The 72,089-nt window shown below is 39.9% G+C and overlaps 1 protein-coding gene and 1 long non-coding RNA gene across 3 annotated transcripts; both read left to right on the top strand.

Moving 5' to 3' along the window:
* The first annotated feature begins 29,773 nt into the window (after positions 1-29,773).
* LOC133792209 (uncharacterized) lies at positions 29,774-49,160 on the top strand. The gene is made up of 8 exons (XM_062230125.1): positions 29,774-30,002; positions 30,243-30,440; positions 30,539-30,800; positions 30,896-31,814; positions 32,086-32,310; positions 32,701-32,841; positions 48,675-48,833; positions 48,894-49,160. The coding sequence occupies exons 1-8, from the start codon at positions 29,774-29,776 to the stop codon at positions 49,158-49,160; spliced, it is 2,400 nt and encodes a 799-aa protein (XP_062086109.1).
* A 6,118-nt stretch (positions 49,161-55,278) lies between these two features.
* LOC133788648 (uncharacterized) lies at positions 55,279-57,065 on the top strand. Of its 2 annotated transcripts, none has more exons than XR_009873304.1 (3): positions 55,279-55,664; positions 55,766-55,821; positions 55,919-57,065. It is a non-coding gene; the product is annotated as an uncharacterized LOC133788648 (long non-coding RNA). The 2 variants fall into 2 exon arrangements; XR_009873305.1 differs by having other exon boundaries at positions 55,279-55,693.
* Positions 57,066-72,089: the final 15,024 nt, after the last annotated feature.

The following is a 72,089-nucleotide window of genomic DNA, read 5'->3' as shown; positions in this document are numbered from 1 at the left end:
GAAGTGTGAGTTTTGGTTGCCAAAGGTGACTTTTCTTGGACATATAGTTGGTGCAAAGGGGATTAAGGTGGATCCATCCAAGGTGGAGGCAGTGAGAGATTGGCCGAGGCCAAGGAACGCCTCGGAGGTCTGGAGGTTCCTCGGGTTAGCAGGTTATTATAGGCAGTTTGTAGAAGGATTCTCAAAGATTGCTACACTGATGACACAGTTGACGCGGAAGAATCAGAAGTTCGTTTAGTCAGAGAAGTGTGAGAACAATTTCCAAGAATTGAAGCGATGACTTATTACTGCACCTGTGCTAAGTCTTCCTTCGGAGGAACGAAAGTTTATGGTATACTATGATGCATCAAGGATTGGTTTAGGTTGTGTGTTGATGCAAAATGAGAAATTTATAGCTTATGCATCACGACAGCTGAAAGAGTATGAGCAGCGGTATCCTACCCATGATCTGGAACTGGCGGTAGTGGTATTCGCACTGATGGTATGGTGACATTATCTGTATGGGGAGAAGTGCGAGATATACACTAACCACAAGAGTTTGAAGTATTTCTTCACCCAGAAGGATCTGAACATGAGGTAGAGGCGTTGGTTGGAGCTGGTAAAGGACTATGACTGTGACATTCTTGACCACCCAGGGAAAGACAATGTAGTGGCGGATGCATTGAGCCAGAGAGGCTCGGGGTAGTTATTTAGTTCTGTTCAGATTTCCAGAGAGTTGGCTAATGAGATGACCAGGGCAAGGATATAACTGGTGGTGGGTCGATTGGCCAATGTTACTCTGCAGTCAACCGTACTAGAGCAGATCAAGGAGGGTCAATTAGTGGATGCACAGTTATAGGAGGTTAGGGAGAATGTCTTAGCGGAGGTGGATAAGGACTATTCTATTTATGAGGTTGGTATGCTTCGGTATCAGGGGCAGATTTGTGTTCCAGCGGATGTAGGGATCAGACGAGAGATATTAGATGAGTCTCATACTACGCCGTATTCATTTCACCCGAGTACAACGAAGATGTATCAGGATCTACTGACATTGTATTGGTTGCCTGGGATGAAGAAGGATGTAGTGGAATATGTGGCCAGGTGTTTGACCTGTCAGCAGGTGAAAGCTGAGCATCAACGACTAGCGGGGTTGCTTCAGCCTTTTTGTATTCCTGAGTGGAAATGGGAGTATGTTACTATGGACTTTGTGGGAGGTCCACCCAGGACAGTGGGACTTTATGACTCGGTGTTGGTGATAGTGGATAAATACACCAAGTCAGCTCATTTTCTACCAGTGAAGTCAACTTGTACAGTAGAGCAGTACGCAGAGCTGTATGTAAAGGAGATCGTTCATCTCCATGGGTTCCTAAGTTTATTGTGTCTGATCGGGATCCTATCCTTACCTCCAAATTTTGGGGTAGCTTGCAGAAAGCCATGGAGACTCAATTAAAGTTTAGCACGACCTTTCATCCTCAGACTGATGGACAGTTTGAGAGGATGATTCAGGTGTTGGAGGACATGCTTAGGGCATGTGTGATCGACTTTGAGGGATCTTGGAGTAAGTATCTCCCATTGATTGAGTTTTCATATAACAACAGTTATCAGTCCACGATTGGAGTGGCTCCTTATGAGATGTTATATGGAAGGAAGTGTAGGTCACCCATTCATTGGGATGAGATGAGTAAGAGGAAGTACTTGGGACCACTTGTTTCTGTGAGTTTCACCACTACGTCGGGTGAGGAGATTTGGGATGAAGGGAATGCTGAGCTCACGATTTATTGGACCTTTTGCGATTCTAGAAAGGGTTGGGCAAGTGGCTTACAGTTTGGCTATGCCATCATCGTTGTCAAGAATTCATGATGTATTCCATGTTTCTATGTTGCGGAAGTACGTCTCAGACATGACACATGTGCTGAAGTATGAGGACTTGGAATTGCAGATAGATTTATCCTATGAGGAACGGCCAATTCAGATTTTAGATCAAAAGGACAAGGTTCTACGGAATAAGACAATTTCACTGGTTAAAGTATTGTGGAGGAATAGCAAGGACGAGGAAGCGACCTAGGAGCTTGAGTCAGTGATGCGGGATCAGTATCCCGAGTTATTCAAGTAAATTTCGAGCACGAAATTCTCAGTAGGAGGGGATAGTTGTAACGACCCAAAAATCACTAATAAGGCTTAAGGGCCTTGATTAGTATGCTGGGAGGGCATAATTGGTTTATGTGTGAATTAAATAATTTAATGCATGATTCCGTGATAAGCATGCTTATATGATTATATAGATACATGAGATGCATGTTTACGAGTATTAGTATGCATGTAGGCCCTATTTAGCTTAGAGGGGCATATCTGTAATTTTAGCCCATTGAGGGCATAAACCCGATTATATGTTATAATTGTGAAGACCACATTATTATGTGGATATATCTGCAGCATGCTACTTGAGGCGATCCTAGGGAGCTAGTTAGCGGGAATGTCACAACGGGACCCAATATTTGACTAGGGGTGAGTTAAGGGGTATTTTGGGTATTAGACAGTTATTTAGGTTATCGGGTTATGGAAATAAATAGTTGGAGATATATTTGAGGTTAGAAAGCTTAGGAGGAAATATTTGGGAAGTTTACCATTTTTCCCTTACGGACGTTTTTGATACCCCGAGCTTTGGGATTAACTTAAGTAAGACAAAAGAAAATAAGGGAATAGCTAGAAACACCTAAACCGACCCTTATTTTCTCTCTCTCTCTCTCTCTCTCTCTCAAGGAACCACTGAAACAGAAGGAACACTTGGCTAGAAACTCAGAAGTTTGAGTTGAAACTTTGGAGATTAACTCAGTATTAGCTAAGAAATTCAATCAGGAGTTGAGGTAAGTCTTGAATCACATTCTTGGTCATTTAATTAAGTAGCTTTGGGCTGGGTTGAAAGTGTTTTTGGGTTCTTGATTTTGAAGATTAAATTGAGGCTAAGGCTTTGGGAATTAGCTCTGCAACTAATTGCTGGATTCGTTCTTCAGTGAAGGTAAGCTTTAATTTAAAGCATAGCATCTGAATTCTCTGTATTCTTGGCTGGGTTTTGGTGCTTATGAGCTTATGGGTTTCATGGATTACAGTGAGATTTTGATGAGTTTCTAAGCTAGGTTTTGTTGGGTTTTGCTGCTGGACACATGTTAGGATGTTTATGGTAGTTGAATTATGTCATTAGGATGGTTTTGGGTTGGTTTGAGTGAGGTTTAAATGTTGGAAATTGTGAATTTTCTAGGTTCGAAGGGGTCGGGCCACGGCTCAGTTCTTGGTGTGTCGTGACCCTTTGAAGTAAATGGGTGCTGGGGAAGAAGGGCAGACCGCGACATGGGGAGAGTTGGACTGCGACCTGTGTCTGTTATTTGGTGAGGCTGGGCCTCTGGATAGGGGCGGGCCGTGGCATACAGAGCTTGGGCTGCGACTCTTAAGGGAATTTTTTGTCTGAGGGAGGTTTTAGGCGTGGGAACCTAACCTAGGGTGCTCGGGATCGATTCCACTACTGTTTTTGGATGAATTCGATGTTCCGAAGGCTAGAACTTGGTCTGGAAACCTTTATACAATTATTGATGGAATCCCTTATCTTGGTTGTGACTAGGTGTAAGCTAGGGCTCGGGAAACAGATTGTGCTCAAGGGTCATCTCTCGTAATCAGAACACTTGGAACTAAAGGTAAGAAAACTGCACCCGGTTGTGAGTTTATGACGGGACTAAGGGTTCCCTATTCTTGTATGCATTATGTAAGGTGGTATTATGCCACATGAATAGTAAACAAACAGACTAAGAGTGTCGGAGTTTACATTGGCGCATAGGGCGCGGCTTAACCCCTTGGTCCGGAAATCTTTATACAATTATTGATGGAATCCCTTATCTTGGTTGTGACTAGGTGTAAGCTAGGGCTCGGCAAACGGATCGTGCTCAAGGGTCATCTCTCGCAATCAAAACACTTGGGACTAAAGGTAAGAAAACTGCACCCAGTTGTGAGTTTATGATAGGATTAAGGGTTCCCTATTCTTGTATGCATTATGTAAGGTGGTATTATGCCACGTGAATAGTAAACAAACGACCTAAGAATGCCGAAGTTTACATTGGCGCACAGGGCATGGCTCAACCAGTAGTAGCTGAGGAGAACATAATATTCATTGAGCTCGGTTTAAGCGGACCGGAGTCAGTGGGGTAAACAGAGGGTGCGACCTAAGGCCGTTGACCCTGATTGTTATGTGATTTGGTTATTGTTGTTAACTGATGAATATGACATGCTGAAATTTGAGTATTAGTTTGTGGATTTCCTAGTTATGTCTATGGATTATGTGATTAATATGGACTGCTAAGTATATGAACATGCTTAAAGAGTTATTTGATTATTATCATTGTTTGTGCTATGATGTTATGTCTTCTTTGTAGAGTCCCAGAATGTTTACTTAGTTAGCTAGTTAGTAGTAGTTGTAGTATTTTAGATTTTGTGGATTTTGGTTCAAATCGGGACTTAGTTGGAAACTCCTAGCAATAGTTATGGATTTTATAAGTTTAACCTATAGTTTAAGAATCTTAATTATAACATAAGGTTTTATTAATATTGCTGGTCATAAATATGATATTTATTATAACTTAAGGTTTAGATAGAACCAATAGGAATATGACATGTGTCATATGCATGATTATTAAGGAATTAGTATTTTCATGATAAAATAGGGAAATATATGCTTTAGTCTTCACCAGAAACTGTTAGGGTCATAGTTTGACTCAGTCAAAGCAGTTATTCAACCTTAATTATGCTGAAAAAGTGCAATTACGTGTTTAAAATATTCATGTATGCCGATATATCGCAGCATTGGAGCCGATATATCGCCTGACGAAGAATATGAAAAACACGTTGACGTTGCACGATCGTATGGACTGAGGCTCGGGATTAGGGCAGAGCCGATATTTTGCCACATAGGGGCAATATATCACCCTAAGTAGTTATTTTTTATTTTTATTTTTTTGTTTTTTATTTTAAAATAGGCTTTGACTCCTTTGACCTGCCCTGGATAGTTTTGACCGAGTCTTAAGCCTCTGATTGACGAATATTCATTATTTTATTCAAGCCAAATAAAAGATATTTATTCCTAGGACTCTATAAATAGGACCTAGTACCCAGGCCTTCCACTCACTCTTCAGCTGTGATTAGACTCCAAGGTGCTAGTACTACCATAGAGTGATAAACACTTGGGTTGGGAAAAAGCTTTTCCATTCTTAAGCTTTATAAAATATTTGGGAAGTGAGGTTTAGTGTATTTCGGTATTGGAATTAGACCAATCCATAAGGTCAACTAAGGTACTCTTATTCTTTGAATTCAATCCTTTAAAACTCTTTAGTTTTCTTTAGTCCTTTTATTGAGATCCTAACTTTTGACATTGGTTTTTGATTAGGTTCTTGAAACATAAAGATCTTCCTTGGTAAGCTTTGTTTTGAAGATTTAGTTTCCACAATTATTCTTTACCCTTTAGAAATACTCACCACTTTTATTACTGGTTTTAGGAGTGTTCCAAGTCCCGCATTTGTTCTCAATTATTCAGGTGTTGGTAAGGAATATAAGATAGTTATTATATGCTTATATGTTATGATTATGCTATAATAGGTTATGTTATGATATGTTATTTGGGGCTTATAGTTGCTTAAATAGCAAACCCCAATACTTTTATGTTCTTGGGGCTTATAGTTGCTTAGTTATCAAACCTCATTGTATTTTGAGGCTTATAGTTGCTTAGCTAGCAAACCCCAATATTCACCATGTACATGGGTTATAGTTGAGATATATGTTTTATAGTGTATGTTTTGTTATGATCTTATGTTTACGTTTGATGTTATATATATGTTGGTAGATTTTCCTTGCTGGACATTAGGCTTATTCCTTTTTCTTTTTAGTGTGATGCAGGAAAATAGATACAAACGTGGAAGGATTCTTGGAAGTTTGGTGTGTGTGTTGAGGTGAATGGAGTGGATGGGCTGCGTGTTGATTTGAGGACGACGTTATTTTCTTTAGTCTCTTTAAATTACGATTTTTATGTATTTTTCCGCATTTAGCTTTGTAAACAATTTCATTTAAAGTTATGTTTTATTTTTAATATAATGAGCTCATTTATGTATTACAAATATTATTTTAAAGTTTTCAATAAAGTTATGAATTTTTCTCATGCATGTTCTCTTCAAGGTAGTAGTTATGTCTATTAGGGTTAATGATCTAAGTTTTAGAATTAGTTGGGTAATTACAATTGGTATTAGAGCAACGGTCCATTTACATGAAATTCTCCTTGATACACACGCTCAAGCTCTGAATCTAACCGCCAATGTAAGTATTTAGGTTTAAGTTATTATGTTTCTGTGTTTAGCTAACATTTTAGTCTTATATTTTCAGTTAAAGATATGGATAGAGCTTTATCATATAATGATATCTGAGCCATTAAGGTGTTAAAAAGGATTATAGAACCAAGAAATACAATAGGAATATTGGAGAGAATCACTTGGAGATTTCTTTTATTCCATAATCAAATAGTTCATCTCCAAACAACTAAGCAAATAATGATGAGAGCTACGGAGAAATATATTTTAGTAATTAGGCTTTTTAGAAATTTTCCTTTTGTAATTGCTGCTTTGGAAGAAATATGGGAGACAATAGATGTTGAAGATGAAATACCACCGGCGATGAGATATTATTTTCTCATAATTAGGTTTACCTCTAAGATGGAATTCCAATTCACACAAGAACAAAAGAATAGAATTTTTACGAATCTTCCAAGAGGAATTTTCGAGGCTCGCGAAAATGATGATTACGAAGAGATAGATGATGACATGTTAGATGAAGGATCTGATGTAGAAGATCCCAATTTTTAGAATAGATTAGTTTCTTTATTTATTTTATTTATTATTTTTCCTTTATGATTGTACTTAGTGAATACTGCTTTTCCAAATTAATATCATTGTTCTTTTGATGACATGTATGAGTTTGATTTTTTATTTTGCAATCATAATAAAAATAAATTTAATAAATAACGACTAAGTTCAGTGAGGGTGGATACAAATCAATGAACCAGAGTTCTATATTGAGAGTTAGGGGGCCATAGTAGTGGGAACAATTTTACTGATCCCAGCTCTCCCTCAGTATGGTTAACTTTGGAACAACGATGAGTTTCGAGCCTGAGAATAAAGTCATATAGGGTAATTAGAAACACACTTAGAAAATAATAAAGTTGACTTATTTTTCTAAGTTTAGAAACATACCCTAATTATAAAGAAGGCTTATATAATTCTTTTCATAAGAAATCATAATTAATAGGTCCGATTTATGTTTGCTTAGATTAAGTTTTTGTTTTAGAGCCTATCAAGGTAAATACTAACATGTTTCTCTCAACTGTTAGAACTCTGCTGAAGATGTCAGTTAGAAGATCTGCTCGCAACAATGTCAATGCCTCCAACGTCGCTCCTGAGACGAATGAAGCCCTTCTAGTTCGAAGAAGGGGAAGGCATGCAACCAATGCTGCTATTAATGAAGGTGCGCTGCCGCCAGTCGACAACACTGCAGAAATTGTCAGGCTTCAGCAACAAGTTGAGGAATTACTGCAGTAGCAGCGACAACAAGCTCAGCCTCAGCCTCAGCTGCAACCACAACCTCAACATATGGCTCAAGCACCCCATCAAGTAGGTCTTTATGGGGGATGGCCAATGGCGACCTATGCGCCATACCCAGCTCAGCACATGCAGCCAGTTAATGAGCGGTTTCGAAAGCAACATGCTCCAAACATTGAAGGGACAATCGACCCCTTCGAGGTAGAAGAATGGCTTAGGAGTGTAGAAACGATCCTATCACACATGAACCTCGGCAACACACACCGCATATCCTGCATTTCGTCTCTGCTCAAGAAGGATGCAAGAAAATGGTGGGACCTAGTACAGCAGACTCACGATGTCGCCACAATGACTTGGACTAGATTTGTGGAGCTGTTCCACAAAAAGTACTACAACTCAGCTGTCATCGCTTTAAGGGTCGAGGAGTTCGCTAGTCTAAGGCAAGGCAACTTGACCGTAGCAGAGTATGCTCGGCAGTTTGATAGATTAGCCAAGTTTGTACCAGAGTTGGTTCCAACTGACTTTCTGAGGGTGACCAAGTTTGTTAGAGGGCTTTGACCAAAGATTGAATTAGGGGTTAAGCTAGCCAACCCAGGAAATACTACTTATGCCGATGTTATAGAAACGACAATAGAAGTGGAAAGGCTTCAAGCAAATGTTAGTAAAGAGGAGGCCAGTAAGCCTGAGCCTAAATAGTCAAATCAACCCTAGAATGGCCGGAACAACCACAAAAACAACAACCAGTAGTCCAATGATAGTAATGGTCATAAAAGAAGGCATCCTAACAACAAGCAGTCCGACAACGATAAGAGGGCACGGACAAACAATGGAGGCAATAGGTCGGGTTATGTAGAATACCCACAATGTGCTAAATTCCAAAAGAAACATCCGGTTGAGTGCCGTGCAAACACTAAGGGATGCTACAACTGTGGTCAGGAAGGTCACCGAAAGAAAGAGTGTCCCCAGCTCAAGTCAGAAGGAAAAAGAGACGACAAGATGGTTCCTGCCACGGTTTTCACCTTAACCCAAGGAGAAGCTGATGCTAGTAATAAAGTGGTTACAGGTCAAGTTTCTTTCCTCAATAATGTATGTTTTTTATTATTTGATTCGGGAGCCACTCATTCGTATATCTCGTTAGGAATGATAGGAAAATTAGACAAACCTTGTGAAAGATTTAGAACTAGGTTTGAAACAGAATTACCTTCGGGTGAAATAGTCCTATCATCATGGGTAGTACGAGGCGTACCAATCAAGATTGAGGACGTAGAATTAGAAGGAGACCTGATAGAACTGGAGATTAAATACTTTGACGTGATACTGGGAATGGACTGGCTAGCAAAGCATGGCACAACCATCGACTGCAAACACAAGAAAGTAACATTTGAGACTCTTGATGGCCAGAGACTATGTTTTATGGGAAAGGTTTTAGGTCTACGCACACCAATTATTTCATCACTCAAAGCTTAGAAGATGATAGAAAAAGGATGTCAAGCATTCTTAGCTAGAGTCACGGATGTGGTCAAGGAAACACCACTAAAGGTTGGAGACGTACACATTGTAAAGGAAATTCCAGAGGTATTTCTTGACGACTTGCCAAGATTGCCGCCGAATCGGGAAATTGACTTCACGATCGAGCTAGTACCGGGCACTGAGCCTATCTCCAAGGCACCATTCCGGATGGCACCTATCAAACTCAAGGAGTTAAAGATGCAGCTACAAGAACTCCTAGACTTGGGTTTCTTTAGACCGAGCCATTCGCCATGGGGAGCACCGATTCTGTTTGTGAAGAAGAAGGATGGGAGTATGCAGATGTGCATAGATTACCGTGAGCTGAATAAGGTGATGATTAAGAATAAGTACCCACTACCATGGATTGATGACTTATTTGATCAATTCCAAGTAGCGACTGTGTTCTCAAAGATTGACTTACGGTCCGGGTATCATTAGCTCAAGGTACGGGAAGAAGACATTCCTAAGACAGCTTTTAGAACTCGTTATGGGCATTACGAGTTTCTAGTCATGTCTTTCAGTCTTACCAACGCTCCAGCCGTGTTTATGGATTTAATGAATAGGGTTTGTAAGGACTACTTGGATAAATTCGTCATAGTATTCATTGATGATATCTTGGTGTACTCAAAGGATAAAGTCAAGCATGAGAAACATTTAAGGTTAATCTTGTTGCGACTAAAGGAGCATCAACTATACGCCAAAGTCAAGAAGTGCGAATTTTGGCTTTCACAGGTAGCATTTCTCGGCCACATAGTATCCAAGGACGGAATTGCTGTAGACCCATCTAAAGTAGAGGTTGTGAACTATTGGCCAAGACCAAAGAATGCGTCTGAAGTAAGAAATTTTCTAGGACTGGCAGGTTATTATCGGAGGTTTGTAGAGGGTTTTTCTAAGATAGCCACTCTACTTACCAACCTGACCCAGAAGTAGCAAAGGTTCAACTGGACAGATAAGTGTGAAGAGAGTTTCCAGTTGCTTTAGGATAGGTTATGCTTAGCACCAATACTTTGTGTACTGATACCCAATGATAAGTTTGTAGTCTATTATGATGCGTTGAAGCAAGGATTAGGTTGTGTGCTGATGCAGAGTGACAAGGTGATAGCCTATGCCTCAAGGCAGTTAAAGGAATATGAGCAACACTATCCAACACACGATATGGAGTTGGCAGCAGTGGTCTTTGCATTAAAAATCTAGCGCCATTATCTTTATGGAGAATGGTATGATATTTATACGGACCATAAAAGCCTAAAGTACTTCTTCACGCAAAAGGAGCTTAACATGAGGCAGCGCAGGTGGTTAGAACTAGTAAAAGATTTTGACTGCAAAACTTTATACCACCCAAGAAAGGCAAACGTAGTTGCTGATGCGCTAAGTAGGAAGAATTATGGAAGTCTAGCAACATTAGCCGGAATAGAAAAGCCGCTACAGCAGTAGCTGGTAAATGCTGGAATAAAAGTAGTCATTGGTAAACTGGCTAACTTGTCCATTCGGTCAAGTCTGTTAGAAGATATACGGATTAGGCAAGTGCATGATGACATGTTAGTAACACATATGGATGCAGTTAGAGAAGAGAAGGCCACCGATTTCTCAATATCAAGTCAGGGGTTATTAAGATATAAGGATCGGGTATGCGTGCCAAACGATCAAGGGATTAAGGTGAAGATTTTAGAAGAAGCGCACAATACCCATACTCAGTTCACCTAGGGTCGACCAAGATGACTCACGACATCAATGCACTGTATTTGTGGCTAGGAATGAAGAAAGATATGGCAGAGTACGTATCTAAATGTCTAGTATGCAAGCAAGTGAAAGCAGAACATCATCAACCTACAGGTTTATTGCAACCACTTAGCATTCCAGAATGGAAATGGGACGACATAGCCATGGATTTCGTGACGGGTTTGCCTCAAACGAATAAGCAATATGACTCGGCTTGGGTAGTAATAGATAGATTAACCAAGTCAGCTGATTTTCTGTCTGTCAAGACTTCATATACAGCAGAACAATACGCAAATATTTATGTTCAAGAGATAGTAAGAATGCATGGAATCCCTAAGACAATAGTGTCTGATAGAGGATAAGTGTTTACATCGAGATTTTGGAGAAGCTTGCAGCAAGCTATGGGCACCAAGTTAAGTCTTAGTACAAAATTTCATCCACAGACAGACGGTCAGTCTGAGCGTACCATACAGATTTTAGAAGATATGTTGCGCGCTTGTGTACTTGATTTCAGAGGATCCTAGAGTAAGTATTTGCCACTGATAAAATTCTCCTAACAATAGCTACCAGTCAATGATCGGGATGGCACCTTACGAGCTACTTTATGGAAGGAGGTGTCGATCGCTGTTACATTGGGACAAGGTAGGGGAAAGGCAACTACTTGGACCCGAAGCTATTAGAGAAGCTCAGGAAGCAGTAGCACTGATTAGAAAGCATATGCTTTCTGCTTAGAATCGTCAGAAAAGTTATGTGGATGCCATGCGGCGTGATGTGGTATTCAAAGTCGGAGATCAAGTCTTCTTAAGAATATCTCCTATGAAGGGTGTGAAACGGTTTGGGAAGAAAGGAAAGATTAGTCCCAGGTTTATAGGTCCTTTTGAGATATTTGACAAAGTGGGAGCAGTTGCATATAGATTAGCCCTACCGCCAGCACTAGCAGATAGTCACAATGTGTTCCACATCTCGATGCTGTGTAGATATGTGTCAGACCATTCTCACGTCCTCAAGTATGATACGATAGCACTCCAGAAAGACTTGAGTTATGAGGAACAACTGGTTAGCATCCTAGATAGAAGGATGAAGGAGTTACGGTCTAAGAGTATTCCGATAGTCAAAGTCCTATGGAGAAATAGTTCTGAACGGGAGGAAACGTGGGAGTGGGAGGAGGACATGCAAGCTCGGTATCCAGAATTATTTGGTAAGTAAATTTCGTGGATGAAATTCTTTGTAGTAGGGGAGAATTGTAGAGTCCCAGAATTTTTACTTAGTTAGCTAGTTAGTAGTAGTTGTAGTATTTTAGATTTCGTGGATTTTGGTTCAAACCAAGACTTAGTTGGAAACTCCTAGCAATAGTTATGGATTTTATAAGTTTAACCTATAGTTTAAGAATATTAATTATAACATAAGGTTTGATTAATATTGTTATTCACAAATATGACATTTATTATAACCTAAGGTTTAGATAGAACCAATAGGAATATGACCCTTCTCATAAGCATGGTTATTAAGGAATTAGTATTTTAATGATAAAATAGGGAAATATAAGCTTTATTCTTCACCAGAAACTGTTAGGGTCGTAGTTTGACTTAGTCAAAGTAGTTATTCAACCTTAATTATGCTGAAAAAGTGCAATTACGTGTTTAAAATATTCATGTATGCCGATATATCGCAGCATTGGAGCCCATATATCGCCTGACGAAGAATACGGAAAACACGTTGACGTTGCACGATCGTACGAACGGAGGCTCGGGATTAGGGCAGAGCTGATATATCACCACATAGGGGCGATATATCGCCCTAAGTAGTTATTTTTTTATTTTTATTTTTATTTTTTTGTTTTTAATTTTAAAATAAGCTTTGACTCCTTAGACTTGCCCTGGATAGTTTTGACCGAGTCTTCAGCCCCTGATTGACGAATATTCACTATTTTATTCAAGCCAAAAAGAAGATATTTATTCCTAGGACTCTATAAATAGGAACTAGTACCCAGGCCTTCCACTCACTCTTCAGCTGTGATCAGACTCCAAGGTGCTAGTACTACCATAGAGTGATAAACACTTGGGTTGGGAAAAAGCTTGGTGTGTGTGTTGAGGTGAATGGAGTGGATGGGCTGCGTGTCGATTCAAGGACGACAATTTTTATGTATTTTTCCGCATTTAGCTTTGTAAACAAGTTCATATAAAGTTATATTTTATTTTTAAAACAATGAGCTATTTATGTATTACAAATATTATTTTAAAGTTTTCAATGAATTTATGAATTTTTCTCATGTATGTTCTCTTCAAGTTAGTAGTTATGTCTAGTAGGGTTAATGATCAAAGTTTTAGAAATAGTTGTGTCATTACATTCTTGCTGGGCCTTGGCTCACGGGTGCTACGTGGTGCAGGTAAAGGCAAGGGTAAGCTTGATCAGCCCTGACTTGGAGAGCTCTAGAGGCACAATGTACATAGTCAGCTGTCTGGCCACCACGGTCGTGGGTTGGACAGGAACGGGAGAACCCTACATGTCTGTTTTGCCCTTAAAGTGGCTAGTTGTTGTATATACCTTGGAATTTTGTAAACTGTCCATTTAAACTCTATTTTCTTTTGGGATCCCATGTTTGAAATGTTAATTTAAATGAATGGCATCTTTTGTGACCAAAACCTTTTAACCCTAGTTCATTATGTGTTTTAGTAACACGTTTTCAACTAAGTGACTTGTTTAGCAAGTCTTGCACCTTTATAAATACACAGTGTAATGGTTTGGCCACCCAGGGCGTTACAGTTCCCTTTCCTTCAGCCTTGGACCTTTTCTCATTGTAAGCTTGAAAATGTTCGATTTCTTTCCTTTCCATAACTCATATGGATATATATTATTTTTATTTATGGGAGTACAATTCAAAATATGACAACCGGATTGCAAAGCTTCACCCCACAAAATAAAACTCAATTTATAATGTAATAACATAGCATTAATCATTTCAATAAACGTTCTACTCTTTTTTTTCGTTGTACCATTTTGTTGTGGAGTATAAGGGGTTGTACATTCAATAATTATTCCATGTTCTTCACAAAACAAGTTAAATTTATTTGAAAAATAATAACCACCCTTATCACTAATAATTATTTTAATTGTCCTTTCAAGTTGATTTTCAACTTCCACTTTACACACTTTAAACACATCAAATGCTTCATTTTTATTTTTAAGCAAATATACATATGTAAACCTAGAGCACTCATCAATGAAAATAATAAAATATCTACTTCCTCCTCTAGTTAACATTCCATTAAGTTCACATAAATTACTATGTATGAAATCTAACAACTTAGAATTTCTTTCAACCCTAGGAAAAGGTTTCTTTAAGATTTTAGATTTAATACATTATTCACATTTTTCATGCTCAACATTATCACAATCAATTAGTCCACATTTCACAGCTCTTTAAATTGTGCAAAATCCTGTATGTGCAAGTCTAACTTGCCACAAAGTAGTTGAATTTGAGTCAAGCATATAACAAGAAGAAGATACTTTATTGTTCACATTGTCAATGGAAGTACAATGTTTAAACATGCCATCACAATCCTATCCCTTTCCAACAAAAACATTGTCTTTTGATAAAATGAGCTTGGCAGAATCAATCGCAACCTTGATTCCTGGTTTGCCAAGCAAATTGCCACTCACAAGGTTTCTACTCATTTCTGGTACTTACAAAACATTAGTGAGTAGAACCTTCTTACCTGATGTGAAGAACAAGTCAATAGTTCCCTTTCCTTCAACCTTGGACCATTTCTCATTATAAGCTTGAAAAATGTTTGGTTTCTTTCCTTTCCATAACTCATATGGATTTTTTTTTTCTTCATGGGAATACGATTCAAAATATGACAATCTGATAGCAAGGCTTCACCCCACAAACTAAAATTCAATTTAGAATGTAATAGAATGGCATTAATCATTTCAATAAATGTTCTATTCTTTCTTTCCGCTAACCCATTTTGTTGTGGAGTATAAGGGCTTTATATTCATGATTTATTCTATGTTCTTCACAAAACAAGTTAAATTCATTTGAAAATTATTCACCACCCCTATCACTTCTAAGTATTTTACTTTTCCTTTCAAGTTGATTTTCAACTTCTTCTTTACACACTTCAAATACATCAAATGCTTCATATTTATTTTTAAGCCAATATATATATATGTGAACCTAGAGCAATCATCAATGAAAGTAATAAAATATCTACCTCCTCCTCTAGTTAACATTCCATTATGTTCACATAAATCACTATGTATCAAATCTAACAACTTAGAGTTTCTTTCAACACTGGGAAAAGGTTTATTTACAATTTTAGATTTAACACATAGTTCACATTTTTCATGCTCAACATTATCACAATCAATTAGTCCAAATTTCACAGCTCTTTCACTTGTACAAAATCCTGTGTGTGCAAGTCTAAAATGCCACAAAGTAATTGAATTTGAGTCAAGCATATAACAGGAAGAAGAAAATTTATTGTTCACATTTTCAATGGAAGTACAATGTTTAAACATGCCATCACAATCATATCCCTTTCCAACAAAAATATTGTCTTTAGATAAAATGAGCTTGTTGGAATCAATCACAACCTTGATTCCTGGTTTTCCAAGCAATTTTCCACTCACAAGCTTTGTACTCATTTTAGGTACATACAAAACATTAGTGAGTAGAACCTTCTTACCGGATGTGAAGGACAAGTCAATAGTTCCCTATCCTTCAACATTGGACCTTTTCTCATTGTAAGCTTGAAATTTTTTTGGTTTTTTTTTTACATAACTCATATGGATATATATTATTTCTCTTTATGGGAATACGATTCAAAATATGACAATCGGATAGCGAGGCTTCACCCCACAAACTAAAACTCAATTTAGAATGTAATAACATAGCATTAATAATTTCAATAAATGTTTTATTCTTTCTTTCCGCAATCCCATTTTGTTGTGGAGTATAAGCGGCTTTACATTCATGAAATATTCCAAGTTCTTCACAAAACAAGTGAAATTCATTTGAAAATTATTCACCACCCTTATCAATTCTAAGTATTTTAATTTTCTTTTCAAGTTGATTTTCAACTTCTACTTTACACACTTTAAACACATCAAATGCTTCATCTTTATTTTTATGCAAATATACATATGTGAACCTAGAGCAATCATCAATGAAAGTAATAAAATATCTACTTCCTCCTCTAGTTAACATTCCTTTAAGTTCACATAAATCATTATGTATCAAATCTAAATACTTAGAGTTTGTTTCAAGACTAGGAAATGGTTTCTTTACCATTTTTGATTTAACACACAATTCGCATTTTTCATACTCAACATTATCACAATCAATTAATCCATATTTGATAGCAATTTTAATTTTGCAAAATCCTGTATGTGCAAGTCTAACATGCCTCAAAGTAATAGAATTTGTGTCAAGCATATAACAAGAGGAAGAGACTTTATTGTTCACATTGTCAATGGAAGTACAATGTTTAAACTTGCCATCACAATCATATCCCTTTCCAACAATTACATTGCCCCAAGGGTTTTTGGCCCTCCCCCTTGTTCTTGCCTTTTCCCTTGCCTTTGTTAGGAGGATTTGCCACATCATTGGCCTTAGAAGTCTTTCCATTGGACTTCTCATAATTCAAATCTCTAGAACGAGAATCCTCCAAAATTCTCAAATGTTTGAGAATATCCTCCAAAGAAATCTCTTCATTTCTATGGAGCATCTTTTTTCTTTAGCCTCTCCATGAACGAGGTAAGTTGGCTATAATGGCACCAACAAAGAATTGTTCCGAAAAAATAATTTTAAGAGTAGACAATTTATTCACAACAATTTGTAACTCATGAATTTGAGGGAGAATGGGTTTATCATCATAAAATTTAAATTCAATATATTGAGTAATAAGGAATTTCTTTGTACCTTCCTCTTTTGCTTTGTACTTTTTTTCCAAGGCCTCCCAAATTTCCTTGGTGGTCTTGGTGTGGGTGTAGAAATCGTAGAGCCTCTCCGAGAGGGCATTGTTGATGTGACCCCTACATATCAACTCATCTTCTTCGTGATACTTCCTTTCTTGACAAGTTCTTGAATATCATCTTCCTTGGGCTCTTCCAAAGCCTTTAGGTCTTTATCCAAGACATAGTAAACCTTCCAAGTAGTGAGCAATAACCTAATCTTGTCTTGCCAACGCACAAAATAAGTCCCATCAAATCTATCCAATCTAACAAAGTCTTGTGCCATGAATCTCAAAGCTAAAAGAGAGTTAGATTATTCCATGTTATTCTATCTCAGATTATAGAATATTAGAAGGTTGGGGGAGAGTGAGATAACACCACCACAAAAAATAGAATCTACACAAAATTTGGTTTCACAGAGACTTAAAAAAAGATTAAGAAAGAACAAGCAAACCCAAGTAGAACAATGGTGTTCTTCAAGTTTTAAGGAAGCTTCAAACCCTAGGAAAATCACCATTTTAAACAATCCTTAGAGCAAACCCTTGAGCAAAACCAAACTCAAACCAAGGCTTATACACGTTGAGAAACATTATCCTAATACTCTATTTCCCAGCCACTATTGATGCTTGAGGCCTTCTCTTGAGGAAATGAGGATTGAGATTGAACAAGCCTTCAACTCCCTAAGTCAAGCACTTTCTTGGAGAGTTCTTGAAGAAAACTAGAGATTCTTGGAGCTAGGGAGAGAATGAGGGTAGAGAGAGATTAGAGAGAGTGATCAAGTCTTTCAAATCAATTTTTTTGACCCATATATACAGTAGGCACCGTCATTATGTATAATCAATAGGATTAGACTTGCAAAACACGTCATAAAGAGCATTTACGATTTTTCACGTAATACCGCAGGCGTCTCGTCGCCTGCTATGGTTTTTGGAAACCCTAGCCAATAAGCGATGTGTAGCCTCCTTTTGATCGAGTAGCTATTCATGTACATTCCACCTCCAAAGTTCTCCAAGTCAGGGTTGATCAAGCTTACCCTTGCCTTTACCTGCACCACGTAGCACCCATGAGCCAAGGCCCAGCAAGAAAACATAACATCATAGCACAAACAATTATAATATTCAAATAACTCTTTAAGCATGTTCATACACTTAGTAGTCCACATTAATCACATAGTCCATAGACATAACCAGAAAATCCACAAACTAATACTCAACTATTCAACATGTTATGTTAACAAGTTAACAACGATAACCAAATCACATAGTAATTAGGGTCAACGTTCTTAGTTCGCACCCTCTATTTAACCCACTGACTCCGGTTTTCTTAAACTGAGCTCAGTGAATATTAAGCTGTCCTCAGCTACCAGTGGCTGAGCCGCACCCTGTGCGCCCATGTAAACCCCAGCACTCTCAGGCCGTTTGTTTACTATTCACATGGCATAATACCAACCTTCATAATGCATACAAGAATAGGGAGCCCTTAGTCCTGTTATAAACTCACAACCGGGTCCTCAATTTAATCTTCAAAATTAAGAACCCAGAAAACTTAGAACCCAGCTTAAAACTATAGGATTTAATCAACTAAACCACAATTCAACACTTACCTAAATTACTGGTCTGAACCTTCAGATTGTTACTAAGATATCCCCAAGATTCCAGCACAAACCTCTGAATTTTCAGCCAAATCTTCCTTTGATCCAATGGTTCCTTGAGAGAGAGAGAGAGAGAGTTGAGCTGAGAAGAAGAAAGGGTCGGTTTGGGTGCTTCTAGCTAATTCCTTCTTTGTTTTATCTTACTTAAGTTAATCCCAAAGCTCGGGGTACCGAAAACGTCCCCGAGGGAAAAATGGTAAACTTCCCCAGTATTCCCACCTAGGCTTCCTAACCTCAAATATATCTCCAATTATTTATTTCCATAACCCGATAATCAAAATAACCATCTAATACCCAAAATATCCCTTGACTCTCCCTGAGCCAAGTATTGGGTCCCGTTGTGACTTTCCCGCTAATTGGCTCCCTAGGATCGCCTCAAGTCGCATGCTGCTGATATAAATATATATATCCACATAATAATGTGGTCTTCATAATTATAACATATAATCACATTTATGCCTTCAACGAGCTAAAATTACAAGTATACCCCTTTAAGCTAAACAGGGCCTACATGTATGCTAATACTCTCAGACATGCATTTCATATATCCTTATACTCATATAAGCATGCATATCACATAATCATGCATTTTCATCATTAATTCACACAACTTCCAATTATGCCCTCCTAGCACACTAATCAGGGCCCTTAAGCCTTATTAGTAATTTTGGGTCGTTACAATTACAATCTTTGAGAATCCCTCAACGAAGTGTCGGTAGTAGGCTGCCAATCCAAGGAAATTTCTAACTTCTGAAGCGTTCCTTAGTCTTGGCAATATTTTACCATTTCTATCTTAACTGGATCAACCATAATCCCATCCTTTCTTACAATGTAACCTAGAAATGTTACTCGAAGAAGTCAGAACTCACACTTCTTGAACTTTACATGAAATTTATGTTCCCTTAGCATTTATAGTACCCAATAGAGAAGTTCTTCTTCTTCTTCTACTTTTGAATGAAAATAGACCAATATGTCCTCAATAAACACAATCATGAATTTGTCCAAATAATCCTCGAACTCTCTATTCGTCAGATCCATGAAAGTTGCTGGAGCATTGGTCAGTTCAAAACATATCACTGAAAATCCATAATACCCCTACCTCATGCAGAAGGTAGTCTTTCGAATATCTTCTTCGTTGATCCTCAACTGGTGATAACAGATCGAAGATCAATATTTAATAACCTTGTCTTGCAGTGGCTACTTTTTCTCGACAATCACCTTATTTAACTCTCGGTAGCCGATACGCTTTTGCAATGATCCACCTTTCTTATTCACAAATAATACCGCTGCGTCCCACGGTGAGAAACTCAGTCTGGTAAACCCTAAATCCAGTAGCTCTTGTGACTATACCTATAATTCTTTAACATTGTTGGTGTCATTCAATAAGGTTCCTTGGATATCAATTCTGTTCCATGCACCAATTTTATAACAAACTCGATCTCTTGGTGTAGTAGTAACTCAGATAAATTTTTCATAACCACATCCAGAACTCGCAAACCAATTTGGTTCAAAAATTTATATAATAGATCTCTAGCCTGCAACATTGAGATCATCAGAATGTGTGGTCCATCTATAGCACCCACAATCACAAAGGGATCTTCTCCCGCAGGCTTAAAATTACCATCTATTTCCCTTTCACAATTTATTGTTGCCCCATACTTGCTTAACCAATCCTTAGCCCATATTATGTCAAAGTCATCCTAGCAATTACTAACTCTTCAGTAGGTAATAAGGTTCCAAACCTCACATCATGCACAACACAGGGTCTTTAAAGTTTGTCTATAACTTCGGTGGACACAAACAGATGAGTAGCACCATATTTTCGCCTACATCGTGCGAACTCAATGTAGGTTATCCAATTCTCATTTCCACCCTGATGTTGCCTTGAGTACCCCGAAATCGTTTATCTGACCTGGCGATACAAGAAATATTGACATTCTTTCTTTTGGGTAAATGGAGCCACCACATCTACTAGACATAGTAAACGGAGGAGCAACCCTCCTAGTATCACATCTTGTGACACCCTCTCTCCATATCTTGGTCTCTATCCTCTTAGCAATAAAACACCTCTCTACCACCTAAGCATAAGCAGTGATTCCTGACACAGATGTGATTCTCTCATCGTGAGCTATCATAACATTCTGCCCCTGAACAAATCTTTCTTTCCTTACGACGTATGTTGGCTCTAAGTCAGCAGTAAACTTAGCTAACATATCTATCTTTAAGGCATGCTCACTTACGATCATAATGCCCTAAATAAAACTAGTGAACTCATCCACCTTTGCATTTTAAACTGCATCATTATAATACTTTTCATTAAATAACTCCTAGAACTCTACCTTGTCCACTGTAGCAACAATGTGCATTTGGGATACAACATCCCACCATATCAGAGAATCATCTCGAAACATATACTTTGCATAAGCCATCCTACCATCACCCACCACCCTCATAAAATCGAAGATGGTACTATGCATGCTTATCCATTGTTCAGTTTAGCTCTAAGTGAATTTAGGCCTCCCTCAAGAGCCAAATGGCGTTGTGAGCACCGCAAATTTGGCATGATCCTGAAAGACCCAAACCTTGCGAGATACCTTCGAGAGTCTGACCTGCCTCACACCACATGAGGCCGCACGCCAACCACGCTGAAGGTCCTATGAACCCATTCTGATGTGAAGCACTCAGGTGCCCAGGGACTCGCCTCGGTCGTGCCCACACACCCGTCTTGCGAGGCCATCTTGTGAGACCATCTCGCCTGGCACGCCTCAGCCGTGCCCCAGCACACATGCGTGCATCTCTGCGAGGCCCCTCTCGCGAGGCCGTCTCGCCTCCCCTGCCTCGGCCGCGCCCATTTGCGCACCAGGTGTCTCGCGAGGCCCCTCAGCCTCGCGTGCCAGCATCAGGCGAGCCACGTCCGAACGCCCCGCGCAGCAGGCGTCTCGCGAGGCCCTCTCCGCCTTGCGTGCCCAGCATCAGGCGAGCCACGTCTGAACGCCCCGCGCACCAGGAATCTCGCGAGGCCCCTCCGCCTCACGTGCCAGCATCAGGCGAGACCGCCCCTGAGCGCCTCGCGCACCAGGCGTCCCACGAGGCCCGTTCGTCTCGCCCGCCCATAGAGCCTCGCACCTACGCCTCGCAAAAGGGGGCTACATGGCATTGATCTAATGGAGTGAGATCAACGACCCACACATGGGTTCCAAGTCTCACCAAATACATAGCAGGCTTCATTGAAGAGGCCTCATCTCTCTCCCTAAGATTAGTGCAACCAACAGGGCACCCTTTTTCCTATAGGTATGGAGTCCACTGACGAACTAAAAGGAGTTAGAATACAGACATAGTACCCACATCAGATAAGTAGTGGTGGTATGAGCGAAGTACCTTCCGTTGTCCTCACCAGCCACTCCTTTGACACTCGTACCAGGCAGGTAGTGGAAGCATGATCAAGTACTAAAGTGGAGGTGCACCCTGATCATGTACTGGAGCAGACACCACTACCCCTGAGACCACTCACCTGACAGTGTACTAGAGTACTACCTGGTCCCCTGGACCACATTGTATCAGGGGCCATTAGAGCCCACTATAAAATAAACTCCACTTCCATTTGGAAGGGGGTTGGAAAAATTACTGTAGCAGTGCACCCTAATCAATACAAACAGATTTCACCATTTTTCTTCTGCAATTGTTGTTGGAGTTTCTACTTAGATTTCTAAAGCTTTTCTTTTGATTATATCTGCGTTGTAATTTTTCTAACTTAACTTAGTTGACAAGTTCTCACCGTCAATAGGCATTACTTCCAGAACCTTTCACCCAATGGTTACAACCGATTCCCTACTTCAGGTCACACTACCAAAGGTACCAGCGCAGGAATCCCATGCTGCGCAACATCCTCTGGCAGAATATGTTGCCTCAACTTTCTTATGTCTTCCTCTTGTCTATTTAATCTAACTTGCATGTCTATAGTGTCCCATAATTTTTTACTTAGCTAGATAGTAGTAGTAGTTAGCATTAGTTTGTAGTATGTTATTTTCTGTGGATTTTAGCTCAAGTCGAGACTTAGTTAGAAATTCATAGCAACAGTTATGGATTTTATAAGTTCAACCTATAGTTTAGAATTATTAATTATAACATAAGGTTTGATTAATATTGCTAATTATAACCTAAGGTTTAGATAGAATTATTAAGAATGTGGCACTTGTCATAATAATATTTATTAAGGATTTAAGTATTTTGATGAATATTTTAATTAAAAGAAAGATCTAGAAGCTCTAGAACCTTTCAGCAGCTGTTAAGGTCATGTTTTGACTCAGTCAAAGCTTTATAATCAATTCAAAATATGCTGAAAAAGTGCAAAAACGTGTTTGATATATCAACGTATGCCGATATATCGCAACTATAGGGGTCGATATGTCACCTACGGGAGATACGAAAAACACGTCGACTTCGTACGAATAAACAAACGAGGTATATATGTCTAGGCGATATATCACCCAGGGTAGGCGATATATCACCCGTGGGAGTGATTTTTGGAATCTTGGGGATTTAAATTTAAAAAAACAGCCTTAACCACTTGGACCTGCCTTTGAACGATTTTGACCAAGTTCTGGGCATCTGTTGAAGGGAAATTCAAATTTTTTTCATTTTATATTCATTTATTTATTCAAATTAAAAGAAATTAGTTTCACTCCATGAACTCTATAAATAGGACCTAGTACTCAGCCATTTCCTTCATTCTTCAAGCATTCTTTAGAGCCTCCAAGCTGCTAAGTTTACTATAGAGAGAAACACTTGGGTTTTGGGATAAAAGTTTTTCCAATCTAAGCTTTTCTAAACACTTGGGAAGTAAGATATAGAGTTATTTCGGTATCGAGGTATAGATCAAGTCATAAGATCATTCAAGGTATTCCTATCCTTAAGTTCAGTTCTTCATAGTTCTTTTATTCCATTTTCTTTCAGATCCTAACTCTTGTTTATGCTTCTTGGTTAGGTATATAAGTTCCTTGAACATTAAGGTTTTCGGTAAGTTTCTACTTTGATTGTTTAGTTCTCTTTTTCATCTCTTTTTCTTTAGAAGCTCACTATTCTTACTGTGGTTTTAGGAGTGTTCCAAAATCTCATTCTTGTCTCCATATCCCAGTTTTTGGTAAGGAAAATAGGTTAGATTATATGTATTTATATGTTTATGTTATGATATGTTTTATGCTATGATATGTATATAAATATGTTTTGTAGTTGCTTGGGCATATGACTTGCTTAGATAGCAAGCCCCAAGAATTTATGTTGTAGTCGCTTGGGCATATGACTTGCTTAGATAGCAAGCCCCACGAATTTTTATCATTTTCATGGTTTAGAGTTATGATTTACCCTACTTCGATTAGTAGACAGAGGACCTAGATGGGTTATCATATACTATGGCTGTGATCTAACCTACCTCGATTAGTAGACAGAGGACCTAGATTGTTTTATCACATACCATGTTAATCAGTTAATGGCCACTAATATTGTAGTCCTATATGATATACGTTTTTATAGTCATATGTTTATGATATAGTCTTATATTTATGATTTATGATATATGTTGTTAGTAGATTTTCCTTGTTGGGCATTAGGCTCATTCCTTTCTTTTTAGCTTGATGCAGAACAATGAACATGGAAGGCGGGAAAGATTCGTGGCAGCTTGGCATGTGCGTTGAGGATGAATGGATTGAATGGACTACTGGAAGATCGAGGACGACGTCGTTTAAAGTCTTTAAATTTATGTTTTAATGTATTTCTGCACTCAGTATTTTAAACAATTGATTTAAAGTTTATGTTTATGTTTTATAACAATGGGATTCCATACCATATTTTTTATTTCATACAATATTTTGGGTTTTAAATAAAGTTATGTTATTTCATATGATTGTATTTATTCAAAAATAGTAGCTATGTTAATAGTTTTTAATGGTCTGAGGTCTTAGAAATAGTCGGGTTATTACAATTGGTATCAGAGAAGCAGTTCATATGCATGACGTTCTCCTTGATACACACGCACAAGCTCCGAATCTAACTGCCAATGTAAGTGTTTACTTTTATTATGTTTATGTTTATGTTATCAGCTAAAGTTTTAGCCATTATGTTTTCAGATAAGAATGGATGGAGCCTTGACCTATCAAGATATCCGAGCCATTAAGGCATTGAAAAGGATTAGAGAGCCAAGGAATACTGTAGGAGTGTTAGAAAGAATCACTCAGAGATTGTTCTTATTCCACAAGGAGATAGTCCATCTTCATAATACTAAGCAAATTATGATGAGAGCTACGGAGCAATATGTCCTAGTAATTAGGATTTTTAAAGATTTTCCTTATGTAATTTCAACATTAGAAGAAATATGGGAGACTATAGATGATGATGATGATTTACTGGTAGCCATGATATATTATTTTCTCATTCTTAGGTTCACCTCTAAGTTGGAATTTCAATTCACTAATGAACAAAAGTAGAGAATCTTTATGAATCTTCCCCCAGGTAATTTTGAGGCTCAAGATAATGATGATTATGAAGTAATAGATGATCATATGTTAGATGAAGGGTCAGACGCAGAAGGTCCTGATTTTTAGATTTACACTAGTTATGTTAGTTTAGTTTAGTTTATTTAGTTATTATTTTTACATTTATGATTGTACTTAGTGAAAATCTTTTTGCAAATAAATATTATTGTTATTTTTGAATGACATGTATGAGATTGATTTTTTTACAATCATAATAAATTTAAATAAATAAATAATGACTGGGTTCGGTGAGGGTGGATACAAATCAATGGACCAGGATCTATATTGAGAGTTTAGGGGGCCATAGTTGTGGGAACGATTTTACTGATCCCAACCCTCCCTCAATATGGTTAACTTTGGAACAGCGACGAGTGTCGAGCCTGAGAATTAAGTCATATAGGATGATTAGAAACAAACTTAGAAAATAATAAAGATGGCTGATTTTCTAAGTATAGAAACACACCTTAATTATAAAGAAGGCTTACATAATTTTTTCATAAGAAATCATAACTAGTAAGTCCGAGTTATGTTTGCTTAGACTAAGTTTTTCCTTAGAGCCTATTAGGGTAAGTTCTAACATATTTTTCTCGACTGTTAGAACTTTGCTGAAGATGTCACTCAGAAGGTCTGCATGCACATACGCAGTGCCAACAAGACTAACAAAGCCCATCCAGCACAAAAAAGGGGAACGCGTGCTACTAATGTTGCTACTAACAGAAGTGCACGAAATTGTTCGGTTACGACAACAAGTGGAAGAACTGCTGCAGCAACTACGACAACAGTCTCAGCCGCACCCTCAGCCTTAGTAGGAATCACAGCCTCAGCAAATGGCTCAAGCACCCCAACAAGTAGGTCATTATGGGGGATGGCCAATGGTGAACTATGGGCCTTACCCAGCTCAGTACATAGAGCCAATCTATGAGCGATTTCATAAGCAACACGCTCCAAACTTTGAAGGGACAACTGACCCCTTCAAGGCAGGAGAATGGCTCAAGAATGTAGAGTTGATCCTAGCAAACATGAATCTCGGCAATGCAAACTGCATATCCTGCGTTTCGTCTCTTCTAAAGAAGGATGCTAGAATATGGTGGAATTTAGTACAGATGACTCACGACGTCGCCACCGTGACATGGACTAGATTTGTGGATCTCTTTCACAAGAAGTATTACAACTCGGCAGTCATCGCTACAAGGGTAGAAGAGTTCACTAGTCTGAAGCAGGGCAACTTAACGGCAGCAGAGTATGCTTGATAGTTCGATCGACTAGCCAAGTTCATGCCAGAGTTGGTCCCAACCGACTTTTTGAGGGTCACCAAGTTTGTTAGAGAACTCAGACCAAAGAATTAGCTAGGAGTCAAGCTAGCAAATCCTGGAACCACTTCTTTTGCCGATGCTCTAGAAATGACTATAGAGGTGGAAAGGCTTCAGGCGAATGTTAGTAAGGAGGAAGCTAGTAAGCCTGAACCTAAGCACCAGAATCAACCTCAGAATGGTTGGAGCCACAACAAAAATCATCAGCATAGCAACAATAATGGCCAGAAGAAAAGCCATCCTGACAATAAGCAATCCGACAATGACAAAATAGCACGAACTAGAAATGGAAATAATAGGTTGGGTTATGTAGAATACCCGCAGAGCTCCAAATGGCAAAAGAAACATCCTGGTGAGTGTCGTGCAAACATCAAGGGATGTTACAATTGTGTCCAGGAAGGTCATCGGAAGAGGGAATGTCCACAACTCAAGCAAGAGAAAATGGACAACAAGATGGTTCCAGTCAGAGTCTTTGCCTTGACCCAGGTAGATGCTGAAGCTAGTAACAAAGTGGTCATAGGTCAGATTCCTATCATCGATAATATATGTTCAATATTATTTGATTCAGGAGCAACACACTCGTATATCTTGTTAGGAATGATAGAGAAATTAGACAAACCTTGTGAATGATTTAGAACTAGGTTTGTGACAGAATTGCCTTCGGGCGAAGTAGTCCTATCATCACGGATAGTACGAGGCGTATCGATCAAAATTGAGGACGTAGAACGAGAAGGAGACCTGATAGAGCTAGAGATCAAAGACTTCGATATAATAATGGGCATGGACTGGCTAGCAAGGCATGGCACAACCATCGACTATAGAAGCAAGAAAGTGACGTTCGAAACCCCTGACGGCCAGAAACTATGTTTTATGGGAAAGATTTCAGGACTACGAACACTACTTATTTAACCTCTCAAAGCTCAGAGGATGATAGAGAAAGTATGTCACTCATTCTTAGCCAGTGTCACGGATGTGGTAAAGGAAACACCACTAAAGGTTGGAGACGTTCGCATTATAAAAGAATTCCCAAAAGTATTTCCTGGCGACTTACCAGGGTTGCCGCCTATTCGGGAAATTGACTTCACAATCGAACTAGTACCGGGAACCAAGCCTTTCTCAAAGGCACCATACTTGATAGCACCTACCGAACTCAAGAAGTTGATGACGCAGCTACAAGAACTTCTGGACTTGGGTTTCATTAGACCAAGCCACTCGCCGTGGGGAGCACCGGTTCTATTTGTGAAGTAGAAGGACGGAAGCATGCGGATGTGTATAGATTACCGTGATCTGAATAAGGAGACAATTAAGAATAAGTACCTGCTACCCCGAATTGACAACTTGTTTGATCAACTACGAGGAGCGACCGTGTTTTCAAAGATTGATCTACGGTTCAGGTATCACCAGCTCAAGGTACGTGAAGAGGATATTCCTAAGACAACTTTTAGAACTCGATATGGACATTATGAGTTTCTAGTTATGTCTTTTGGTCTTACCAACGTTCCAGCCGTATTTATGGATTTAATGAATCAAGTCTTCAAGGATTATTTGGACAAATTCGTCATAGTATTCATCGAAGATATTTTGGTATACTCCAAGGACAAAGTTGAGCACGAGGAACATTTAAGAATGACCATGTTTTGACTGAAGGAGCATCAACTTTATGCCAAGTTCAAGAAGTGCAAATTTTGGCTTTCATAAGTAGCGTTCCTCGGCCACATAGTATCCAAGGATGGAATTGTTATAGACCCAGCTAAGGTATAGGCAGTGAAGGATTTGCCAAGACCTAAGAATGCGTCAGAACATGTATGCATCGCTCTCAAGCCCTCCAACTCACGGTTGGTTGACATTCCCTTTGCCCTTACTTTCACCATAGAGCACCTGTGAGCCAAGGCCCAGCAAGAAAAGTTTCAGAAGACATACATAATTATCACAACAAGTATATATAACAATTCATATGATTAATAAATCATATGACATATATATAAGTCATATAAATAATAATTCACATAATTCACAATTCATAGCCACATATATTCAATAACCATAGTGACATTTAACATCAACTATACCAAATAATTGTTGGTTGGTTTGGATGAAGATTTGTCGGTTGTGGTGGAAAAGGTTTTCAAGGATTCTCTGGTGGATTTCCCAGAAGTTGGAAGTCTAGGGCCAATGGAAACTGATGAGGGATCGTCTGGAGTTAAGAGGAACGGAGTGAACTGGAATGATCTGGTTGATGGCGAGAATGAGTTTCAAAGCCAAGCGAAGGACAAATGGGCTCATTTTCGGGCATTGTTACCGAATCAAGGAGGGGCTAAACTAAAATTTAAGGAACCCCTAATTCGAGAGGGCCAAAGAATTGCTCAGGTGGATTTGGAGGAAATCCAAGTTGAAACATCATTTTGGAACTCAGCTGTGACATGTATGGTTCTGGGAGCTAATCCTCCTTTTGCTGTTTTTGAAGGTTTCATTAAGAGGATTTGGGGTAAGCTAGGTATTGACATAATTGCTCGATTAAATGCTGGGTATACTCTTGTGAAATTTAGGGATGAAGCAACCAGAGAATAGGTTTTGGAAGCTGGGATCCTCCACTTTGATAGGAAGCCAGTGATTGTGAAGCCTTGGTCTGCTGATCTAGACACTATAAGGTCAGTGAAATCTGCACCAGTTTGGATTAGGTTACCGGGGCTTGGGCTACAATATTGGGGTACTAAATGTTTGAGTGCCCTAATGAGTACAATTGGGAATCCGATTCTAGTAGATAAAGTTACAAAGGATCAAACAATGATGCAATTTGCTAGGGTTTTAGTGGAGATAGGAATAACATAGGAGGTTCCTAAATCAATTCAATTTCTCAATGAGAAAGGACAGCTAATGGAGCAACTATTGGAGTTCGAATGGCTACCAACTCAATGTAAAGGATGCAGGGTTTATGGTCATACTGAGATGATGTGTAATAGGAAACAAAATGAGGTCTGGAGGCAGAAAGTCAGAAATGTTGATGAAGAGACTAAGCAAAAACCCAAGGAGCAGCAGTCATTAGTAGAGGATACAGGTTTAGTTAATGAGGGTATTGTTGATGGTCAAAGGAAACTAGATGCTAAGGAGGTGTCTGAGTCCCAGGCTGTGTCAAAGCCTCTTGGCAACTTGAAAGATTCAATGCAAAATGATGACAAGGCTATCAGGGATTCCAGAGACAAAACTCATTCTGACTATACTACCCCTAAACGGGTGGGGGGTAATAAGAAGCTAGTTCTAAATTCTCAGAACAAGCTGAAGAACTCCTATAGTGCACTGCAAGAGAAGATATTGGAGGTTACAAACTTGGGACTTTCTACAATAAATTTGTTTAATGAAGAGTCACAACATACTTAGTTGGAATGTCTGGGGCATTAATAAACGGGAGAAATAGAAGTCCCTGAGTTCGTTTTGTTTTGTGAATAAAATTGGTTTAGGAGCCTGTTAGAGACTAAGTTGCGTGGAAAAAAAATTGAGGAAGTGATGGCTTCTTATTTCAGTGACTGGAACTATTATACAGGACCAGCTTCTGAAGGAAGAATTCTTCTAATTTGGCAGGGGCTTAGTGTTTCTGTTGAGGTTTTGAAGGAAAGTGACCAGTTAATTCATGTCTATGTTCAAGAAGTGAGATCTAATAAAAAGTTTTGTGTTACTTTTGTTTATGGTAGGAATTTGATTGAGGAGAGACTGCAGCTTTGGGATGATCTTTCAGGTTTGTGTTTTCCAGCCACTCCTTGGCTTGTGGCTGGGGACTTTAATGCAGTTTTTTAGGTTACTAATAGAGTTTGTGGTCGTAACATTACTGCCCTGGAATTGGTGGATGCTAAAAAATGGAGAGCCTTAGGGTTGGTTGATGAGATGCGCACTAGAGGTTCACACTTCACTTGGACAAACAAGCAAGCTAATGAGGACAGAATCTACTCTAAACTGGACCGAATGTTTATAAATGAAGATTGGTTGGACTTATTCCCTCATGTTGAAGCTGTTGTTAACTGGGGAATGCTATCTGATCATTGCTTTTGCATTATCGAATCTGGAGCTGCCTTGAACTGTGGTGTCAAACCTTTTAGATTTTTTAATATGTGGACTGATCATGATAATTTTAAAGAGACAGTGATGCAGAGCTGGTGCAAGCCTAGTAAGGGTTATGGTCTGGAAAGATAATAAGGAAATTGGGTAGGCTCAAGCATGTCCTACGCAAGTTTAACAAGAGAACTGTGGGTGATGTAGTGCAAAATTATACTATAGTTAAGGAGAACTACCAAGCTGCTCAAATTTATCTTCAAGGTGACCCTCACTCAAAAGATTTTCAAAGAGAGGAAAGGTTAGCTGGTGAGATATTCTCTAATCATGCTAGAATATATGACAGCTTTCTTAGACAGAAAAGTAAAGTTAATTGGCTTCGTTATGGTGATGATAATACAGCATACTTTCACGCTTGTTTAAAACAGAGAAGGGCTTCTAACCGTATCACTTCTTTTGTTAATGAGACTGGTCAGTTAATTGAGAGGTTTGAGGATGTAGTGGCTCATTTGTGAATCACTTTCAAAAAATTATGGGAAGTCAGAGTAATGCCTCGGTGCCTATTTAGAGGTCTTGTTTCAGATATGGTAACAGTTTTTCTTTGGACCAACATATTTGTTTGATAAAGCCATTTACTAAAAAGGAAGTGGAAGATGCTTTGTTCAGTATTAGTCCAATTAAAATTCCGGGTCCTGATGGGTATGGATCAGGTTTTTTCAAAGTCATGTGGAAGGATGTGAGAGCAGAAATTTCAGAGGCCATTTTAGATTTCTTTGATCAGGGTCTGCTGCCTGAAGAGTTGAATAAGGCAACAATTTCTCTGATTCCTAAGATTGAAACCCCCACTAAGGCAGTGGATTATAGACCCATAGCATGTTGTAATACTATCTATAAATGTATTTCTAAAATGCTATGTGGTAGATTGACTAAGGTACTTCCTAGTCTAGTTAATCAAAATCAAGAAGCGTTTGTTAAGAACAGATTGTTGGCGCATAATATTCTTATACTTCAGGATATTATTAAAGGTTATAAAAGGAAAAACATCTCTCCTAGATGTGTGATGAAGATAGACCTGAGCAAAGCTTATGACATGTTAGATTGGCATTTTTTGGAGGATATTCTCATTGCTTTCTGTTTTCCCAACAGATTTATCAAGTGGGTGATGACTTGTTTGAAGGATACTTCTTATTCGATCTTAATGAATGGCAGGATTCAAGGGGGCTTTAGAGGTAAAAAAGGTCTACGACAAGGGGACCCTATTTCTCCTTTGTTATTTGTGCTAGTAATGGGATACTTTACTCGGCTTCTCTTTCAAGCTTCCCTAAACAAGAATTTCAGATATCATCCAAAGTGTAAGAATCTGAAAATTGTTAACCTTTGCTTTGCCGATGATTTGGTGATATTTTGCAAGGGAGTTTCTAACTCGGTTCAGATAATTAAAGATTGTTTCACTAAATTCAGTTTGGCATCTGGTTTGTCAGCCAATTTGGAGAAATCTCAGGTTTTCTTTGGGGGTTTGGCTGAGTTAGAGACTAAACAGCTGTTAAATAGGCTCCAATTTACTGAAGGGTGCTTTCCTCTAAAATATCTTGGAGTTTCTCTTCGGACTACAAACTTGAGGCTGGCGACTGTGCTATTATTATTAAAAAGATCCAGCTGAAGCTTCACACTTGGTCTAGTCATCATCTCTCTTTTGCTAGGAGGGCTCAATTGATTAATTATGTTCTACTGGGTATTCGAACATTCTGGATGAGTATTTTCATTCTTCCCAGGAGTTTTATCAAGGAAATAGATCAATTATGCAGAAACTTTCTCTAGAGGATCAAGGAAGTAACATCAATCGAAGTAAAATGCATCTTACAGCCTGGGATCAAGTGTGCCTGCCTAAGAGCCTGGGTGGTCTTGGTTTTAAGGAAGGGGCCAATTGGAACAAAGTGTTACTAGCTAAATTTGTTTGGGCTGTATCCTCTAAAAAAGACATTCATTGGGTGAAATGGGTAGATTCCGTTTATCTTAAGGGGCAGAATTTCTGGGAATATAAAATCCAATAGGATGTGAGCTAGAATTGGAGAAAGATAGCCAATTTGAGATCTGCTTTTCCCTTTAAAAACCTGGAGGAGGCAGCTAAGAACAACAAGATTAGTTTGAGAGCACTATATAATCGGATGCTTAATAAAGATAGAGTGCCTTTTGCAAATGTGGTCTGGTGTACTATAGTTGTGCCTAAACATAGGTTTATTTTGTGGCTAGCTACTCTAGGACACCTTCTCACCCGTGACAAGCTATATCTATGCCAGTTGAAGTTAACATCCTTACTTTATCCGGTCTGTGAAGAGAAGCAGGAATGACATTCCCATCTATTTTTTGCTTGTCATTTTTCTCAACAGGTTAGAGCCAAAATGGAGGAATGGATGGGAATGGATATTGGGCCGAGTAGATATGAGGAGTGGAGCTCTTGGATGGTTGGAAAGCCTAAGGGCCTAAAGCAAAAGGTAGCTGCTGCAGCACTAGCAGCTGCTGTGTATATGGTGTGGTGGAACCGAAACAAATGTATTTTTTGAATTTAGCTTAATGTCTGTAGGGTATGTTGTTCAATTGATCAAGTTTTATTTGAAAACTAGGCTAACTAGGCTTCCTAAGCTGAAAGTTAAGAAAAATGACTTAGCTTTTTTTGAGAATTTTGTTCAGTTGTAAGGTTGGTTGGCTGGCTCGGATTGAGCTTGTTTTGTATCTGTTTTCATTGAATTTCAATATAATCATATTTTCATCAAAAAAAACTATACCAAATAATTTGCATCACCAAACACCATATGTACAGTCGATGCCTAATAAGGTGCATCATCAAGCACCATCTATACGGCCTACGATGAGAAAAGTGCGTCTCTCAGCACTAAGTTTACGGTAATAACCGCATACTCACTAAGCAAAGTGTGTTTGCCAGCAATAAGCTTACGGTAATAACCGCACCCTCTTAATCAACTCAGTTACTAATAAGAATAACAAAAAAAAGTATACAATAAGGATACACAACCCTAACTCATTTCAATATTATACGGTCATAACCATTTCTAGATACAATAGGGCCAATGTCCGCTCTACGTTCAAATGCCAACTTTTCTTACCTCAGGTTCTGTGCAAGAATCAAGACGACCTCGAATTTGATCTCCCCACAAGCATCTCGGAAACCCTAGTCACAATAATACAATTCAGTTTTCCATAAACCACAACCCACCATAACTTTTCTATAGACCTGTCTAGGCCCCAAATATTCTTTAAACATGTCCCAATATGACTTAGGAACCTTAGTTTTAAATCCTCTAAGGTTACCCATAAAAAATCATTGAAATCAGACCTGAAAAAAGGTTGACAACATGGGTTGGTTGCCGATTTCCCAAGGCTGGTCGACGAGCCTATAAATACAGTCTGCCAGTCCAAAGCATGTCGATCAACCAGCTTTCTACAAAGAGCCAAAACTTCAATTTTCCAAATTTTCAAGCTTATCAAATTCGACCCCAAACCTATTTCTAGCCTATTAAAAGCATAATTTTGACCTTAAATCAAACATACAACACCAAACACACCACTTAGGCACTCTATCAACCTCCAATTTCAAATTCTAAGCAGCAAGAATTGAAATTCTAGGGATCTAAACCCAATTTTTACCAAATCCATAAAATGAACTCAATTCTTGGATTCCAATCTGAAATCAAGTTTTAAAACAACTAATAAGTATGTTATCATCACTTACACACAAATTCAAATAGCCTATGACACTAAATATCAAAATTAACTTCAAAGAAACCCAAATTCCTTCAAGAACACTCAAGAGCAACCATGGAAAAATAGGTAGAGGTGCGCCTGCTGCAAAAAATCTAAAACCTATGTTTAGTGGTGACCCATAGCAGCTTCGAAATCCACTTGGGAGCTTGAATCTCCTCTTGAGTTCCTCAAATTTGGTGACCTCAAACTTAGCCTCAAGGTTTTATGTTAGATGAGTTTGAAGAAGAACTAAAAGAGGGAAGAAGAAAAGAACGTGAAGGTTCCCAAGGGATCAAGACTTAGAAGATTCTTGTCCAATTCCATGGAAAAAAGACCATTTTTCCCTTAAATACACTTAACCTCGAAACTAACACTAAGGGCATTTTATTCATTTGCCTAAAAACCTAATTACATCACTAATCTCCAAATTATCAACTAACCATCAACATAACTATTCCACCAATAAATTCAACTTTACCAATCATCCCAAATTAGGCATTCTTAAAATACCCTTTGGCTCGACCCGAGTTGGGTTTTTATCCCCATTGTGACTTTCTGCTAAAATCGTCCAAAATGATCCACTCATGTCGTATATCACATTGTTGACAACGATTTTGGCCAACTATGAGTAGATGCAAATACAACAATAATCCTAACAGCCTTGAACATAAAATAAAATGACACAACCAATTTTATAGTGGTTCAGCCCCAATTTATTGGTAATAGCCTAATCCACTTTGAAGTGTGATATATGAACTTATACTTAAGATCATATGAACCTGAGCCAACTGAGTTTCTTAAGAATAAGTCGAAAAATACAATGTTTCTAGAGAATTCTCCCAGTCTAAGTTTCAAAAAGTCCCCCCAAATGATCCATGAGCTCTATATTTATAAGCTCATGGATCTTACATGAAAGGTCTCTCATTTCGATTGGGTCCTTGGTTGTTTTAACCAATTTTAAATAAAATAATAAACAAATTCAAATTACAACAACGTGGCTACTACTTCAGGATATCTGAGAGACTCATGCTGTAGTTACGGGAAATTCAAGTTGTAGTTGTTACTGAGATTCGTAAAATATTCACTGGGCAGCTAACTCTTGAGACTCTGACATACCCAGTCGGCTAAATCTTTCTTCTAATGTAGCTCGTCGGGTAAACCTCCCTTAAGATATTGCTGGTCGAGGAAGAACTGCCTGACCAGGTAAATTCATACCTGGTCGGGTGAATCACTCTCTGCCCAGGTAAATTTTTACCTAGTCGAGTAAATCACCTCCTGGCCGTGTAAAACCATCTTTTTGGCCAATGTTCTTCCGACTAGTGAAATGATGACTCTGTAGGTCATCTTCTAATCCTTACACTACTCTTGTCCAATACGTTCATTCACTATTATTGTGCTACTTGACGACCATGCATTTCCACGTGTCACTTCTGATTGCCACGTTATTGAACTAAAATTTTGGGGATAACATTTGACCCCCAATTTTATCATATGATTTTTCTCATATGATAAACTTTTTCTCTAACTAGTAGTTATTCAGGTCGTCCAAAAGCATAATAAAAGTCCGACTAGTTAAATCCCAAAAATTAAGTAACTAATCAGAGATTGAACAAATACCACATCAATTACCTCCACGTGATTACCCACCAGAAAATTTAATAATTTTCATGTCTCGAAATTCCAAAACATGACTCTTTTCATTCTCCTACCTTTTTCAAATAGATCCACGATTGAACATTTCACTCCATGAAAATGGTAGTTACCAGTTCCCCATTTAGTGGGATAATAGGAGAGAGAACATATTAGGAGTTGTATGGTAATTGAGGGTTTCCCTCTTTTCCTATATATAACCCACGCACGCCTCTCCTTTACAAACAAAAGAAAATATCGCAAAAACCACTTCTTCTTGTCTTGGTCGATTCTCCCTCAAAGCTCCCAAGAGTGCTTCATTTTCTTCAAGTGAATCAAAGGCATATCTTAAGAAATCAAGGGCTCTTCCATCCATTAGGGTAATTTTTCTCTTCTTTTACTTCTCTTTAAAACATTTTGAAGCTTTAAAATTTTGCACGCACTATGCTAGAACATGTGGTGGCTGAAACCCACTTTTGGAATGCTTTCTTTAGAATTTTTGTTATCAATATTTGAAGGATAGTGTTTTTGTGGCTGTTTTGATGTAGTTTAGGCTTTGGGTTAGCCAATTTCACTTCCAATTTTATGAAATTTTAGAGAAAAAATAATTTCCCATCTTCAAACATACATTCAGGTTCATGGGTTTGTATGAACTCTTGGTGTTTTCATGAAACCTTTGCAAACCCTTGAAATTCCCCCTTTTGATCTTGTTTGTGTGCCCCATGAATAGAAAAATGTGTTTGTGCTCCACATTATACCCCATGCCTTTTAGCCGATCAGATTCGTATTTAGCCATTCCCTTTTTTAGGCTTTGACTACTAGGATTCCATTTAGCCGATAGGATCACCAAGCTAGCCCCTTGATTTTCACATATGGCTCTTCAAAACCCTCTATCCATTTGGGTGCTTTAACTCCTTGGGACCTTGTAATCGATTGGGTAGTTTTGGCCAGTTACCTCTCAAATAACTTTGGTTGTCTAGGCTCCTCGGAAACTTGCTAGCCGATTGGATGTTATCTTTGGCTTCTCGGAACATGCTCATACGCTTTATCACACAGCAGTCGAGTGCCTTGACCCATGTGCTCCAGTCAATCGAATCACAGTCGTGACTCCATGGAAACCCCTAGCCACTTGGACATTCTTGGCCCTTCGGAACCAATTTAACTCGGAAGAATGCCTTGGCCACTCAGATTACGCACCCAACCACTCGGATTTGTGCATATTTGGTTGAGCACAAAAACCCATAATTCAAACACACACAACACAAAATTATAGGCCTAATTCCCCCAAACACATAGTACCAAACAAAAATTTATATTTTCCTTGTGAACTCCTTAAAATTGTTAGCATTGCTCAAAAATGTTTTTATCTGGGCAGTAAAATGTTTTCACTGCTCAGAAAAAAAATTCACAGGGCAGTAAATATTTTCACTTTACATTCACCTTCTATTTGGTTTACTCACCTCCCCATATTTTTTGTAGATGAATCGATTCGACTATAGGGGAGGTGACAACCAAACAGACTCAGATTCTTCATCTCCCAAGTCAAGTGGCACCTCTTCGAGCATCGATTCTTCTTCCAAATCTCCAAGCAAACAAACTCCCGAAGACCGTCTTCGTTGTCTCAAGAAAATCCTTCCCCGATCAGCTTTATACTTCGTTCACGAAGAGTGGTTCCTTAAGCAGCAATGTCAGCACCAACCAATGAGGGTGAAAAAGTCCAACCAACTCCCTCAGGAACAAGATCCCCAAGTAGCTCGTAGAGCGACACAAAAGGTAGTGGAACGAGTGCCTTTTGTGGGAGAAAACTATTGGAAGAAGCTTAGACTGAAGCCTCTTCAAAGCCTCCTCCTCAAGTTTACAAAACTAGTATTCCCAAGAGAAAGGCTAACCAGACTTTTGTAACAAAAATTTAACAATCTGCTACACTCAAACTGAGGAAAGAAGAAGATTGTGTTCCTTCATGGTTCGTAGCTAAGGCTTCTAAGCTAAACTCTAAAATGCTCGATAGACACATTCAAACTTTGGGGCTTGAAGGAGTGAATATGGTATGTCCGCACCCAAACTAGAGAGCCAATAATCCTTGTGGAGCCTATTGTGCGTTGTCTAGGTATCACATTTATGTAGGAGCTACTATCCTTTTGCATCCTTTCTTTAGGTCAATAGCAGATTACTTTAATGTTTCTCCCTTCAAAATTGCTCCAAACGGGATACAAGCCCTATCTGCTCGATACATTCTCTACCACTTATAGGGCTAGAACCCACCTACCCCTCATGTGGTACATTATTTGTTCGATTTTAGGACCATTCCCAACCATAAGAATACATGTTTTTTCTACCTCTTTCATGGGCAAAAAGGGGTTAAGTATCTTCATGGTATTGCCCATAAATCAAATCCTGGAAAGTATTATACGATAACTTTCTTACTCTAGACATTAAAGCCAACAACTTGGCTTTAACGCATGCAGGCCCTTTTAATCAACCTCTATCGACAAGGGAAATGCATTCCGGGACAGAGTATCTTCCTACCGGGACAGAGTATCTTCCTAACATGCCCATTGATGAGAAGGATGTTGAGCAGTTGGTCACCTTGGAAAATCTTCAATTGTCGGGGTTGTTATAGAATAACCAAGACATTGTTGTGGGTAGCAATACTGATGAAGGAAACACTACTGACAAGTCAAATGCAAATACTAAAGTAGTTACCGACTAGTTCTCTCCTGAACCATCTCCTCAACCATGTCGACCGAGTGATCTTATCATCAGAGAACCTCTTCTTGAAAATCCCCACCGACCCTCCTTCCCCACCAAGTCATGCAAAGGAAAAAGCATTGAGTTTCCCAGAGAAGACAGCTCATCGTCGGAAGGCGAGGACGATATTTTTGATGAAATTCTGAACTCAGATTTTTCTACTAATAGTAACCATAGTTACATTTTGAGAATGATCATGATGACATTTTGTATAATTTTTATTCACTTTTGTTTATTTCTCGTTTCCACTAACAAGGTTTTTGCTTTACTTTTATGCAGATCCAGCCATGTTCAAGCAGTTCAACACTCCATCTGCCCAAAAGAGGAACACTTTTGAAGGTAGCAGCTTGAATCCTCCAAGCAAGGTCGTGAGGATTGCACTGCCCAACCAGTGGAGACCATCCGACAAGTTAGTAACTATCTCACGCATGACTTCTCCGTCTATTCCGCCTTCTGCTATCCTACAAACTACCCGACCAACCGGCTTAAGCGAGCCCCTTCGCATTGCTTGTAACGTCATACTTCCTTAGAGTCATTACTAAGTGAGTTAAAAACGTGCCATTAGCTCGCTAATCGAGGTTTTAGGTCAAATGTGTGACTAAACTAAGACAAAATTTGTTAATTGACATTGAATATAAAATATTTGTTTATTCATTAAAAACATAAAGAGTTATACATTTGGGATCCCGAAATACTATTTAGAACGGTCGACTTAGGAGAAAAATCTATACCAATACATTACATCTTCCCAAAATAACCCACGATGTGGCAGCCAGGTAGGCCGAACATGTACCCGTCGCTCCACGCTCTCCATACTCATGGTTTGTCGACCTTTCTTTCGCCTTTACCTGCACCATAGAGCACTCGTGAGCCAAAACCCAGCAAGAAAACTGAACACAAAACAGATAACATATACATATCTATTAACAGCATATAACAAACCAGCCAACATGCTAAACACATAGCGGTCATGTCTTCCCAGGCGCTTTACCAGGCCCTAGGTTCGCGGTCTTCACTGAGAGGATGACTCCAACATCCTAGGAGGGTATCACCCTAACGGCCTGCACTTCGTGTGCTCAACACCGTTCCCAGCCCCTTCCCGTACTCAGCTTTGCACTCCGTGTGCTCAACGTCGTTCCCGGCCGCTTGCCGTACTTGGCTTTCTGCCGTCCTCAGCCTTCACCGTTTCCGACCTTCGCTGTTCATTCAAAAATATGCACTACATAGCATAAATCAACAAATATTTAAACATATACTAAGCATAACCAATAGGGCTACGCCCTACAATTCAATCAATAGGGCCATGCCCTTCAATACAATCAATAGGGCCACGCCATGCTCTACGGGTACAACAATTTTCTTACCTGTGTCCCAAGCTATCTGAGCACCGCAATTCCGAGCACAGTCCTCTAACATGAGCCTCGTTGAAAACCTAGTCACAACATATTTATAATAGCCATCCATCAAGTTCTAATCCAATAAATAACTTCAATACATAAATCTAGCCTCTGGGACCTTGGATTCTACCAAACTGGGTAGTAGAAACCATCCCGGGCCTTAACATTTGAGTTCTCGAGCTAAATACTTTCAAACAGCCAAAATTCTGCATTTGGGCCGCGGCCCAGCCCCCCTTAAGGGTTGGGCGCGCCCCAAGTCAGAGGTAAAATGCCTCTCAGCTAATGGACATGGGCCACAACGCACCAACCTTGCACCGCAGCACCTGGCCAACTCTCCGAGGTCCCCAGGCCTATAAACTCAAGTGGGTCGCGGTGCCTGATGAATAGGGCCGCGACTCGAGCATGAAACTCAGAAATCCCAGGCAATTTTACAAGCTAATTACCATGACAATCACCAATTCCAAGCCTTAATCCTAGAATTCTGCCTAGGATTAATATCCAAACAACATAACTAGCTTAAACATCCATAAATCAAACAGAAAGTCTCATAAACACCTAAATTCCAACTCCCAAAAATTCTAACAAAATAGAGAAAGTTTAAACAAAAAAACATGCTTCAATCCCTTACCTCTGAGTTAACTTCAACTTGAGCTAAATTCCAATTTCCACAAACTTCAATTCTCCCCAAGCTCAATAAACCTCTAGATTTGAATTCCTAGGCTTGATTTCCTCCAAAATCCTCAAACATCGTGAGAGAGAGAAATAATCAGTGGAGAGAGAAAACCAAAAACTAAGTACTCTTCTGTTTCTTTTTTCCCTTCTAACACCTTCTAGTGCTTAGCAGTCAAAGAAATCTAAGTATATCCCTTGCCAAATGTCCGAATCCCCCCCCCCCCCTTAAGCCTATCTACATCCTTAAGTGACCCAAGGGCAATTCTGTCATTTCCCATATCTCGCTAACTCCTTGAGTGTTCATATAAATCCCCATTTAATCCCAACATATTCAAATCATAGCTAAATTACTACCCATTACTCGATAAATCTCGAACACACATAACATTCCCAAAATACCCTTAGGCTCCTCCCAAGCCGGGTATTTGACCTCGTTGTGACTTTCTAGCAAAACTGATCCCTAGGACCATCTTAGATCATGCATCACAAATATATCACCACTTACCCGTGGTATCACTCACAATATACACAAATATCACATTTATTCCCTCAACGGGCTAAAATTACAAATATGCCCCTAACAACCAAATGGGGCCCACATGCATATTTAATTTACCTAAACATGCGTTTCTAATCACATAATCATCGAATTCACATATTAACGTAAATTAATCAATTATCGCCCTCCCAACATGCTAATCAAGGCCCTAAGCCTTATTAGCAAAATTGGGACGCTACAACTATCCCCTCCTTATTGAAATTTCGTCCTCAAAATTACCTAAATAGCTCGGGATATCGATCCCGCATATTTGTCTCAAGTTCGCACGTCGCCTCTTCTACCTTGTTGTTCCTCCACAATACTTTTACTAAGGCGATGGTCTTTCTCCACAAGTCCTTATCCTTTCGGTCAAGAATCCGAACCGGCTTCTCCTCATATGATAAATTCTGATCCAGCTCCAAGTTCTCATGACTCAGCACATGTGTAGAATCTGATGCATACTTCCGGAGCATGGATACATGAAACACATTGTGAACCCCTGATAGAGCTAGAGGCATCACCAATCTATAAGCTACCTCTCCAACCCATTCCAGAATCTCAAAGGGGCCAACAAACCATGGGCTCAGCTTTCCCCGTACACCAAACTGTTTCACCCCTCGCAAGGGAGAAACTCTAAGAAATACATGGTCACCGACTTGAAATTCTATGCTCTTGCGTCTCAAGTCTAAGTAACTCTTCTGGAAACTCTAGGAGGCGAGCATTCGACCTCTAATCTTTTAAATTGCCTCATTGGTCCTCTGAATAACCTCAGGACCCAGATATCTCCTCTCACACATCTCATCCCAATGGATAGGGGATCTACACTTTCTCCCATATAACATCTCATATGGAGCCACTCTGATAGTCGCCTGATAACTGTTATTGTACGAAAACTCAATCAAAGGGAGATAGTTACTTCAAGATCCTCCAAAATCCAACACACAGCCTCGTAACATATCCTCTAGTATCTGAATTGTCCTCTTAGACTGTCCATATGTCTGAGGATGATAAGCGGACTAAACCGCAACAGCATGCCCATAGCCTTCTGCAGGCTCTCCCAAAATATGGCGGTAAAGGTGGGGTCCCTGTCAGATACTATCGACCTTGGAGCCCCATGAAGTTGTACAATTTCCTTCACATACAACTCAGCATACTGCTCCACAGTGTAAGTTGTCCTAACAGGAAAAAAGTGGGCGGACTTAGTATACCTGTCTACAACCACCCACACTGAATCATGCTATCCCACGGTCTTCGATAACCCAACCACGAAGTCCATGGTGATATCCTCCCATTTCCACTCCGAAATCCCTAGAGGTTGCAACAACCCTGCTGGCCTCTGATGTTCAGCCTTTACCTGCTGACAAGTTAAACACTTGGCCACATAATCAACCACATCCATCTTCATTCCCGACCACCAATACAAAGTTCTCTAATCTTGGTACATCTTTGTCGTACCCAAAAGTAAAGAATAAGGAGTGGTATGAGACTCATCCAAGATCTCTCATCGAACACCAGAATCCATCGAAACGCAAATCTGACCTTTGTACTTCAGTAGTCCCATCTTTGAAATAGAGAAGTCTTTAGCCGCTCTTGCTAAGACGCTCTCTTTGTATTCTCTCAATTGGGGATCCTCCCCTTGTGCCTCCTTGATCCTTTCAAGGAGTGTAGACTGAAGAGTGATGTTGGCTAACTGACCAACCACTAACTCTATACCCGCTCTAGTCATATCTTCTGCTAACTTGTCTGATATCTGCCTCGAACTAAACAACTATCCTAGGCCCTTCTGACTCAGTGTGTCGGCCACTACATTGGCCTTCCCAGGATGATATAGAATATCACAACCATAATCATTTACCAATTCCAGCCAACGTCTTTGGCGCATGTTCAGATCCTTCTGAGTAAAGAAGTACTTCAAACTCTTATGGTCGGTGTATATTTCGCACTTCTTGCCATATAGATAATGTCTCCAATCCTTAAGTGCAAATACCACCGCTGCCAATTCTAGATCATGTGTGGGATATCTCTGTTCATAATCCTTCAGTTGTCTTGATGCATAGGCTATCATCTTTCCAGCTTGCATCAGTACACATCCCACACCCTGTGTGGAAGCATCACAATAAATTACAAACTTCTCATTGTTTGACGGTAGACTCAAAACTGGAGCGGTGATCAGTCGTCACTTCAATTCCTTAAAACTGTTCTCACACATGTTTGTCCATACATACTTAGTCTTCTTACAAGTCAATTTGGTAAATGGTGTGGCTATTCTAGAGAATCCCTCGATGAACTGCCGATAGTACCCTGCCAATCACAAAAAGCTCCTAACCTCTGGTACACTGCTCAGCCTAGGCCAATCTCTCACTGCCTCAATCTTGCTTGGGTTAACCAGAATCCCCTCCTTACTGACAATATGACCCAGAAATGTTACTTGCGGTAGCCAAAACTCACACTTACTAAACTTAGCATATCACCTATGCTCCCTCAATCGTTGTAACACCAGGCGTAAATCTTTCTCGTGCTCTGTCTCTGACTGAGAGTACACCATTATGTCATCAATGAACACAATCACAAACTTCTCCAAATAGTCCTTGAAGACCTTATTCATCAAACCATAAAGGTTTCTGGGGCGTTGGTTAATCCAAAGGACATAACCAGGAATTCATAGTGTCCACACCTCGTACAGAAAGCAGTGTTTGGTATGTCCTCCTCTTTAATCCTTAACTGGTGGTAGCCTGACCAAAGGTCAATCTTAGAGAAAATTTATCTTCCCCTGTAGTTGGTCAAACAAGTCGTAAATCCTAGGTAGTGGGTACTTTTTCTTAATGGTCAACTTGTTCAGCTCCCTATAGTGAATACACATCCATAAGGATCCATCTTTCTTCTTGACGAACAACACTGGAGCACCCCATGGTGAAAAACTCGATCTGATGAATCCCAAATCCAGTAACTCTTGCAACTGAATCTTCAATTCCTTCAACTCTACCAGAGCCATTCTATAAGGTATCCTAGATACTGGCTCTGCCCCTGGCACCAATTCAATATTAAGCTCGATCTCTCGGTGTGGCGGGAATCCTGGCAAATCTGCCGGGAATAAATCTAGAAACTCACATAACAGTCTGGTCTCACTCGGTGCAACTGGCATACCTCTATAGGTATCCACAATGGTTGCTAAGAATCCTATGCAACCCTTCTGCATCAGGACTCTAGCCTTCAGTACCAAAATCATAGGTACTCGCGGTCCACTCACTGTCCCCATGAATACAAAGGGTACATCCCCTTCTGGTTCAAAGGTCACCATTCTTCCCTTGCAGTCAATCATCGCCCCATAATTTGATAACCAATCCATCCCTAGGATCATATCAAAATCACCCATTGCTAGCTCAATCATATCAATAGAGAAATCCTTATTGGTAATGCTCTAACCCATCTCCTAGACACTACCAGCTCCCCAGTTGGCAACAAAGTCTTAAATCCTCTAGCATAGAAATCACTAGGTCTACAAAACTGATCTATCACTCTAGCAGAAACAAATGAATGAGTATCCCCTGAATCAATCAATGCAGTAAAAGAAGAACCAGCACTAGAAATCTGACCTGTCACGACCGAGGGGCTATCCTCAGTCTGGGTCAAGGTAAATACTTTGGCAGGAGCGAGACTATCACTCTGCTTTGGCTCTTCCTTCCTGGCTTGTGGGTAGTCCTTCCTCAGATGACTAATACTCCTACAAGTAAAGCAGGCCCTAATCCTGCACTCTCTCTAATGTCGTTGACTGTACCGAGGACACACTAGGAAACTCCTCTAGTTTTCTCCCTCGCCCTGGCGGCCACTGAAAGCACCCCGTGCCCTCCTATCTGAGCCAGGAAGAATAAAAGAGTCTAGGCCCTTTCTCTTCTGCTCACTGGGGCCACTACCCCGACTAAATCCAGTGAAAGGAGGCACCGTCCTCCGAGCATCGCACCTAGCAGCGCCTTCTCTCCATATCTGATCCTAGGCCCCCTCAACTGTAAGGGCCTTATCCATTACCTGTTCATAAGTGGTAGTCCCCGAATCCAAGGTTATCTTGACATCACAAGCGATCATGACATTCAATCCCCACACAAATTGATCCCTCCGTGCCATGTCAGTCGACACCAAATCTGGCGCAAACTTCGCCAACCGGTCAAACTTTAAAGCATACTCAGTAACTGTCATTCGATTATGAGTCAGGTAGGTAAACTCATCAACCTTCGCAGCTCAGACTGCAACACTGTAATACTTCTCATTAAAAAAATTCTTGAACTCTTCCCAGGTCATAACTGCAACATTCCTACTCTACGACACAACATCCCACCAGATGCGGGCATCTTCTCTCAACATGTAGCTGGCACAAGCTACTCTCTCATTCCCTTCCACCCTCATGAAATCCAGGATGGAAGAAATCATATCCATCCATTGCTCTGCCCGCAGTGGATCTAGTCCACCCTCGAAGGTGGGAGGTTGCTGCTTCCTGAACCTCTCATACAAAGGTTCCCATCTATTCTCCACAACAGGCTAGGCTGGCACTGGTGCCACAACCTGTGGATGTTGCAACCTTATGCCCTGCGGAGGGGTCTGTTGCCTCAACTATCAAAGCTCTTCTTCTATTCTGTGAAGTCTAGCTTCTATCTCGGCAAATAACTGTTGCCAATTCGATGGGGCAGATGGAGGGTCCTGGCCCTGGTTGTCATCCTCAGCCCTATTGCCGCGGAGTCTGATTGATCGCTGAGGCATCACAATAATATGCCTACAATCAATGACGTCGCTCATTAGGCATGATAAAAACATCCAAAACCACCTCCCAATTTTGCATCAACCAACCACAGCCAACAATCCACATAACACATATTACATACAAAAATCAAGGGGCCATGCCCTAGCATCATGCATATGCCAACTCATTCAACATGCTCTATTAAAATAAGCAGGCAAACATGGAACTTTAACAAACAATCAAGCATATAATTCAATAATTACTAACCAAACCCTGAGTCGAGCTTGTCACTAGCAGCAAGCGTACATGTTCGGTCGATCTCTAGGAACCATAAACCTTGGCTCGCTCTGATACCAAGTTGTAACACCCTACTTCCTTAGAGCCGTTACTAAGTGAGTTAAAAACGTGACATTAGCTCGCTAATCAAGGTTTTAGGTCAAAAGTGTGACTAAACTGAGACAAAATCCGTTTAATGACATTGAATATAAAATATTTGGTTATTCATTAAAAACATACAGAGTCATACATTTGGGATCCCAAAATACTGTTTAGAAAATGCTTTACATCTCAAAATACATTTACGATCGACTTAGGCGACAAATCTATACCAATACATTACATCTTCCCAAAATAACCCTGGTCGTGGCAGCCAAGTAGGCCGAACATGTACCCGTTGCTCCACGCTCTCCATATTCATGCTTGGTCGACCTTTCTTTTGCACTTTCCTGCACCATATAGAACCCGTGAGCTGAAGCCCAGCAAGAAAACTCAACACAAAACGAATAACATATACATATCTATCAACAGCATTGAACAAAGCAGCCAACAGGCTACACAAATAGCAGTCATGCCGTCCCAGACGCTTTACCAAGCCCTGGGTTTGCGGTCTTCACAAAGAGGATGACTCCAACATCCTATGAGAATCTCACCCTAACGGCCTACACTCCGCGTGCTCAACATCGTTCCTGGCCCCTTTCCGTACTCAGCTTTGCACTCCGCGTGTTCAACGTCGTTCCCGGCCGCTTGCTGTACTCAGCATCCTGCAATTCTCGGCCTTCAACGTTTCCGGCCTTCGTCGTTCATTCACAAATATGCACTACATAGCATAAATCAACAAATATTTAAACATATACTAAACATAAATAATAGGGCTACACCTTGCAATTCAATCAATAGAGCCATGCCCTACAATACAAGTAATAGGGCCACACCCTGCTCTACGGGTATAACAGTCTTCTTAAATGTGTCCCAAGCTATCTGAGCACTGCAATCCCGAGCACAGTCCTTTAACACGAGCCTCGTTGAAAACCTAGTCACAACATATTCATAATAGCCATTCATCAAGTTCTAATCCAACAAATAGCTTCAAGACATAAATCTAGCCTCCGGGACCTTGGATTCTACCAAACTGGGTAGTAGAAACCTTCTCGAGCCTTGCATTTGAGTTCCCGAGCTAAAAGCTTTCAAACACCCAAAATTCTGCATTTGGGCTGTTGCCCAGCCTCCCCTTAAAGGTCGTGGCACGCCCCAAGCCAGAGGCAAAATGCCTTTCAGCTTACGGACACGAACCGCAGTGCACCAACCTTGCACCACGACGCCTGGGCAACTCTCCGAGGTCCCCTAGCCTATAAACTCAAGCGGGTCATGGTGCTTGATGAATAGGGCTGCGTCTTGAGCCCGAAACCCAGAAATCCAATGCAATTTTACGAGCTAATTACCCTAAAAATCACCAATTCCAAGCCCAAATCCTATAATTTTACCTAGGATTCATATCCAAACAACATAACTAGCTTAACCATCCAGAAATCCAATAGAAAGTCTCACAAACACCTAAATTCCAACTCCCAAAAATTCTAGCAAAACAGGGAAAGTTTAAACAAAAAAAAACATGCTTTAATCCCTTACCTTTGAGTTAACTTCGACCTGAGCCAAATTCAAATTTCCACAAACTTCAATTCTCCCCAAGCTCAGCAAACCTCTAACTTTGAATTCCTAGGCTTGATTTCCTCCAAAATCTTCAAACACCAAGAGAGAGAGAGAATCGGTGGAGAGAGAACCAAAAACTGAGTACTCTTCTGTTTCTTTTTTTCCTTCTAACACCTTCTAGTATCTTAGTAGTCAAAGAAATCTAAGTATATCCCTTGCCAAATGTCCAAAATCCGCCTTAAGGCTATCAGCATCCTTAAGTGACCCAAGGGAAATTTCGTCATTTGCCATATCCCACTAACTCCTCGAGTGTTGCTATAAATCCCCGTTTAATTCCGACATATTCAAATCATAGCTAAATTACTACCCATTACTCGATAAATCCTGAACACACATAACATTCCCAAAATACCCCTAGGCTCCTCCTAAGTCGGGTATTTGACCCAGTTGTGACTTTCTAGCTAAACTGCTCCCTATGACCGTCTTGGATCGTGCATCACAAATATATCACCACTTACCCGTGGTTTCACTCACAATATACACAAATATTGCATTTATGCTCTCAATGGGATAAAATTACAAATATGCCCCTAATAACCCCATGGGGCCCCCATGCATATTTAATTCATCTAAACATACATTTCTAATCACATAATCATCGAATTCACATATTCACGTAATTAAATCAATTATTGCCCTCTCAGCACGCTAATCAAGGCCCTAAGCCTTATTAGAAAATTTGGGACGCTACATTTCTGGTGAGTATGGCAAAGAGTTACTAGACCACACTCTTCACCATGCAACAACAACTCAGACCTTTGATACTCTACCCGGGCAAAGTGTTGAAGTTGTCCTTCACAAAGGTCTCGCTGAAATAATGAGTGTAAGCATCTTATCACAAAAAGCACTCACTTTCTTATCGATAGTTCTTATTCTGAATACTTTTTTGGTTATTTACTCTAGGGACTCATCACTGATAGTCATGCTCAACGCCGAGCAATCGACTATAAGGAGCTGTTCAAGGTCTTGAATGATCAATTGGTGGAAGTCGAGGCAAAGATTGAATTTCTGACTAAGTCTAAGAAAAATCTCCAAGAAAAGATTGAACAGGCAGAGAAAGCAGTTGCTGACTGGGATAGATCTCTGAATGATTTGGTTGATGAGAACAACAAACAAATTTAGGCCAACAAAAGGTTGACGAATCAACTGGTGGAGAAAACTCAAGAGAATGAGGAGCTCAAACAAGACAAGGAAACCAATCTTGCTCGTGATGAAGAAATCTGCGTCAACTACTTCTTTCAGATATGGAAGTTAAACAAGCCTCTTATCCTTGACTTTCAATCTGAAGAGGCAAGGGCGAAAGATCTTGCCAAATGTGAAGCTAATGTAAACGAGGAGGCAGCTCTTCCAGCTGGCACTGTACCTGCCTCTCCTGCTCTATCATTTTGACCAAAGGAGGTTTCAGATGTTGACGACGGTGTTGACTAGCCAAGGACCAGTTTCCCTGACTAGTAAGCTTGCGCATCCGAGTAGGGAGCCTCCTACCGAACCAGCAAAATCTTTGTATCTGGCTAGTAGTTCACTTGTTTTCTTTATACTTTTGTTGAGACAACTGCTTCTTATCAACTTTGATATTTTGCTCATACAGCCGAGCTGTTTGACATTTACGCTTTACTTCTCTTAAACCATTCTAAGTCTTTTGTGAATATTAAAGTCTTTTTTATTTATGTCTTATATTTTCACATGAGTATTTAGTTTTCTAACTTAAAAATTATATACATTTCATAAGTCCCTACTAAGTATACTTTCTCACACTCTTATTCCTTTAACATTTTATAAGCAAAATGTTTATTTTCACACGAATATCTGCTTCTAACTTCGAATCTTGAAAAATTCAAAGTTACTTAAGCTTTGTTAAACAAGTTAGCTTAATGGCCTTTTTTTACTTCAAAAATTTACAAGTCAGCCTAAAAACAAATATTTTAACTCGTGCTCTCATTGCCTGTGTTCAATTATATACTAGTATACCCTATGTGCCCCCCAAGTGATCGAGGGTTGAAAGATCCAGGTCGGAGATTTGGTCCTCAGAAAGATGTTGATGGGCAGCAACTCTCAAGCTCACCTTTTCTCGCTTTTCTTCAATAAAATCCAAAGATTCAACTAATAATTTATTATTCTCTGTCTGATCGTACGTGCTTCTCTAATGGGATAGGTGGTCAATCTTGACTGATATCATAGCTTTATAACCATATGCCAAGGAAAAAATAGTATGACCAGTCATTGTCCTAGCAGTGGTTTTGTACGACCAGAGGACCTCTGGTAATTCTTCTGCCTAGGAACCTTTAGCTTGTTCGAGTCGATTCTTTAGAGTGTCTTTCAAAGTTTTGTTTATTGCTTCAATTTGCCCATTTTCCGACGAGTGATCAACTAGAAGAAACTCTTTGTGATGTCATATCTAGCACAAAAATCAGTAAACAAATCGCTATCAAATTGAGTGTCATTGTTAGACACTATATTCTTTGGCAAACCATAGCGATATATGATATTTTTTACTACAAAATCTAACACTTTCTTTGAGGTGATCGTTGCTAGTGGTTCAGCCTCAGTCCACTTAGTGAAATAATCCACAGCAACTACCATGAATTGTACTCCTCCTTTTCCTTTTGTTAGTCTCCCAATCAAATCAAATCTCCATACTGCAAAAGGCCAGGGACTTTACATTTGTTTCAAAACATTTGGAGATGCTTTCGGTATCTTAGAAAATCTCTGACATTTATCACATCTTTTCACATATTCCATGGAGTCTTCGTTCATTGTAGGCCATAAAATCATTGTCGCAAAATATTTTTAGGAAGACTTTCCCCCCCCCCCCAGCGTGATCTCCGCAAAATCCCTCTTGCACTTCAGCCAAAAAGCCTTTCGACTGGTCAGGCATCTCACATCTAAGTAACAACATAGAGTACCCTCTTCTATATAACACCCCATCTATCATCACATACCCGACATCTTGCCTCATCGTCATCTTTCCATCATTGTAGTTATCTGGTAAGGTGTCTTGTTTGAGGTATGTGATTATGGGTGTCATCCAGGTGTTAGCTATTGTTATGGGCATTGATTCTTGCTCGGTGATACTTTGGTTTGCCAACTATTCGACTGGTACTATATTAAGAGTGTCAGCATCTCTTTGCACTAATCATGTAACGACCCAAAAATGCTAATAGGGTTAAAGCCTTGATTAGCGGGCCGGGAGGACATAATTGGATATGTATTTGATTATGTGATTTAAATGTGTGACTATATGGCATGCATGATATATATGATGATGTGAATATATTATATTTAAATGTATTAGATATGCATGTGGACCCTTTATATTGTTTATAAGGGCATATTTGTAATTTTAGCCCGTTAGGGCATAAATGCGATTATATGTGATAAATGGTTTAGACCACATTGCATATGTGATAAATGCGATTATGTGGATATATTTGTAGTGCACGGCTCGAGGCGATCCTAGTGAGCGGATTAGCAAAATAGTCACAGTGGGGGTTAATACCTGGCTCGGGATGAGCTTAGGGGTATTTTGGGAAGTTTAATGTATATTTGGGGTTTATTGAGTAACAGATAAGTATTAGGTAATTAGTTGGACGTGACGGGATTAATGGGAAATTGGTAGGATGACTTGAGGAATTAGCGGGAATCGGGAAATGACTATTTTACCACTATAGACAATTAGGGGGCTGGGAAAGCTTAAGGGCAATTTGATCTTTTAGAGTTAAGGATAAACTCAGTAGAAATCCTAGACAGAACCAAAATACTCTTAAACATTTCCTCAGCTCTCTCTCTCACTCTCTCTCATCATACACATTCTTTCCTTCCTCTATCTAAAACTAAGGGAAAATTTGGAAGCTTGAAGAAAAGCCAAGGAATTGAGCTAAGTTTGGGATGGGAAAACCTGAGGAATTGAGGCTAGAAGTAGACAGAGTATAGCTGGGGAATTCAAGCCACAAACTGAGGTAAGTTTCTAGTTGTAATTGTTGAATTATGTTGGAATAATGATAGAACTTAGAGCTTGCATAAACATGGTTTCGAAGACTGATTTTGGGTGTTTGAGGGGAGTAAGAAATGGTTTATAGGTTGGTTGTGATGTTTAGGCTGTAGGGATAAAAATTTCAAGCTTAGTTCTAAGGTTGGCTGTTGATTAGGGTTGAATTTTATGGTTTAGACTTGAGGAAAAACGTTGGAAAAAGTGGAATTTCGGGGTTTCGAACCTCGGGCCACGACCCTGTTCTTCAGGTGTCGCGTCCGACATGCTTAAAGAGGCTGGGATTCCTCTGATTCACCAGGTGCACTGCGACCCAGCGGGTGCAAGTCATGGCACATATCCTCCCGCAGGGAGGGCTTGGCCTCTGTCTAAGTGGCGGGTCGCAGCCCTAAGGGGAAATTCGTGGCCCTAAATGGAAAATGAAGCGATCTTAGGCTTTTAGGCTCGGGCAGGCACTGGGTTTCAAACCTAAGCGCTCAGGACGAATTCTACTACCCGATTTAGTAGAATTCGAGGTCCCAGAGCTAGTATTTGTTTCCAAAACAATTAAGTGGATTAGAGTTTGATCGTTGTCCATTGTTGATTGAATATCGTTAAGGCTTAGGATTGAGGATCGTGCTCGGGATCGCTCTTTATTTATCACTCAGGATTCGAGGTAAGAAAACTGCACCCATGTGGTTGTGAATGGGATTGAGATTCCTTGTAATTGAATATATGTATTCCGTAATTATATAGTTGTTATGTGAGATATGAAAGTATGACTTAAGGTGTAGGGGCTAATGATAAGCGTACTGAACGCAGCTTGGCCTAAACGAGCCGGGATAAGCTAAATAACTTGAGGGCTTGGCCTAAAGGCACCGACGCCTCATTGTTTGTATTACTGATTGAGATAAATGTCTAGAAGTATATGTTTATCGTTGTCTAGCTTATGCTAGTATTTTACTGATCACCTGAACTAGTTTGACTGAGGTTGATTATATGCTCATATTGCTATATGTGTTTATTATTTATGGTTTTCTTGTTGGGCCTTGGCTCACGTGTGCTGCGTGGTGTAGGTAAAGGCAAAGGAAAATTGGACCAACCATGAGTTGGAGAGCTCGGGAGCAGAGTGTACATTGTCAGCTGCTCGACCGCCACGGCCGAGGGAATTTTACAGGAATAAGGGCTCTAAACTATATTTTGTCGTTAGACTGGCTTATGTTGAATCTGTTTTTGAAAGTTGTTTTCCACCATGTAATTACTATTTTTGGGATCCCATGTATCAAATATTTATTTAAATGAAAATTATTCGTTTATGATCAAAATCTTTTAATCCTAACCTGCTAGTTGACTTTAGGTTCACATTTATGCTCAAACGACTTGATTAGCAACTCCTGCACCATTTTAAACACACAGTGTAACGGTCTTGGTTGTCCAGGGAGTTACAGACCAATTTTTTCAAGGCGTCTGCGTTGGATTTTTGCTCTCGTTGCACCAGCTTGATTGTGTACTCTTTAAACTACACTAGCTAGTCCTTAGCTTTATATAAGTAGGCACCATGCGCAAACCTCTGGCCTGATATTCCCCTAATGTTTTGTAGACTACTAGCTGAGAATCACTATTTACTTCGATTGATTGTGCATGAACATCTCTGGGCAGTCGTAATCCTGCTATGACATACTCAGCCTCATTCACTACTACAAAATTGGGCTTTCCCGACACCCAACAACAGCAGTCAACTCTGTTGACTGTCGTAATTTCTTAGCGGGACTCTACGCCGACAGTTAAAAACTGTAGGCATAGAGACCAACGCCGACAGCTAATAACTGTCACTGTTGCTTTTGACTGTCGCTATTGACCCCAACGCCGACAGTTAATTCGAGACCAATGCCGACAGTTAAAATTTGTCGCTATTGACCCCAACGCCGACAGTTAATTCGAGACCAATGCCGACAGTTAAAATGTGTCGTTATTGACCCCAACGCTGACAGTTAATTCAAGACCAATGCCAACAGTCATAAAATGTCGCCAAAATTCAAATAAAAAATTATAATTAATGAATAATAAAATTTTAAAAATAAACTAAATTATGTAAATATGTATTTATTAAAATCTTTTAAAACTAGATTTTTTTTTTCTAAATTTTACATATTATTAACTTTTGTATTTATAATAATTTTTATATCAAATTTTAAATTAATTATAATATTAAGAGTAACAATACTATAATTTAATTTTATAAAAAATATTAATTACTAAAATGTCGCCAAAATTCAAATAAAACATTATAATTAATGTATAATAAAATTAAAAAAATAAACTAAATTATGTAAATATGTATTTATTTAAATCTTTTAAAACTAGTTTTTTTTTATATAAATTTTTCATATTATTAACTTTTGTATTTATAATAATTTTTATATCAAATTTTAAATTAATTATGATATTAAGAGTCAAAATACTATAATATAATTTTATAAAAAAATATTAATTACTAAATTATAATACTAAAGTTTTAGTTAAAAAAATTTATTTGAATAATTTATCAAACTTTTTAAAGATATTAAATAGTACACATATAATATTTAAAATTTTGATTTTTAAAAAATAATATATAATAGTGTTAGCCAGTTTTGAACCCCCCACCCTTCCAAATCAAGTTAGAGACTTTAACACTAAACCAACACAATTGATTGAACATCAAATGAATATACAAATATTTATATAGGTGTCCAATTTTATTTTTTTTTGGCTTGACCCCATGTAGGTTATCCTAACAGACAATACTAGGTTTCATTATTTTCACAAAGAAAAGAGAAGGTTGTACGGTAGCAGGGGCTCGAGGGATGGTGGTCGACGGCGGCAGGGGACTCGAGGTTGGGCTCGACGGCGGGTGGGGGAGTCTCTGGTCTGGACTCGATGGCGCAAGGGGGTCGAGGTGTCCTTTAAAATCACATTTTAGGACTCGCAATGAGAGTCTTAAAAACATATGTGAGTCCTAAAAAACTTGAATAAAAAATTTAAGAGTGGTGACTTTTTAAACTAGTTTTTTTTTCTAAATTTTTCATATTATTAACTTTTGTATTTATAATAATATTTATATTTATATTAAAATTTAAATTAACTATATTATTCTTTAACATATTTATAAAATTAGTATTAGTAAAAAACGTGCTATTTTATTGATTGGTTAAATATTGTAAAATAATTTTAAAATTTCTATAAATTTATTAGTTGTAATTTTTTTGACTATGTTTTTTTTTGTGAATTCCATATAAATTATCTATGTTTTTTAAAAAAAAAAAAACAAGTATGATTATACTCTACAATTAAATAAAAATATAATTATACTTTATTTTAAATTAATTCTTAGTTATAAAATAAAATAAAATATAAATTAATTTAATAAATACCTAAATAATAAAACAATTAATTAATGAGGCACGAAAAAGGAAATTATGGCGCTAAATGAAATAGTAATGGCGCCTTAACTTTGTTTTCAGCTGAAATTGGTTCTCTACCCTAAGTTACCATCCTGCCTCTCTCCTATGCTAGGTGTCTCTCTTGATCTCTCACTCTCTTTCTCACATGGTCGAAAAATGAAGAAGGCTTGGATGAATGGAAGGGTACGTACAGAGGCTTCTCTAGGAGACAGGCTTCGAACAGAGATGATGCGACAACACCATTGTTTGACGGTAACTCTCTCTCTCTCTCTCTCTATCTCGCTCCCTCAGTCTCTCTTTCTCTCTTTGAGACACTGTCTCGTCCGATCTTCTCTCTGTTTGTTGCAGATGTGCGACAGGGTGATGGAACTTGAGGCTTGGGGCATGCGACAGGGAGGTTTGGTCATTTATTCTACAGGGTGGCTCAGTTGTGGGTGTGATGGTGCTTGCAGGGGCAGTTCATGAGACGGGTTCGACTTCGGCAAGGTTGTACTTCAACAAATGATTTCTTCTAGGTTTGATGATTGTTTTGAGTTTTGTCTTAATTTAGCTCTAAAACTGAAAATTTAATCTTCAAACTTGTTTAGGGGATTTTACTTTGATTTCCAAAAGGCATGTGAAGTGTTAAGAAATTGAAGATAAGGTTAGTTGAATTCAAAGTTCTCTTCTTTTTCTGGAAAATTGTTTTCTTTTTTTTGTGAATGAATTATACTGATTCTTGTTTATTACTTTTGTTTCAGGTTATCTGGATTACTAGTGCTAGTCGTGGAATTGGTACATATATATATTTACATTTTTGTTTCAAAATTTCATTTTCTGTATGTGTACTGGTTAATTGAACTATATTTTTGTTATTTCTTAATTATTTTCTTCTAGGGTGTTTAAATTAGTTAAATACTTTATGTTAATGCCACTTCATTGGACAAGGTTGATAAAATTTTGGGCTATTCTTTTCTTAAATGATTAAAACACATATTTTAAATATTCTCAGTTTGGTTTCTCTTCAAGTTGTAATTTAAAAAAATAAAAACAAAAACAAAGACGCATTGTTGCTTCAAAACCTTCATGTGTTCCTTTATGCTGGTAGTTTTCACCACAAATGTGTCAAGATTATGATATACTCAATCAAATTGGCTCGTGTTGTTAGAATCATTGTAAGCTGACACATAACGCACAATTTAACCTTTATTGGATTCATTGCTGTTACTTAGCTTCACTGAGTGCAAAGGTACACTAGCATGAAGAACTGCCATATACTGTGTTGAGCTAGTTTGAGGATAATGTAGATCTTTAGTTTAGAGTTTAGGCAGTCTAAAATAACATAGGGGGTTCTATGTAGAACTTTAGTTTAGAGTTTAGGCAGTCTAAAAGTAAAGTCTTTTATAAGCATATGAACTTTCAGAAAGGATAACAGTTTTTGTAAATTGAGATTACTACTAGGAACTTAGCATATTTGTAAATTGAGGCTCGTTGATGGTCTTTTTTTATATTATTCCATTACACATTGCATTTTTATTATAAAGTTGTCTCTGTAAGATTATCTATTATACTCATGCCTAATTAATCTTTGAGTGACATTTGACTTTGTTGCAGATGCTATATTACAAGATGACCATATGTGTGTCCATATATTTTTTCATAGAGTATGAGTTCAAAAAGAATTTCAAGGGCTTTATGTGGATCTCCTTGATTTAAGGTGTGATTTCTACCATGCTATATTAAGTTGAATTAGAACCTGAAGAGATGTTTAGTTCCAATACAATTCTTTATTTATTGGGATAAATAACAATCTTATTTAGATGAAAGACCCTCATTTAAATTTTGATACAAGCACACCTATTTTTTCAAGCAAGTGTTGTTCCAAACATTCAATCCACAAAACAAAGTGTAAAAGAAATATATATGTTTGACCAAAAGAAATTATGATTTTCTATTTTGCGTAGACTTTCAAATGTGAATTAGATTTATAAATTTGGATTAGGCTTATTCACAACTCGTTGTGTTACTTTAACAACTTTGTCTGGTATGCTCGTTGTGTTACTTTAATAACTTTAACAAATGCCACCTGGTATGCTTGTGTTACATATTAATGATCTATTATATTTATGTTCTTGGTGCTCTTATTTATAATTATATTATCTTTTCTTTTCTTGCTAAGTACTATGGACTTAGAATCTTATGCATATTACCTACACAGTGCATGTCTTTATATGTGTATATATGTATATTAATTTCTCGATGTTTATTGTATATTTGCTAATGTGCTATGAATGATTGGTACTTTGGTTTATTAATGTCTATGTGATTTCATAAACTAACTAGCTTGAGCACTTTTAAATTGAGACTGACAGGTAGGCATTACTTAGTTTAAAGAATTAAGACTAACTACTTAAGTCATGAGGCTATCCAATTTGATAAGAAAAATACAACTTTTATATAAATTATTTTTGTGGCTGAAAACCACAATCATCCTTTTTATTTATTCTGCAACCTCAAGTTCTCTATTTATTTTAGTTTTGGTTTAACTTTAATGGTGTTTATTCTGTATTGTAGGCTAAAACTCTACTTGGATATTTAAGAGAACCAAGACAATTATATAAGAGAACCAAGGCAACACGAAATTCTTCTTCAAGGCCAAGGCCAACCTGTAAGCCACATGTCCAATCCTTTCTAGGATCTCGAAAGGTCCAACAAACTGAGGGCTCAGCTTGCCCTTTACTTCAAATCTCCTTACCCCTCTCAATGGTGAGACTCGCAGAAACATGTGGTCCCCAACCTGGAACTCTCCAGATTTATACGCTTAGGATCAGCGTAGCTTTTCTGTCTACTCTGCAAAGCAAGCATTCTGGCTCGAATCTTCTCATTATCCTCATTAGTCTTCTAAACCATATCAGGCCCTAAGTACCTCCTCTCACCCATCTCATCCCAATGGATGGGTGATCTACACTTGCTCCCATATAACATTTCATAAGGAGTCACTCCAATCATGGATTGATAACTGTTGTTATACTAGAACTCAATCAATGGTAGATACTTAATCCAAGATCCCTCGAAATCAATCACACACGCCCTAAGCATGTCCTCCAACACCTGAATCGTTCTCTCAGACTGTCCATCAATCTGAGGATGAAAAGTTGTGCTAAACTTCAACTGGGTCCCCATAGCTCTCTGTAGAGCTCCCCAAAACTTAGAGGTAAAGATAGGATCTCGATCAGATACAATAGACTTTGGAACCCTATGGAGACGAACTATCTCCCTCACATACAACTCTGCATACTGTTCCACTGTATAGGTCGACTTCACCGGCAAAAAATGAGCTGACTTGGTGTATCTGTCTACTATCACCCACACCGAGTCACTAAGTCCCACTGTCCTGGGCAGTCCTCCCACAAAATCCATCGTGATGTCCTCCCACTTCCACTCTGGAATACCCAAAGGCTGAAGCAATCCCGCTGGTCGCTGATGCTCAGCCTTTACCAACTGACATGTCAAACATCTAGACACATACTCTACCACATCCTTCTTCATCTCGGGCCACCAATATATTGTCCGTAGATCCTGATACATCTTCGTGGTACCCAGATGAAGCGAGTATGGCGTAGTGTGAGACTCATCCAGTATCTCTCATCTGATCCCCTCATCTGCCAGAACACAAATCCGTCCCTGATATCGAAGTATACCAGTCTCAGAAACAGAATAATCCTTAGCTGTCCCAGCTAGGACATGCTGCCTAACATCATGCAACTGCGCATCCACCAATTGTCCCTCCTTAATCCTCTTTAGCAGGGTCGACTGCAAGGTAATATTAGTTAACTAGCCCACCACCAATTCTTTCTTTGCCCTGGCCATCTCCATCTAACTCTCTCGAGATCTGGGTGGAACTATACAATTGTCCTGGACCCCTCCTACTTAGTGCATCTGCCACTACATTGGCCTTCCCGGGGTGGTAAAGGATATCGCAATCATAATCTTTAACCAGCTCCAACCAGCGTCTCTGTCTCATGTTCAGATCCTTATGAGTGAAGAAATATTTCAAACTCTTGTGGTAAGTGTATATCTCGCACTTCTCCCCATACAGATAATGCCACCAAACCTTCGGTGTGAATACCACTGCCGCCAGCTCCAATCATCAGTAGGATACCGCTGCTCATACACCTTCAGCTACCACGATGCATAGGCTATAACCTTCTCATTCTACATCAGCACACATCCTAAACCCATCCTCGATGCATCACAATAAACCACAAACTTTCCTTCCTCCGAAGGAAGACTCAGCACAGGTGCAGAGATAAGTCGTCGTTTCAATTCTTGGAAACTGTTCTCACACCTCTCTGACCAAACAAACCTCTGATTCTTTCTGGTCAACTCTGTCATCGGTGAAGCGATCTTTGAGAATCCCTCCACAACCGCCTGTAATAACCTACCAACCCAAGGAAACTCCGCACCTCCGAGGCATTCCTTGGCCTCGGCCAATCTCTTACTGCTTCCACCTTGGACGGATCCACTTTAATCCTTTCTGGACCAACTATATGCCCAAGGAAAGTCACCTCTAGCAACCAAAACTCACACTTCTTAAACTTGGCGTATAGTTGATGCTCCCTTAACCTCTGTAAAACCTGTTGAAGATGCTGCTCATGCTCTGCCTCTGAACTGGAGTATACTAGAATGTCATTGATGAAGACAATGACGAACTGATCTAAGAAGTCCTTGAACACCCTGTTCATCAAATCCATAAAATCTGACGGGGCATTGGTCAAACCGAAAGACATGACCAAGAACTCATAGTGCCCATATCGCGTCCGGAAGGCCATCTTCGGTATCTCCTCATCTTTGATCCTTAGCTGGTGATAACCAGATCATAGATCTATCTTTGAGAACACTGTCTTTCCATGCAGCTGATAGAACAAGTCACCAATCCTTGGTAGAGGGTACTTATTGTTTATAGTCAACTTGTTCAATTCTCGATAGTCTATACACATCCTCAATGTCTTGGCCTTCTTCTTAACGAACAACACTGGAGCGCCCCATGGTGAGTAACTAGGTCTGATGAATCCCAAATCCAGAAGCTCCTACAACTGTATCTTTAGTTCATTCAGCTCAGCTGCTACCATTCTATATGGTGTCCTTGATACTGGCTCTGTCCCTGGTGCTAACTCAATCTCAAACTGAATCTCCATGCGCGGCGGCAACCCTAGTAGATCCTCAGGAAATACGTCTAAATACTCACACACCATTCTGGTCTCTCCCGGCCCTGCTGGCATAACCCTAGTGGTATCCCCTACACTGGCCAGAAAACCTATGCATCCCCCCTGCAGCATGTCTCTGGCTCTCAACGCTGAAATCATGGGTACGCGGGGTCCATATACCACACCCACAAAGACGAAAGGATCCTCGTCCTCCAGCTCAAAAGTCACCATCTTCTTCCTGCAGTCAATAGTAGCCCCATATCTAACCAACCAGTCCATCCCCAGAATCATGTCAAAATCCTCCATGTCTAAATCAATCAAATCCATCGAAAGTTCCCTACTATCAACCATCACTGGCAGTGCCCTAATCCATCCCCTAGAAATTACCAGTTCCCATGTAGGCAATAAAGTCCCAAACCCCGCAGTTCGATATTCACTAGGTCTACACAATCTATCAATCACTTTACTAGAAACAAAAGAATGTGTAGCACCAGAATCAATCAATACAGTAAAAGGAGAGCCAGCGCTAGAAAGCTGACCTGTCACTACCGATGGACTAGCCTCAGCCTCTGCCCGTGTCAAAGTGAATACTCGAGCTGGAGTCAAGCTATCCACTTTCCCTGCTTCACCTTTCTTCACTGTTGGGCAGTCTTTCCTAAGATGCCCCACTGTTCCGCACACAAAACAAGCTTTGGCCCGACATTCGCCCAGGTGACGCCTTCTACACCTCAGGCACTCTGGATAGGTCCGCCATGCCTCACCACAACCCTGACGGTCACCCTGACCACCCCGACCCCTCCTGTCAGGACCAACAACAGTCGAAGTGTCAGGAGTCTTTCTCTTGAAGTCACTAGGGCCTCTGCCCCTACCTTTTCCTGAATAAGGAGGCACCACTCTGCGGCCCTCGTGCCTCACTGCACTTTCCCTCCAAATCTTGTTCTCCGCTTCCTCAGCGGTAAGAGCCTTCTCAACGGCCTGGGCATAATTTGTTCCTCCAGGTACCGTTGTAATCCTAACATCCCGGGCTATCATAGCATTAAGCCCCCTGATAAATCTATCCTTCCTAGCAGCATCAGTAGGCACAAGATTTGGTGCAAACTTCGCAAGCCTATCAAATTTTAGAGCATAATCTGTAACAATCATATTGCCCTGCACCAAACCCACAAACTCATTAACTTTTGCTGCCCTCACGGTAACATTATAGTATTTGTGACTAAACAAGTCTCTGAAGCCTTCCCAACTCAGAGTAGTGACATCCCTGGTCTGTGAAGCGACCTCCCACCAGATGCGAGCATCCTCTCTCAACATATATGTGGCACAGGCCACTCTGTCATGTTCCTCTATCCTCATAAAATCCAGGATAGTTGTGATCATAGTCATCCATTGCTCAGCCTTCAATGGATCAGGTCCCCCCTCAAAGATTAGAGGTTGGTGCTTCCTGAACCGCTCATATAACGGCTCCCACCTGTTCCCAACCTCCCCAGACTGTACAACTGGTACCACTACAGGTGGTACAATAGGAGCAGCACTCCCTGATGGAGCCTGCTGTCGCAGTAGATGAATATATTCACATCCTGGCTCTGCAACTAAGCCTGCATATCTTCCATGAGTTACTGCCAGTTCTCAGGGACTGGTGGAGGGATCTGGCCCTGGTCATCACTCCCGGTCCCAGACCTAGTGCTGGCTAGTCACGTAGATTTTCTTAGATGCATAGCTATCCAAGTCAATCTGCAATCAACGACTCGGCAGTCAGACCATGATGACAGGGCAAAAGCTTATCCAAAATCCATAAAAGGAACATAACCAATCACAAACATTCAAAATATAGGCATTCATCCACATGCACCGGCTGCTGATAAGCATGCCCCAACATTATCACACCACAGCTAAGATAAAAGCATTCATCAATACACAATATCTAGTTAATCATTCAAATATTCATTTACATGCACTGCGATGCTGATAAGCATGCCATAATATTTTCATATAGCAGTCAAGGGCCAGGCCCTATCAGTATCTCATGCTTCCTATTAATGCAATAAATAACAACATTCATAACTCATTTCAGGCATATAAGCACATATACACATTAACAAACCCTGAATCGAGCTTGTCTCTAGCAGCGAATGTACATGTCCAGCCGGTCTTTAGGAATCCTTATACCTAAGACGCTCTGATACCAAGTTGTAACGCCCTGGAAAGCCAAGACCGCTACACTGTGTACTTATAAAGGTGCAGGACTTGCTAATCAAGTCATTTAATTAAAAACGTGCCGCTAACCATGAATGTGCTAGGGTTAAAAAGGGTTTTGGTCTCAAAAGATACACTTTATATGATTAAACAGTTTTACACATGGGATCCCAAAAAGAAACAGTGTTTAAAAGTTGGTTTACAGATTCTCCAAAATACAGACAACCATCAGCCATTCTAAGGCAAAACAGACATTTCTGGTTCCCCCATTCTTGCCTTCCCCTCAACCGTGGCAGCTGAGCAGCTGGTCATGTACATTCAGCTCGCAGAGCTCTCCTAGTCAAGACTGATCGAGTTTGCCCTTGCCTTTACTTGCACCATGTAGCACCCATGAGCCAAGGCCCAGCAAGAAAACATACTATGCATCACAAACAACAATAACAGATGAATAATCCTTCAAACATGATCAAACACACAATACTCACATTAACCACATAGCACGTACTCAGAATCAAAGATGCAACTATGCATTAATAACAATCAAGTTACATGATAATCAGGGCCGACAACTTAGGCCGCACCCTCTGTTTACCCCACTGACTCCGGCCCGCTTAAACCGAGCTAGTGCATAATAAGTTGTCCTCGGCTACCAGTGGTCGAGCCGCGCCCTGTGCGCTAGTTTAACCTTGACACTCTTAGGCTGTTGGTTACTGTTTACATGGCATAATACCATCCTTTAAAAGAATACATATTAGGGAACCCTTAGTCCCATTACAATTACACAACTGGGTGCAGTTTTCTTACCTTTAATTTCTACGTTCACTAACTATGAGCGACGTCCCTCGAGCACGATCCATTTCCTGAGCCCTAGCTTTAACACCTAGTCACAACCAAGGTAATGGATTCCATTAATATTCAAATAAAGGTTTCTGAGTACAATGCTAGCTTTTGGGACATCGAATTCCACCAAACACGGTGGTGAAATCGATCCCGAGCACCCTAGGTTAGATTCCCACACTTAAAATCCCCAAAAGATCAAAAATGCACCCAAGGGTTGCGGCCGTAGAAACCTAGCCGTGGCCCGCCCCTTAAACAGAAACCAAGCCCCCCAGTGAGCAAACATACGTCACGGCCCTTCCCTGTGGCGCCGTAGTGCTCCTTTTTGGCCGAGCCTCCCTGGCTTCCTTGCTTCGTAGGGCCGCAGCGCTCTAGAACAGCATAATCCAACAGAAATCCAACTTAAAAACCTACTAAAATTCCATTTTGATTTCTGAAACCCAGCAACTCAAAACACCAAGAACCAGTCATGCAAACTAAAATTTTAACCTCTAAATTACGAATTGAAGCTTACCTTCTTTGCTGAACCACTTCCTTGACAACTTCTGAGCTAAAACCCAAGCTCTCAGCTTCAATTTAGCCCTTAAACATCAAAACCATAAGCACCTTAATATTCAGCCAAAAACTCAGAGTTCTAACACCCAAAAACAAAACTCAATTCTTACCTTGATCCGGGTTGAGTGTCCCTTAATCAGAACTAGGCTAATCCTTCATAAATTCAGCTCAAACACAAAATTCTCAGTTGGGTTCTCCTTAGGTTTCTGTAGTTCCTTAAGAGAGAAAAGAGTGAGAAGAGGAGAAGAGAGAACATGGGTCGGTTTGGGTCTTTTGTTCTACTACTTTTTTATTACTTAGTCTAATCTTAACCAATTAGATTAATCCCGAGGCTCGGGGTACCGGAAGCGTCCCCGAGGGCAAAACGATAAAATTCCCCAATATTCCCGCCTAAACCTTCTAACCTCAAATATATCTCCATATATTTATTTCCATAACCCGATAGTCTAAATAACCACCCAATACCTAAAATACCCCTTACTTGCCCAAAGTCAAATATTAAGCCCTATTGTGACTTTTCCCGCTATCTAGCTCCCTAGGATCGCCTCAAGTCGCACACTGCAAATCTACCCACATAATAATGTGGTTCTCACAGATATAACATTTAACCACATTTACATTCATATAATCATACAAGCATGCTTATCATATAATCATGCATTAAATCAATAAACTCACACATAAACCAACTATGCCTTCCTGGCGCGCTAATCAAGGCCCTTAAGCCATAATAGTGATTTTGGGTCGTTACACGTCGTCCCTGGGGGCTGGTGGTCCTTGAGATTCAGAGGACCCACTCCTCTCATCAGGGTCCGAATTCATCATGGGCTGCTTTCCAGCACGTCGAGAGTAGTCAGCTTCATCTAAAATTTCCTCCTCAAGAACATTGGGATCATTCGCGGCCATAGCTGCTTTTTTTACTAGACTCACACACGCACTACCTAATGCTCTCAATGAAAGCACCAAACTATTGACGTTTTTTTGTTGTCAACTTAAATCGTAGAGCAATTAAGCAATGTAAACTATGAAACGAATGGATGATGAAGAGAAACAAGAAGGTTTTTACGTGGTTCAGCAGTTAATTCGGCCTAGTCCACGAGTCTATGTTATTAAGACTTAGAGTTTTCTGGAAATTCTTCAGAGATGAATTACCCAGAGCTTTCTCTCAAGAAATCATAAATCGATCCTTTACAAGTGGTGATTCCTTCTGTATTTATAGGGAAGGTTACAGAGTTCATTCCCACATATTTCAGAAATATATTTTGTATATCAATTCAAATAATGACGTTAAATGCAATATCTCCTATATACATGGAAACGTCCCATAAAGATCGGGAACAAATAACAGATTAAATGGTATCCCTTAAATATTTGGATTACACAACAATAAATATGTTCACACGTAATAGGCTATCCTAGGTGACTCATGAGGTCTTCGAGATCAGGAATCGGCATTGTGACTGTCAAGACTTATGGAACTTACGAACTTGCTACCCAACTTCAAGCCATGCTCGGGATAGGTAGGTACTGTTGAAGCTGTCACACCCGAGCTTGCACTTCCCAAGCTCAAGACTGTCTTATCTGAAGACAATTGGTAACAGATATATCCCAGTGTCGTGCCATTTCGAACTCATAAAGTATCTTGAGGTTACACATCTTCAAGGTCGTTGTTTTACTTCCGATATTTTACAGCTGGACCATACGATGTTTTCATACATTTCGAGCTCACACCTGACGAGCCCATTTTTCGGGGTCATAACCTCTTATCTCGAAATCTGGGTGTAACAGTAGGCTATTAAGCAAAAAAAAAAAAAAACCTAGTCCTAACTAGATACATGACTTGAATACTAACAGGTAGTTGTTAAGCAAAAATTTAAACCTGGACGAACCAAGCTCGAACCGAGAAGATAAAATCAACTCAGAAGCATCCACAGAAAAGAAGACAACCTTGAGCTTTTATCGAGGATAACTTCAAATTCTTCTTGTTGTTAGTAAGAAGATAACCTCACAATCTAATCACTATCAGAAAAGAGGAAAAACATCAAAACTGATCGCCCACCAGTTGGAGGAGTAACCTTCAACTCTGTTCCTACAAAGGGAAGCCTGCTCGCCCATGGGTCTTCATAAAGAAATAACTATTTTTTAACATGTTCGGCAATTTTCATGTCACAAAAACAGACAGGAAAAGAAGAGCTCGACCAGTGTAAGACATAAATTCCTAACAATTACATTATACACTGTCACATAAAAAAATGAAGTAGCAACTTATCCATGTTCCAAAAATACTAAAAATACTTATGGGTGGTGATTACAATAACTTTTCAATATATATTAATACATAATTACATACAATGATGTGCTAGTGATGAATTATCATCCTACATATTTGGCACATATGCAAATAACTAAATATATTCACCAATTAAAATATGGCAATTTGTTTGTATGTGTAAAATGTAAATAGATATATATAAGAAATGAAATTGATATAATTGAAACTTCATATTAATATTATTTGATGAGCATCTTTCCTTTTATTTTTTATTTTCTTGAATTTCTTTTTCAAAACAAAGAGATCATAAATAGCTATTTTTATCAAAATGATTTGAATTTTTTTTACTTTTGCTTAAATTATTTAGATAATCAATAATAAAAAAAATTCTATAAAATAATTTAAAAATTATTCTAATTTATAAAATAACTTCTTAAAACATCTTTCTCATCCACTTGAAACTTTCTAGAAATATACTATAGTTCAGTTTATGTTTTACTTTTAATTTATGCTCATTCTAAACTCTAAAGCAAAACTCTAAAGCAGTGACATGAATTACATCATCCTTGGTTTTCGATCTGAATAAGAGTTATCATTGCAAATAAATTGCAAAAGCTAAAGCTAGACCATGATCTGTTTGAATAATCCCAAAAAGTAAATACATCTCAGCCGATCCCGTTTATACTTTATGTACAATGGGACCGACATGCATGTTGCTTCATGCCATATGTGGGGATCCATTTGCCTAAGAAATTTTCGCAAAGGCATTGTCGTTTCTCAATGAGGATTTGCATAAAAACGTCATTTTATACCACTTCTTTTTCTTCTTTAAAGTGATACGCATACCAAATGTATTCGTTATTCCATGGAATCAGTTTGCCACTTTTTCTTTTTGGGTTCTATGTATACAATATTTTTTTCCTTCTTTTTTGTCTCAAAATAAACTCTCGTAAGTTTTAAAGTTTCTTTTTTCATAAAAAAAAAATCAATACAAAATTATTCTTATGAGTAAATTAAAAGTAAATTTTACTTCTATAAATATATTTTTTTTTTAAATTACAAGATTTTAACTTACAATTTAAAAAAATTAAGAAGGAAAAAGCGAATTACAATTTTTAATATTACTTTATAATTCAAAATAAAACAAACACTTAATATTAGAAAATCTTATTATTATAATAATATATAATACAATACTAGATATTTAATAATTATATTTGTACGCCCTGAATATCCGCACGTACTTTGTCGAGCTAGGAAAGGGTCGTAACCGACCTGCCACGTGTCCACCGTTCATCCAGAGCTGTTTTGGTACGGACCCCTAAACAAATAGCCCGAGCTGATGGATGGTTTAGCTGCTCAGCGCTTGGAGCCATCATGTCGACATAGTATACCAGGCACGAGCTAGCACCACATTAAGCTCGTGCCACAGCAGAAGCCTGACGTACCACCGAATCTTTATAAAGTTAGGCACGCAATATAAACGTGCATATACCAGACATCACATGTATGTTCTATTCCCGAATTCTCGTATACGCAATATAAACCTGTGTAATCAGACATCCCACACCTGATTTGGGTCATGCGACCCATTACCCATCTTTACCTATTAATTAGACCACACTTCACTGTAAGGGTTAGGAATTAATCCTTATTGTCACATGAATGACATGATGGGTGAGGAGGTCACGGGATGACCCCAGCACTTACCCAGGGATCATTCCCCTATAAATACCAAGACTCTGGGAAGGGTTGGGGGTTGGATTCTTCTTGTAAAGAAAATACCTTGTAAGGAATAGTAAGGATAGATCAATAATATCGACTGGTGGACTAGGAGGATTTTAACCTCCGAACCACCTAAAAAAGGAGTGACCATCTTTCTTTGCAATTAGTTTCCATATTCTTGATTATTATCATTCTCATATTATGGTTCATCAATCAGTACTAATCCATCCTATTTGTTCATATAATTCACTATTGGCGAAAAACCGCATCAACAGTTTGGTGCTTTCATTGAGAGGTTTTAGATTAGTGCTATCGCGAAAACTTGATCATGATGGTTACTCATTCGAGGCATGGTAACGAGGCGGATCGACATGATGGGCATGAGGCCCACCATGCTGCCATATCCAATGAACCAGACCCAGAGGTCCAGCAGCGATTGGGAAAGTAGCTGATGGGCCATGACGACACTGGAAGTTCGGCGCCCTTACCACCAAATCTGAACCCAGGTTACCTGACGGCGATAGAAATGGAGAACATGCAGTTAAGGAGTCATCTAACCAAAGAAAATAAGCAAATCGAGGAGGTCTTGGCCCGACTACCCCCTCTTGCAATCGACGTTGACGTCGAAAAGAGGTAAAACAAGACTCACAAGTCCCGCAGTGATAGTCGGCCTAGACCCAGTCGGTCGGTTAGAACCTCGACCCCGAGTTCTGCGCCCATGTCGCACCATAACCAGGAAACTATGTTTGAGAAGTTTCCTAGGGCCCATCAGCAAGTCAGCCGGTCAGTCAGAATTTCAAATCCAAGTTCGGCTCCACCATCAAACGCACCCAGGAGAGCTCGTGACAACTCACGGAGGAGGTCTGGAGAAAGCTCGCGTAGATAACCTGCTCCGGCCAGCCCTCCCGTGCCGCAGTCAGATTGCCAGGCGCAGGAGGTTGGAGGCGGTGGGATAGAGCGACCGCGAGCTAGTTTGATCCGGCCAGATGGGACAAGGATTGCTTCACCAGTTAGGCATCCCCCTTCGCCGATAAGATACCCATCCCCTCCTCGTCCTACTCGAGGTATTCCTGCACACGGGAACAGCAAAAGGAATCCTCCTCCTGTTGTTCCTACCCATCGCCCGCGAGCGCGCGGAAATGTCCCGAATCCTCACCCCCGGCAGCAGGCTCTAAGCTTTTCCAATGGGAGTTATTCAACCGAGAGCCACCGAAGTGGCAGATCCAGTGGAGACCTGCACAATCATCTAAGTTCGGCACAAAGCCCTCGGGCCACCTCGAGGACCGACCTTCGAGATTGCCTCATCTCGCAGAGGGGGGATCCGGCCAAAAATGAAAGTCATACTCGCCGAGAGGATGGTCCTTCCAAAATACGTGACAACGGGAATATCCCACCAAACCAAGCTCAAGCTTAGAGGGATAATAACCCGCCTAACGCGTACAATGGAACGGGGGCTATTGAACGGCCCCAAAACAACCAGGGGATCAAGGACCAGACCCTCGAAAGATTAGCTCAGATGGAGGAGCTAATGAAGAAGCTCTTATCAGAAAAGGGCAATGAAGAATATGACTCAGGAGACGAGCTCGAGCTCTTTGCCCCCAACATCGCAGCCACGGCATACCTGCCAGGTTTCTGGATGCCCCATCTATCCAAATTCGATGGGGACGGGGACCCGTCGGATCACTTGGGGATGTTCAATACCCTGATGATGGCCCATAATATCGGCCCCGAGCTGAGATGCCTGATATTCCCTTCGACTTTAATCGGGCCAGCTAGGCAGTGGTTCAAGCAGTGTAAGAAACAGTCGATCAGCTCGTGGAAGAATTTCTCTGCCGATTTCAAGAGGGCATTCCAAGCCTCTTAAGCGGCTCGCGTCAAAGCGGACACCCTGGAGAACGTGAAGCAACATCTCAGGGTACCCTTAAAAGCTTATCTATGCAGGTTCGCAAACGTTGCGGCCCGAGCTAGGGACGCGGACGATAGTTCCAAACTCATGGCTATGAGAACTGGAATCCTTGTTGGGGGCGGGCTGTGGAAAGAAATCCAGAGGAGAGGTGTCAACACTGTGGATGAATTCTTGAACAAGGCCCAGGAATGGATAAACTTGGAGGAAGCGCGAGCATCGGTCGCGGGAACCAGCCAGATCCCTGACCAGCCCGTTGGAGTGCAAATGGACATCGTGAAAATGACTCAGTCTGTTTCCCATAATAACCAAGGGGGTGGCGGCAAGAGAAAGGGGAACGGCGAGGGCAGCCAGCACAGTCCAAAGAAGAACAAGCCTGTGGAAAAGTTCAAGCCAGTCTACGCAGTTTATACCGAACTCACAAACACTAGGGAGTACATTTTCCTAGCAAATTTTGCCATCCTTCCCAGGAAAAATCCAGAGCCCTTGAAAAATCAGAAGGCCAAGAGAGACCCCTCCAAATTCTGTTGATTCCACAATGACATCGGCCACAACACAGATGATTGTAGGCATTTGAAGGATGAGATCGAGACACTCATCAGAGTCGAACCTCTGGTTCAGTATGCGCGGAATCGAGTCCCTACCAGTCAGCAAGCTCCAGAGGCTACCATAAACTAGCCCGGGGCCCGAGTGAGCCAGGATACCCCTCCTCCCATAATAGAGGGAGAGATAACCACCATCTCCGGAGGCCCTCATCTGGAAGGCACGAGCAGAGGTGACCAGAAGAGGTACATCAATGAACTACGGTCTCATAACGGAGTTAAGTTTATCCCAAAGCAGCATCTACCTAAACAGCAGCGATTGGAGAGGCAACCAATCAGTTTTACCAAAGAGGACGCCAGTCATGTCCAGTTCCCACTCAACGATCCTCTAGTCATAACTGCCCAGCTTGCCAATCGGAGAGTTAGGAGAATACTAGTTGATAATGGGAGTTCGGTGAACCTGCTGTTCCAATCATGCTAGATAAAATGGGGTTATCCGTAGCCGAGCTGAAGGCCACCTCCGTGATGTTGTATGGGTTTTCTGGCGAAGGATTGGCAGCAATAGGAACGATCGAATTAGTAATAACCTTGGGTGAGGGACCAGGAACTGTTTTCAAACTCCTCGAGTTTGTGGTCATCGATTGTCCCGCCGTGTACAATTCAATTTTGGGTCGGCCTACATTGATGGAATTCGAAGCCATAACTTCTGTATGCCACCTTGTAGTCAAATTCCCCTCCTCTATGGGGATATGTACAATCTGAGGCAATCAGCTCACTGCCAGAGAATGCTATAGCATTTCCATGAAGGGAAAGTCACAACCTGGGCAGCAGACGATGGCCATTTAGGGCGAGAACGAGGAATCTCAGGAAGTAAGATCTGATCTTGGGATAGAAAACCTCAGAAAGCCAATGGCGTAGGTACCACCTTGAGTGATGATATCGAACCAAGAATAGGCGAAGATAGATCTGAGCTCTAGACCATCGAAGAGCTCGAAGAGGTGAACATTGATCCTAAAGACCCTTCGAGGGTGGTTATGCTCGGGAAAAACCTTAATAATGAAAGAAAGGCGGAGCTGCTGAAATTTCTACAAGAAAATCAGGACGTCTTCGCCTGGTCTCATGAAGACATGATAGGAATCAGCCCAAGCGTCATCATGCATACCCTTAGCTTGGATAAGAACATGCATGCAAAGTCCCCAAAACAGAGGCGCCTGGGCACAACCCGAGCTACGGCCCTAGAAGAGGAAGTAGCTCGACTTTTAAAATGTGGCTTTATTCGCAAGGAAAAATAGCCGATCTAGGTCGCCAATCCTGTTTTGGTCCCGAAGCCCAATGGAAGGTGGCAAACCTGCATCAACTTTTTTTATCTAAATAAACATGCCCCAAAGATTGCTTCCCCTTGCCGAGATTTGACCAATTGGTGGATGCCACTGCGGGGCACGAGCTCATGTCCTTCATGGATGCGTACTCGGGTTATAACCAGATCGCTATGAATCCTGCGGACAAGGAGCATACTAGTTTCATGACTTTAACCAACGTGAATTGTTATAAGGTCATGCCCTTCAGGCTGCAGAATGCGGGAGCTACATATCAGCGATTGGTCAATAGAATATTTGCTAATCAGATCGGGAAAAACATGGAAGTGTATGTTGACGACATGTTGGTCAAGTCAAAAGCTGTCGATAACCATGTTCCTGATCT

Source organism: Humulus lupulus, chromosome 7 (genome assembly GCF_963169125.1).
Source record: "Humulus lupulus chromosome 7, drHumLupu1.1, whole genome shotgun sequence".
Taxonomy (NCBI): domain Eukaryota; kingdom Viridiplantae; phylum Streptophyta; class Magnoliopsida; order Rosales; family Cannabaceae; genus Humulus; species Humulus lupulus.
The sequence above is the reverse complement of the archived record's forward strand: the minus strand, read 5'-3'. Positions and strand labels throughout refer to the sequence as shown.

Excerpts from the sequence above, each read along its gene's own strand:
- LOC133792209 (XM_062230125.1), top strand. The coding sequence starts at position 29,774 with ATGGCTTCTTATTTCAGTGACTGGAACTATTATACAGGACCAGCTTCT. Across the intron at positions 30,441-30,538 it reads CAAGCCTAGTAAGGGTTATG|TTAAGGAGAACTACCAAGCT; the intron begins GTCTGGAAAGAT and ends ATTATACTATAG. Across the intron at positions 31,815-32,085 it reads CCAATTTGGAGAAATCTCAG|GAGTTTTATCAAGGAAATAG; the intron begins GTTTTCTTTGGG and ends CATTCTTCCCAG.